The sequence below is a fragment of the Apis cerana genome, linkage group LG10 (assembly GCF_029169275.1).
Source record: "Apis cerana isolate GH-2021 linkage group LG10, AcerK_1.0, whole genome shotgun sequence".
Taxonomy (NCBI): domain Eukaryota; kingdom Metazoa; phylum Arthropoda; class Insecta; order Hymenoptera; family Apidae; genus Apis; species Apis cerana.
Genome location: NC_083861.1, coordinates 33,881 through 105,969, shown reverse-complemented (window position 1 = coordinate 105,969; position 72,089 = coordinate 33,881). Strand labels below are relative to the sequence as shown.

Here is a 72,089-nt window from a genome sequence, read left to right as displayed (position 1 = left end):
GTTACGAAAACGTCATAATTTTTTTCGATTCGTTTTCGATAAGTTTTTTTAACGGATTAGCCGGTTATTTCCCAAATACGTATAAATAAATGGAAAAATGAGAAAAAGAAATGAAACGAGAATAATGAATAGCGATTAAAAGAGATATAAATAAGTAAAATAAAATAAAGAGGAAGGAAGAAAAGAAAAATATTATTAATTAAAATGGTTAATGAAAAATGAGGAAAAATTGTCTGCAATTTATATTTCGAATTATTTGTTCTATATTTTACAAATAAGTAGTTCTGGACAATATTCTTATTCTTTTAAAAAGATAAAAAATTAATGTTTTCTATAAAAATATGAATATTTTTATAAAAAGTAAATATTAAAAATTAATAATAATACATATATACATATATTAAATGTTAAAAATTTAAATTTTTAAATTATTAAATATTTAAATTAATTTATGCAAATTAAAATTTATAAAAATAAAAATGTAAAATTTATTAAAAATATATATATTATATAAAAGACTATATTTATTATAATATAAAATAGTAAAACATTTCCCTACAAAATATATATACTATTATATTAAGAATTATTTTTACATTGTTCATTCCAATATTTAATGACTCTACTTTACTTATGATATCATTCTGTATCATGATCGTTTAAATAAAATATTTAATAATTTGACTAATTTAACAAGTAATAATTATCTAAAATCTTAATTATTTTTTTAAATAGAAACAAACTTTTCATTTAAATAATTCCAATTCTATTTTCTCTATTTTTTATTTTACTTTAATCTGTATCGTTATAGAATTTTCTTCATTAAATCGTAAGTAAATCATAAAATATTAAAAAAAGGAAATTTTTTTATATATCCTATTTCCCAATATATATATATAATGTACTTTATTATATTTAATTTTCAAATTTAAAGAAATAAATCTTTTTTAAACAAAATAATTTTAAAGTCGATTAAGATAATAATATTTTTAATATAAATAATCATTTCTCTGATAAAGAACCATATTGCGACAAACAAATCGTTCGCTTGACAACGGATAATAAAATGATAAACGAAGACTTACATTGGTGCTTTTGTTGCGACCATCACATATTTTTTGTCCTTTTCTCTTTCTCTCTCTCTTTCAGCTTCATTACTTCTGTCCATCCATTTCTCCTCCTCTATTCTTATTTCTTCTCTCTCCATCGACTTTCTAGCTCTCTAACTTTATGCCTGTTTTTTCCGTCCCCTTACTTCCATCCTTAATTCAACTTTCCTTCTCCGTTTTTTTCCGATTTCTACTTGGCTTTCCTCCGTGCATCCATCTCAGTACCACTGCCTCATAATATCCCTTTGAAATATGTTCCTTGGCTACTTTCGGAACTTATCATTCATCAACGACCACTATCATATATAAGAATATAAATCTATCTGTATCTTTGAAAAACAAGATCGATATATTACATACACTTTTTTCCAACTTACTTTAATTTTAATAAATTAAATAAAAGCAAAAGACATCGCTTGATAAATTAATAATCCAATAATAATATTACGTTATAAAGATAAAATAAAACAGTAGAATAAAATATCACATTTAATAAAAATATTAATTATATGGATTATAATTTTAGCGTAAATGAAATGAAACGAAAAATCTTTGCTTTTATGATTCGTTCTCAATTTGAAAATTATTCGATTTCACGAATGAGACTAATCATTTCGATCGAACGATTCTTCGCGTTGAATTAATCATAAAATGGAACACACGAATGAAAAAACATCAATTAAACATCAATTAAAATTGTATTTTGTGTTTGATCAAAATCAACGTTCCAAATCTATAATTATACTATTTCGATACCACGATTGATCGTTTGTTTTCCTATATTTGAACCATGAGTTATCACGCGAGAAAAGAAATATTCCACTAGTCGGAAGAAATTGCGGATCAAGTAATAGGATCGAAAGAAGTATGTGACAATATTATGCCATGCAACTCTTTTTTTTTCAACATTTCCGAACAAATTGCATGTTGCCGTGACACCGATTATATCTTCATTTCCATGTTGTTTCCGATTTACATCGCCTTTGTGAAACACAGTCTCGCAAAGAAGATGGAGATAGAAAAGAAAGATGAGAATGATAGTGGGAAAGTGAAAAAAACTTTTCTCGAAGGAAATTCATAATTTCGTTCTTACCAGGCATATCACAAGTTTCGATTCGGAGAACAAACTAAAATCTTTTGAATGGTTTTGCCAATGTTTAATATTAATCTTCGATTCGTACAAGAAGCCTTTTAAGTTATACTGTAAAGAATATTATTATATATATTATGTAATATTTTTATTTTTTACTTTTTACTTTTTAATTTATTTTACTTTTTAAAGGTAAAATAAAAACTAATTTTTGTATTATATCATAATTTTGTATATATCATATTGTATCGATGTTATATAAAAAATTATATCAATTTTTGTATTATATTGTGAGCAAAAATGTTATTGTAACAACATATTGTTTTATGCCTTATTCACAACTTTAAAATTCCAAGTTTATATCTCCTATATAGCTATATAAAAAAAGATATAAAATTTGCTCCTTTACGCAATATGACGTCGTAAAAACGGCCTATCCCGATATCGATATCGTTAGAGCATCGTAATAAACAACATTACATAACGATATTAACGGTATAATACGAGTGCATCGATATGTGAATTTTTATAATTTCAATGCGATCGATATACGATATGCATTATTTCGTACTTGCTCAGTTTTCATCAAATAAAAATGTAATTGATATGTAATTTTGCATCGGTGTTTCTCTGGCAGTATAAAATAAAATATTCACGATTCGATACGTCGAAACATTTTTACATTTTTCAACAATATTCGCGTTACTTACTTTATAAAATTTCTCGTTTTTGTTATTCGCAATCAAATTATCCAGATTCAATTTCTGATGAAAAAAAATATTTCATTGGAAATATTTTTCCATGTTAAATTATTTTTTCTTTTTCTCTTTCATATTAAACTGCTAAGTTTTTGTGTTCTTTTAACTCGTCTTTTTATGGCAAATTTTATGGCAAAATTTATTAAATTTTTGTTTCATAATACAAAAGCGTTCACTGTATGATATATAATTTTTTTATACTTATAACCAGTGATTTCAGAAATATAGTGTGATAACAAAATTGCAAATTAATTTGTAAAAAATAAAGCATTTTCGAGATAATCGCATATGGCGTTAATTTGTTAATTTCGATCTTCTTAACCAAAAATAATTTGCGCTATTATTTATTAAAAACGACTAAAAACAGAAATACATATAATTTTATTTGTTAATTATAAATTCTAATGATATTTTTTACTTCATATAATTAATTTCATAATGAATTATTCATTACAGATATCTACTTGAGAAGTTTAGAAATTTGATAAGATCAATTATTTAGTTAAATGTAAACTTAATAATTAAAAGTTATGATTAAATTGTGTTGTTTTGCTATGTTATGTGCTATATACGGAGTATTAATATATTTGTAGGAAGAACTTTCATAGTATCAATTCTAAGGATAATTCTAAAGGATAAAACAAATACAAAGATATATAAAAAATATTGATTGATATATTGATAAAATATTGATTGATATATATTAACTTATAATCAATTTTATTTATACTTAACTTATAAGCAATTGATATTAACTTATAAGTAATTTAATAAGCGAACAGCAAAAGTATCACACAGAAATATGACAAATAATAAAATGGTTTCATTCTGTTTCCGTCTTATTTAAGATGAAATTAAATAAAGTTTATAATTTAATAATAGTAAAAAAATTTTGTATTCGTTTTGATTTCTAGATTCTCTCAATGATATTTCACTTTTAATTTGAATTAAAAGTACTAAATCAATTTTTACTAAAATTAATGTATTCCATGACTTAAAATAGCTTCATATCACATCTCATATTAAAAGAAAATATCGATTTTATTAAGAAAGCTGTTAATTTTTATGGAGTATCGAAAAATTCAATCAAAAAGAGAAAACGTAATTGAAAGTTTCGACATAGTTATAGATCTCGATTATAGAACGTAATTATGAAAGAGAAAAAAGGAAAAAAGATTACAAAAATAAATGCAATATAATAGACTTTCAACTTCTGATTCTTTCTATCTCATTAAAAAACATTGAAGTCGAGATGTTTGTAATAGATTTTTTTACATACTTTCCTCAATTGGGCTGAAACTTTTTCAATTCAGATATTCCAGTTAGAATTTTAATAATACTATATTTTTTCTTATAACGACTTACTTAAGCGCTTCTCCAAGCATTTAAAATAAGATAAATTTATTCCTCTTTTCGATTTATCATTCTACAACTTTAAAATTTATAGAACTCATAGAACTTTGAAAAAATTCAAATCATGTTTTAATTCTTTTTAGAACGAAGAAATTTCAATAAATTAGCGATTATGATCTAAAATATTTATAGTTATCTAATTCATTTTTTTAATAATAAATTAACTCATTTATTTATAATTAAAATTTTTCATAGGCGTTAAATAAAGTAATTAAAAAAAAGAGCATAGCGCATTTTCGATTGTCCTATAAATCTTAAAAAATAAAAAAATTTCAAAAAAATTATTTTCTGCGCTATAAATTACGTTATATGATCATTATTTCATTATTATTTCGTCTATTAAATATAATTTTATCCTTATTTAAAATCTTAAAGATAAAATCCTCTCCATGAAAGAGGATTTATTAACATTTTTATCCTTTTTATTTTCGTTCTGTTTCTTATTATATTTTTATTTAGAATCAATTATATTTGTTTACTCCGTCGCTTTTCTACACTTTCTTGCTCTCTTTGATATTCTTGTTTTGTGTAAAGCATAAAACTTCATTCAACTCTTTCCAAAGATATATACGTACTTTCATCATGGAACGGAAAGTGATATACGATCGAAGTTTTATGAAACAGTAGGAAACACTAGTTTTGATACACAATCTCGTATCAAAGCTCATAACATGAGTCGAGAGAAAAAGAAAAAAATAATAATATAAAAGTCACAAACATGTAACTTTTAAGAATAATCGAAGATTTCTTTGAAAAAAAAATATTTTTTAAAATTGAATTTAAATTATTGAAATAATTGATATTCCTTTTAATCTTTTAATCTAAAATATATCTTCGTGAAAGAAGATAAAAAAAAAAAGAATCAAGCGCGTATAATGATATTTTACCACAAAATTAACAAATGAAAGGAACAAATTAGAAACAGCCAAAGTAATCCGGCAAACGTATTTCCATGTTGTGTTAGCCGGGGAGAATGTTTTGCAAAAGTTTCCTGACGTTTTTACTCCTGGTGAAAACATGAACGTCGATGCGAGGAAAAACTGTAGAAACATAGTATCGCATTGCTGTTGCAACATGTACCGATAAATACTTTGTTTTACAACTCAAACTACACACGTTCGTTTTAAAAGTTTGCATACATGTAGAAATGAACAAAGGAAAGATGTTTTAAAACATCTTAAACAACTTACACAATATTTCGTATTATTAATTATATTATTATTAATTATATTATATCGAATCAATTAATTCATTTATTGAGGGAAACATTATAAATTTAATCGATATTTAAGTTGAATTTAAACAATATAATACAAATACTTGAAAATTGCTAATTTTTATTCGTCATATTATTATGTAAATTTAAAATAAAATCAATAACAAAGATTTATCTAAAATGAGCGAGCAATAAAATCTCGTGGCTAGTGAACATTTTTTTCTTAGAATAATGTTCATTTATATTTTTTCCGAGTGAAGAAATCCTTTGAATTTTCAATCTTTGTATCATAAATTTAACGGAAAATGACATTTTCATTATAAATTTTAACTTTGTTCATTTCCTTCGAAAGAAATTATAGGTTTTCGAAATAAAATAAAGTTACTTTCTCCCGAAAAAAGGACTTGAATCGAAATTCTAGACGAAATTTAAAAATTTTTTTTCCTTTGCATAGGTACAAAAATATCGTATATACGTTTAAAATATTCAACTTAAAGTTCCTCAAAGCTTTATGTCGTTTCCATAGTTTCACAAAATTATCATGTACGCGATCTTCGCCAGAAAAAAAATGCAAAATAAATAATCTCCGTGGATAAAAGGTTTACTAGGAGGGAGCAGAATAGTAACGATATCCGCGAGCGAAAATCCCTTCAGAGATACACGTAAATTTTCATTTCACGGATCAGATTGCGCGTGAATGCAGTTTGTCCCTCCCATTATGTAATATTAGTTGAAACTCACCGCTCCGTGTAAACTAACTATTCATCATCGTAGTTGTATTTAACGCGGATGGACAGGAACTAATTTCGGGTGCAGATGCTAGACCGGCGAAGGGATTTGACAGAGTCCGGTGCAACAAAGTTCACCGTGGAAACATTGGATAAAAGTTTAACTCGTGAACAGACGTTGACGAAATTAAAACTACGTTACAACTATGCGAATTTTGTTGTACGAATTAAATAGATATTTATATTAACTACGATCAGTGTAGCGAACGAATTTCTACCGTGAAACGAAACAAACAGCTTCTTTTCTTTCTCGTCGAAATGCTATTACGAAATGTAGATTCACTGGAAGAAATTCTAGATTTTTGATATATAACATCACACTTTTATGTATATTCCATGATGCATTTCCCGTATCGAAATCACGTTTCACACAATTAACTTTCTCGAAGCGAAAAAGAAGGGAAAGAAACGAGATTAGACGGTATTCGCAACTTTTCCCCTAAATTAATGTTAATAATTAAATCGATTTAAACGTGCCGTCGTGTTTTCCTATACCTCGATCGCGCGGTAGCATAAACGAGGTAACGAAGAAGCAACGTAAAGAGACTTCCTCGTTGTAACTTCGTCGTCATTGCTCGACTCGTTTCGTGCGTTTCATTATAGACGACAGGTATATCCCGAAAACCCATTTGCTTCCGGACCACGTCCTTCGCATGGCTTATTTAAAGCCTTCGAAGATCGTATCGCGATCAAATCGGAGTTTCTGCCTCGATTTTGATGCGCGCAAAGTAAGAATGAATAATTGATGCCGCGCGATGCCTCGATGATAAACCGATTCGAAGACGAGGACGTCCTCCGCTTTTCACCGTTTCTCTTAGAGACGCTAACGTAACACATTGCCGCGTGCTTCCATTAATATAAATTAACACAGAAAGTTGAGGCGAACTTGCGCTCCTCGGTATCGCTATGCCACTTCCAAGATTCACGCACATCTCTATTTTCGTTCGGTATCGGTATAGCTGCTTTCGTGTCTCTTATACGTACGCTCTGTTTCGCTTATCGTTTTCCTTCGAGAGACGCGTTAGTTCCTGTTCACGACAGTGTAACTGTCGTTTCGATATTTCTCTTTTTTGTAGTAATCGACTTTTAGATTGGCGATTCTAAATATGTGTGATGTGTTTCTTATCCATCCGATAAGAAAATACTTAGCGATTATTATATTAACGATCGTTATTGTTAGAACGAGTTTATCGAGGAGATATATTTAAAATATGTTTTCAGAAAAAAACTTATTTTTTGTCCTTTTTGCAAAAAATATTTTAATCTTTTGCATTCCAGGACTTTTTCGGCCAACAACTCCAGACAATTTCCCGCACGATGAATTTCTTAGCTAACTTAAAATAATTTTACACACAAATTAAAATTTTTATATTCTAATATTTTATGTATATCTTTGTATATTCTATGTAAAGAAAGAAAATTTGTCGTTAAAAATATTATTGTTTTATGTGTATTTTAATAATAACGTAATTAGCAAAATGCATTCTCAGTTTGTCAGGATTTGTCAAGTATCACAATAAAATATCGTTTGATGTTTTTCATCTTTCTTGAGAGCAAATCATTCATTCTTCTTATATTACATTTCTATTTTCATTATTATTTTCCTTGTCACTATCATCAATTTCTTAATGAATAGAAATAATTTCATTATTTAATAACGAAAAATTAAATCATCTTCGTTCTAACTAATTTCATTACCGTATTTCATGCTTACAAAACTCAAAAACTTTGAAAATAATATTTCTATTACCACGACTGTCAAACTCGGAACGCCAAAAATATAGTTCGATCTGCGATCACGATCTAATTTTAGATAAAAAAATCTAACTATTTAATAATATATTATTTTATATTTTAAAAAGTTATACGTAAAGAGCTTAAGAATATATTCATGAAGCGATATTTTAAAAAAATCAAACTGCATCGATTTAAGTGAGAGTCATCATTGGAGCGCAAAGGATTGATTATTTTCCATGAAAATATTATTGTGAATAATAACAATGCATCAATATATATATAGATATGATTCGAAGCGTGCATATCAAGCGCGTTACGAAATCTATAAGTTATATAGATATTTACAATTTTGATTGATTCGTTTTCGTGTTGTACCTGATTAACAGAAACTCGAACGAAAGTAGCTTATTCGCATTTATGATCGGAAAAATGCGAAATGTAACTGTGCGCTTCGATCTTTTATACTTTTATCACAAATTATAATTCGACGATCTTCGTTATAACGCGAGAGAAATTCCTACGAGATTTTCCTTGAATAAAGCTCATAAAGGAACGGAGCCCTACGGTTATCGATATCGCTCGAAGCTACGTAACCTGGTTAAAATTCTATTATAAATAGAGTTCATTTCCCCGAGCGAAGGACGAATCCTGTCGGGGATTCATCGTAGAAGCAAAGGAAACGCTCTACCAACACGATCAACGATCGAAAAATTTACTCGGTCTTTTCATTTCGCGGTAATAAAGGAGAGATGGACGATCTCTGAGGATCAATCCTAGTACTTCGTGATACTTAATAACCGTTAACCATGGTTAATTAAATTTCTCTTTAAAAATGTTGATCCTGCTTTTTTTCAAATTTAATTAGATAATTTAATTATTTAATTAATTTCACTTTAGACAAATTATATATCGTACATACGATTGATAGTTTAGCGACGAATTCAATTTTAATTTTATTTATATAGAATTTAAAAAGAATCGTATTATTCTTTAGCATTTTTAAACATTCGTGATAAAATGAATTCAAAATTCTATAAATTTTTAATTGTAATGCAAAATTTTTATAATAAATTTTTTACAAAAAATTGGATAAAACGAAAAAAAGTAAAAAAAAAAAAAGAAAATAAAACATTTTAGGTAAAACTAGAGATTGATTTTTTACTACGTTGCTCGAATATAGCATGTGGTGTCGAAAGTAATAACATACTAGTACAAATATATACGATCCGATACAAGAGAGTATATCTATAAAAAATGAGAATATTAATCATTGCTTTTATAATATTCATTTTATATCTTCTCTATATTCTTTTTTCACTCGGTTTAATTTCACTCATTTGATCGAATATAACCGTAAGCCGATAGCTTCTTTAAGGACAAAAGCAATCACTATCGTTGCGCTCTAATCTTTTTCTCGTTCTTTCGGCGAAACGCTGGTACCAGCTGAGCCCACTTATTCAAAAGTTAACTACACTTTCAATTAATCTTCCGTTTATTTTCTTCGCGCTCTTCTTATCCTTTTCTTCGTTCCACGTGTTGTTTTTTTTTTCCTTACACCCTCCTGTGCACGTCGGTTACAATCTATATAAATTGTTCAATTATTCTTGCGCTGTAGATTTCTCGGTATGCTTGCAAATGGTCCAATCTCCTTCGGATACAGACATTGAAATATATTGTACGCTTTCCAAGTATCGGAAATAACGTTTCCACTGAAATTATGAATATTGTAGAAAACAACGAGCGTTTAATAAACACAGAAAGAACTTGTGAAAATTAAACTTATGATGATTTTTAGAATCTGTTTTTCTACTTTTTTCCCTGGTATCGTTTCTCTTATTTAACATTATGGATTCTTCTTAGCCTCGAAAGTGATTATTTTTATAAAATTAGCAAAAAAAAAAATAAATAAATAAATATAACGATAATCTTGAATATACATACTATATTCACTATTATAAATATATAATATATAAATCAAAAATAGCATTTTTTATTCATCGAGAAACATCGCGTCAAGAGAATAATTGTAAGCTTTAATCGTATGTATCTTTCGTTTATCGTACAAAATTTTAATCATTTTAATATTAAATATAATAATAAGATTTATTATTCGATCGTAATAGAATATTTATTTCAATTTTTTATCAAATACAATTAATAATCTAAATTATACATTAGACTTCCAACTTTTTATCAGTAAAAAAAAAAAAAAGCTCTTCTTTTCTATAGCAACGATCGAGAGACAACGCATCAGATAAAAAATTAATCAGCTTGGCACGAGTTAGCTTTAGAATCACGAACTCTCGCCTCTCCGATCGAGAAATCAGGCGGCTTTGCACCTCTCACGAAAGCCACTTTCCTCGCACTTTGCCACAACATCGATAGCGCATCGAAGTGAACACAGGGTAATTGCGCTCGACGATTTATAACTTGTACGACGGTACACGCGGTTATAGCTCGTTATTTCTCCTCGCGCGGATATTTCTACCCCCTCGTTCCGTATCGATCAAAGCGCGCCTTTTTAACGTTATTTTCGTGCTCTTTAAACAGGGAGTGCAAAGAAAAAGTTTCCGATTTTATCCTTTACGAAAGAATTGTATGAATGTTTGAACGCGCGAAGTAAAGTTATTTATTTCAAAGACATTTCGGAAGCGCGAAAAAATTATTTGGTTTTATGATCAATAGTTATCTTTTCTGAGGGGTCAATTTGAAGCTTGCTGGAAATTAGAATATTCTGTATATGAGATAGGGACAGTATCGTTGGTCAAAATTAGTTCATTTAGGAGATGGAAAAGTATTTGAAAGTATTTCTCGTCGAAAATAAGAAATCGAAAGATAGAGATCGGAAGATGGAAATTCGTTTTATTTAAATTAGAATAAAGCGGAAAAAAGTATTAAACTTTTTAATTCTAGTCGATTTCTAATCGATTTCAATAATTGTTTCTATTTTCAATAATTGTTCACGCTTCGGCTATATTTTAAAAATATTCGTATTTCTGTTCGATCAAACTATAATTATAAAATATTACAATTATAAAACGCGAATAAAATTTTAAAAACTAAAACTGAATATTTCATAATTATGAAATGATTATTGATAATTATGAATTATGTGAAATATAGAAACCCATTTATTTGATTCGATATATTTCAATTACCGCTACGATCAATATATATATATATATACACGATCAATCAATATATTTATTGTTCTTGTTCTCTTTTCACGATTTAAACGTTGTATTTTTATTATTATCATGATATATTAATTCTAAGGAAAGAATGTAATCAACAAAGAGATTACCATGATCGTTCGAATAATTAATATTTACATATAATAACAATTTAGGCCAATATAATTTAAAACTTGCCAATTTTAAATATAATTCGAGAAATTAGAATAATATCGCGGATATCATAGAAGTAGAAAACGATCGATCATCCTGAGACCATGAAATCTCGAGAGATATACGCGTGTCTGCATGCAAGATGACGCGAATACCATGTTTACGGTAAAATAGTAAACGTAATAATTTAGTTTCAAAAGCTGTGAGAATCCTGCGAGTTTCGAGCGATGAATTTAGCATTTCTGAGCAAGGTAAAAAGCGTTTCGGTTCGCGGTACATTAAGCCCTCGTGAAATTAAGCACTCCCGAGTGCTTGATTTATCACGAGACAAATTTCCGCTAAGTCTTCTCTTCGTTGTACTAAACAGTCGTCAGTCATCAAAGGATAAAATTTCTTTTATACAACATAAATAGGAGAAATGGAAAAAGTTGTAGAGCTCGTGTAACACGCGCCAAGTTGTTTCTACGAAATAACTCTAATTATTCGCCTGGCAAAATTATCGCGTGAAGTGTGAAAATCTGATTTTTAAGCGTTGACAAACTTTTGCAATGCTTGCAATTCCATTTCTCAGGATTTACATTTTCTCAGAATTTTTTATTTCGTTATAACGCGCGAAATACGATTTTTCAACTATTTCTCAATCGCTTATGCAAAATTTATATGCATTATCAATTTTCCATGATGTAATAAATTTTAATATCAACACATATCGAAATATATTTCTATCGATGAATGACAAATTCCATCGGATAATTAAAAATTTATAAACAAATATGCTTTGAAAAGCTCGCGGTATCTAATTAATCTATTTCTTTCTTTTTTTTATTTTCGATTTTTATTCGGATTTCGCTTTTAATTATCCATTATCTTCTTTCAAAACGAATATATTACATTTGATAGATGATTTTTTCGTTTTCGATATCCCGTCGACTGAACAGGACAAAATATTTCAATATCCGATGGATATCCATATTTATCCTTTTCTCATTTTATAGCGAGACAAGCTACTTACATAGGTACATATATGAATATTTTTTTTCAATTTTTGCTCATTGAAAATTTCTGTTAAGCTTCATTTTTGTAAAAATAATTTATCTTAATTGTATATTCATTTTGAATCCATCATAATTTAAGAAATTTTCATTAATTCAAAGTATACTTGAAAACAAAATTACAACGTGATAAAGTTTAAGTGTGTCTTATTGATCAAAAGTTAGGAAACTTTCATGAATGCTCGTTAGTTTTCATTTGAAAATGAGAAACATCCCAAACAACGAACAATACGTATATATTATAAAAGTCATTTTATCCGAATTATTTAATGCTAATATATTAAAACTTTTAATACGACGTTGATCTAGTCATAATTAGGATACGTATAAAAGTTTTGCCGATTACAATAAATTTAAACAATTAGGTAGTTATTCATTTTCACACTGTGCTATTCTATTAAGAAATTTCCATACCAAAGTTATCATCATTAAAATACTATCTGCGATATGATGCTAAAACGAAATTTTATCTTCTTATTGTATAACGAGAAAGTCTCCATTGTTTTATAAAGCTATAGTCATTAAAATTTAAAATTAAACATATGCTAGATCAAATTTAAAATTATATATATATATGAAATTTTAAGAAATATTATACATATATAATATGAAAAATTATAATTTTTAATTTTAAGGAATAAACTTATTTTTTCACATTTTTCATTTGAAAAGAAAGCAAAACTTTCTCGATTATTTTGATATTTCTTTTTTTCTTCCCTATTCTGCCATAAAACAATGAAATAATAATAATAAATGTAATCGTATTCTGAAAATTCTCGAAAAAATGACGTTATTATGTTTCACAAGAATTTACTAAAAACTTAAGTTTTTCCAAAGTGTAAAAAAAAAAAAAAAAAAAATAAGAAAAAGAAGATGAAATCTGGTTCGAAGAAAAGACCGAGTCGAGGAAGATCTTCTGAAAAGTTCTCTGGAAACTTTTTAGAGGAATGTTGATACAAAGTTAAACGAATCCGCGTCGAGCAAACAAATCGGTACCGCGTCTGTTTTCTCTCCCAGCTACGACCCTAAAATCCGAAATTTTTTTCACGCTTCTCATCCTCTTGCTTCTACACTATCTCGTATCGCAGCTGGCTTTGCGCACTTTCTTCCATGCCGTAACTACGTTTCACGCACTCATTTGTTCCTTCGACTAAGTTTCCGGTTTGCTGAATCTTCCAACCTCTTTCCGGATAAAAGGAAACTACGCCAACTGTCTATTGTCGATACGTGTCAACGGTAATTGACCACTTTTTCATCTTTTTTTTCCTTTTCTCCATTTCTCAAATCGGTTGAACTTGCGAAAAACTTTAACAAGTTTTTGAGTATATATATTTCGTGTTTTGATGCTCGACATGTTTTAAGGTGCAATCGTCTAAGATTCATTTAATCACGATTCTTCTCTATTAAGAAATGAAATTTTTTTGGAAACAGATTTGAAGTGATCGTTTTATAATATTTATAAAATTTTTTTAATGATCGAGAAATGGATCAATTGATAAAATTAAAAAGTAATATCAACGAAGTGAAATTGAAGTATTACTGAATAACTCATAAAATAATTAATGATAATTTTCTTTTAACGATAGATTAGAAATTGTAGTAACGATTAATTTTAGAAATAAACTATTCTTTTAACATCGGAGAAATGCGAAATTAGTTTGTGAATTTATTTTATATAAATATTTTTAGTATCAACTATCGATACTATGAATTGATAATTTTTAATAAACATTGAAAATTTATATTCTATCAATTCGTATAAAAAATCGATACATATATTTCTTAAATTAATTTCATAAATGTAAAAAAAATAAAATCAAAACTAGAAATAAAAAAAATAAGATTGTTATTTTATAACTGAAATTTTTAAGTTTATTAAAGTTCAAAAAATGAGATATACGAGATTTTGAACAAAAGAATCTCAAAGAGAAACGAGAAATGTTTCTATGTAAGTATTACAAAACAAAGTAAAAAGAGACTTCAAAAAGAATGATAAAATATTTACGAAAAAAAATAAGAGATCGAAATCTTGAGAGATCTCAAAAATCTAGCAAAAGAATGAAGAAAAGAAAAGAAAGAAAACAAAGCGAAAAGCAGAAGAAAAAGTAGAAAAGTAAAACGAAATTAGGAGGATAGAATCAAAGAAACAAGTGTAAAAGGAAATGTAAAGTTTTAAAATATAAAAAGAATAATAAAATACCGGCAAGAATGCTTACAAATAAAGATAAGACACATCCTTTACATTGTATTTTAGACAAAAAAAAAAAAAAAAGAAAAAAAATAGTAAAGTAATGTAAAATAAAATAAATTTATCCTCAAAGATTTTTAAAAATAATACACGTGCAAATCTTATAAACTTCATATAAAAATATTAATTTTTAGATAAATGAATTATTTAGCGGGAAAGAAAATATATTTTTCTATAATTTTCAAATATCGAAATTAATAGTATAATTCAATACATTATATTACACTAACAAATTCGCGTATTCAAATCAAGCTTAATTAAATGCCACTCTTTGCAATCAAATTAATAACTATCGATCAAGTCTTCAAATTATCCGTATAGGTATTCTATAGTTATAATTTTATCGAATATTTTAATTTAATATCATTTACCTTTCGATTTTTATTATTTTCTGATAATAAAAATTTATAAATATTTAAAATATAATTCGATGAAAAATATTTCAAATAATAGTCATACAACTGAATTCAAATATCTTTTAATTAAAAAGGATAAAATAGAATAAAATTCAAAATTTCATAAATTTTAGTATTTAAAAAAAAATGATACGAAGATATTGAAAAATAAAACGAAGATTTAAAAATACCCATCCATCCATCGATATATATCGATGGATACCATATCAATATATAAATAAAAGACACTAAATCTAATTCTATTTATCTTACAAAAAACAATGATATGCTAAATTTTTATCAAAAATAGAAAATATTTTGAAAATGAATCGGTGTAATAACAAATGATTACGTTTTGAAACAATGAAATACCATTTTATCTAAAATCCTTATTATCGATTTGGAATGACCATCGAATTCGAAGAAAGAAAAATTCGATGATTCGATGATTGAAATTTTTCCAACTAATTTAATAGATTTCGCGAATCCGAGATGAAAGCAAAACGGACTGTAGAAAATTTGATCTACGGTTGAGCGGTGAGAGGAAGGGACGCTCGCAATCTGGAGGACAGCGGTCATCATCGTGCGGTGTCATTTGCACTGACCGGATCGCTTCCTTTTCGTTTACTCTGCCGCAAGTACATAGAGGAAAAGATCCAGACGTAATCTGGATCCAAGGGAATTGCGTCCTTAGGAAAGCCGAGGAATCGAGGCACTTTAAGCCTGACTCGAAACAGGGACTCCTTCCCGTTCCATGAGATAAGGTGGCTGGCTCAGGTGAAAGCGTTTATTGTTCTTCCTCTTGACAAGATCGAAAGAGGGAAAAGCGATTCTCCCTCGAATGGAAGAAGAAAGGGAAATAGGGGTGGGCAAATCAATAAGCACGATCTTCGTTCGCGTTTCGTTTCGCTCTTCCACCTTCCGCTTATCGGCCATTTCAATTCTTCGTCTCACAATTTCCGGGATCCGTATTACTGCCACCGAATCGATTTTGCCAAATTTCATTCCAACATGTAATAGAACGTTGAGCATTTTTAATTATACAGATGATTTTGTTGAAAACTTATTTCGCCTTTGTTCGAGTTAATTTTTTATTAAAATAATTAAAATGATTAAAATAATTTGACTAGTCTTGTTTCGTTGATCCGATCATCCATGTATTTTATTATGTTAAGAACGATGCCGTTAATAGATCGATACTTTATCGAGAATTTTGATTATGATTTTTGATTTGAATTCATTTCGCTGAGTTTTATTGATTTTGTAAATTTCACAATAAGAAAGATATTTCAATAAGCGCAGTTATAAAACTGGCGTAATACTATAAAAATTAGAAAAATGATTGGTTTATGATTTGAGATTGAAAAAAGAGAAATTTGATATCTTTATCTTTAATAGGAAAATAATAGTATCTGATAAAAAATGATTTTCTAACAAATTAGAGATTAGAGATTAAAACTACAAATAATATTTTACAAAAATAAAGAAAGTTCGGAAACACTTATTTTATGTCGAGATAGATTTCAATCGTTACTTCTTACGCTTCTCTATTCTATTTAAGTATTTTTTTTGTTTCTGAGAAATAAAATAAATTGACTTAAAAGTAGCATTAATTCAGTTTTTATTTCTGATAAAAATTATATGCGTTCGAAAAATTTGACAATTGATATTTGATATTCGATAACTAGATAAATTTAAGTTTAAATTTACATTATATCTATATATATATATAAATTAGAAAACATAACCTTATCAAGTACTTGTAAATTTTTTAACATATCCATTTATTTTTTAATCATATTAAAATTATTACAGCGTATCAATTATAAAAATGAAATTAAAAGGGAAAAATCTTAAATAACATATCAAAAATTTCGAGTAGAAATACATAAAAAAGAAAGTCCCGCAGAAAGGAATCTGCAAAGACGCGAAGAATTCAACGGAAGAAACCATATGGAGGCACATGAAATTACGAAACGAAGAAGAAAAAGTACGAGGGACAGAAGTTGAAAGCAAAAGCGGTATCGGGGAGTGCATGAAAAGATAAAAGCTAGGTGGATATAACGTTAAGGGAGTAAACTCGGAAACACGAAAGAAATGTCGTGCCGTGCATTTTACCGAGAATGGAAAGTAAAATAGCGAGTTCGGGAGATGAGGGAGGGAAGAGGATTAATATAAGGGGAGAATAGTCGAGGAAATGGAAGAAACTAACGGATGAGGAAATGGAAAGTCGAAGGAAAGGGCGGAACGAAGAGAGAACGAAGGGAAGAAAATAGGATCGCGAAGAAAACGCAATGCAACGACGTAGAAAAGATTGTACGAAAAGCTACGTGATATCGGTCACATCTTTTTAAGAGAGAATCCTCCTGCAAAATGGAGAAAGGAAAATAATTATACCGGAATTATTCAGGATGTAATACGGTATTTTTCTTTCTTTCTTTCTTTCTTTTTTTTTTTTTTTTAGCATTTTATAATAATTTTTTTTCTGAAGCTTTTGTATTTATGTAGTAAATGTAGTTATGTTGCATAAAGAGATACCGAATTTTTGAAACAATTATATGTTGATTTGATATTTTTTACATGATACAGTTTAGAAAAAGAAAGATTTACTAATAATTTAACGCGATTGCAATAACGTGATAAAAATAGCAAATAACATTGTTTTATTTATCGCGTTTGTTAATTAAAGAAAAATTGCTAAATTGAGTTGATATTCGTACTACTTTTGAAGAAAAAAAAATATATTAAATAAAAATCACAGAAAAGGGATGCAAGATAAATCAAATAAATCTTTTATAATTTTTCAGATTTAAAAATAACTTTTTTTTACCGTAAACTGTATTTTTCATTCTTTTTAATATTACATATTGAATATATAATTTATATAATTTATTCGTCTTATCTTTTTTTCTGCTTTTGGTTTAAAAATTAAACTAATATTAAATTGTAAAAATTTAACGATATAAAATCAATATAAAAAAATAAACAAAAAAAAATAAACATAATGTGCTAATTTGCGTAATAAGCAATATTAATAAATATAGCCTATTAGAAAATAATTCTATTACGATATTTATATGAAATTTTAAAAAATAATACACGGAATAATAAAAGTATAGTTCATGAAGAAAAATATAAAAAAAAGAAAAAACTGATATTGAGATGTTAAATGTTTCATGATTTGCTGTCTGTTTCGAAATTCACTTTCGCGATAACGGAAATATTATGTTTACATATCGTTTTAATCGTATCCACGGACGAATCGTCGAGCGAAGGACATGATTTTATTTCGATATTTATTCTTTCTTCTTTTTTCATTTATTGTACAAAAATTGAATTAGTATATAAATTGTACTAAACCTATAAAATCAATTTATTTATGTATTTATTTAAGTTAATCTGATTTGTCAATAATAAATTAATTTATATAAATAGGAAAGTATTTTATATTTTTATAGATTCATAGTTTTTTAATCAAGTTATAAAATAATCAAATTTTTAAATTGTAATTCAAATTGATCAAAATTTTTGAAAAAAAAATTTCGATCAGAACTGGAGGGAAATAATTTGCGAAGAGTTTATCGCGTTTGTGTCGGTTAGCGATCCTTTTAGAAAGTTTGTCATTCCCTGTTTCTTTTTCGAAATTTACTCTTTCCTTCCTTCGGCTCATCACTCTTAAAGTTATAGCGAATACCTCAACGATTCTTGACTTTACCTGCAAGTTCGTTGATGCGACGACATGGGCACCCGTAACTCGTATGCAATGCAAACCTTGTTGCGAAACTTTTGCAACTTGACATCATAGCTCGAGCATGCGTTGTCCCAAATCTCTTCAACTCTATTAACAACTGTGAGAATAACTTTGATTTTAATGTCATTTCTTAATTTCTCTGATCATCGCTGTGGGGATTTTTTTTTAATTGTGGGATCTCTTTTTCCTCTGAATATTATCACATTATACGCATCATACGTAAGTTATTTAAACAATTTTATTTCTTAGAAAGGAATAATCAATTTTGCGAAAATATTTTCTATAAAATTTATAATTACGAAGAATAATTCCAAAAGATCAAAGAATCGATAAACTTGAATAATTACAAAATAACTATCAAAATTCTTCTCTTTATTCACAATTTCGAAGAAATCTTTTTCAGAAATCTTTCCAAGAAAAGAGAAAAAAGAAAAATCTTTTTCGTTTGGCAATCTGTTATTTACACAGATTCGTAATGTCACGATGTTGATAATATAATGGAGGGAGGAGAAAGGAGGAATGGGCAAGCAATGCTCACAAACGAACCAATGAATGAACGTAGCACAGCAGAAAGTGGCGCAACTCTATTATACGCTATCAGAATGCATTATAGTACACATGGGTAGAGAACCTCTGCTAGATGAAGACGTAAGGGTTAGTAACCATATAATCACACTTCTAAGCACGGAACTCGTGCTTATCCCTCTCTTCCATTCCTCTTCCTACCTATGTACGTATATGGAGGAATGCGGAGCAATGGCGTGTCTGTAAAAGTAACACGATTTGTACATGCCGTGTAAATGCACTTACCCAGGCAAATCACTCTGATTCTTATCTTTTTTCTAATCTAGCCTTTGCTAACATTCTTCGAAACTGGATAGTTGAATTACACAAAAGTCATACATGGCTTTTCAAATGCGAAAAGATGATTATAAATAGTTATTATAAATAGATAGAGTTGTATTTATGTGAAAATGATTTTAATATTTTTAAGAACGATAGTGGATTAAACAAAAAGAAGAAAGCCAAAGAATCAGACGATTTTAATTTATTTTTGAAATCTTATTACTCTTGTATTTCTTGTAAGATGAGGTATTATATTAAGCTAAATGTTATGCGTGAGAAGTAGAAGAAAATTTGTTTGTATAGAATATTAATTTCATATGTTCATTATTATTATATTATAAAAACGTGGGTTATGGATTTGGAAATAGATAAGTTGAGCAATTTTTTAAGAACCGGATTAAATAGATTTGGCAAATACCAAAAAGAAAGGATAAACATAAAATAAGAAAATATTATGATCGATGAATAGTATAAACTCCCATATTTATAATTCTTGAATAAGAAGTATAAATGACGTTTGAATTAACGCTATGTTACAAACATTTCTGATTGATCGTAAACTTACGTAAAATTCAATGAAATTTATAATATAGTAGAATGTATACGAAATATAACTTAAGAAAATATAAAATTAAGAATATAAAAATGTGATCGCAAGTATATATTATATATCATCATTTTAATGTATGATAATAAAATATATATAATAAGTTATTATTAAGATATAATTTATTATATTTTATTTACTTATTATTAAGTATAATACAATAATATAATATAAAATTTATATTTATTCTGATAATATTAAAAATAAAAGTAAAAAGAATTTTGATAATATTATAATTAAAAATTATATTTCAATTATTTTAAGCGCGTAAAAATAATTCTGTATTCTTTTCATTTAAAATAATTACATTAATTTTAATCTTAATTTTAATCAAATACGAATTGGATTATTATGATTTTTACTATTAAAAATTATAATATGTATTATATTTTATATTTTTATCAAATCAATCATCTACAATCATTGATATAAATAATTTTCATTGTTCATTTTTCAAATCTTTTTGAAATTAAATTAATTATATTGATCGAAATTACTGCTATATGCTATAAAATATAAATCACAAAATTTTCTTTTATACAACAATTAATTTTTCTTTATCGACCACAAAAGATATAATTTTTATTTCATCGATATCCAAATAATCGTGTTGAAAATTTATTCGGTTAATTCTCAGCAAAAGAAACAGCTGCCGAATGTATTAAACTCGGAACGAGTTTCTGAGAATACTCGTTCGTTAGTCCAGGCGGTGGCCTTTACAGAAGAATTATTTAATTGAATGCGAAAAGAAATGAATGCGGAATGAAGTGACTTTAAAAACTAATTGCGAAATCTGTATGTGATCAGCGATTTTAATTAGTCGAGAATCAAGGTGTTATAATTCTATTGGAGATGTCACGAGAAAAGAGTGAAAATTATACTAACGAACTATTTTTTCCTTGCAATCGCGCAAACTTATTCGTGCTAGATTTGAAAATGTTGACCACAAATTTTCTTGTTTTAATATCGACCCTCGAAATTCTGAATTTTTTCTATTTAAACTTCTTCTTCTAAATAAAATTCTGATTAGATTGGATTTGATATCTAAAAAATTTACAAAAGAATGCCCTAAAATGATTTCTTATCCCTTGTACTCGTATATATACAGACATAATAAATATATCTGCCATTTAATTGTTTAGTTACTTGTTAAATTTATATGAGATTTCCTTTCATTAAAAAATATAGATAATAAAAAAGAACATAATATTTCAACAAAAATAAATTGATTCCACGCAAGAGATCCTTAATGCTAATCATTAAAAAAAACAAACCCATATATATTATTCGGTTCCGCCTCTCGATATTATATCCGTCAAGAAATATATTTCATTCGTTATTATTCCTATTTATTTTTGTAATTTTCCAACCAAAGAAGATCCAAGCAAAGATTTAACCTTTCGTCTTATTCCCTCACGCTCTGCCCAAGCGAATAGTCATAGTCGTTGCATTATTCAAATTCAACCCGATACTTGCAAAATAGAGAGGGAGAAATTCAATCAAGCAGATGTATATAGAGAGGAAGAAAACGTAAGTCGTATCACGTTACAGCATTGACGAGCATTTTCCTATTCGAACAATCCGAGAAGGGAGCAAAGGGAGATTAATTGTGGATGCATCGTAACCTATTTTCCTCCGGAATATTCCCTTCACGACCGCTAATTGCAGATCAACTATTCCCCGTTCGTTTCTTCGTCGCAACGTGGACACATCGAGATAAGTACACAAGCAAGGAACAAACATGAGAAATGAACACTGCGGCCAAGAGACTAGGCCGAGATGTTCCAATTTCACCGCGTAAAGTAATCGTGTTAATTATATCGTGTCTATGTGTTTGTACTATATTACCGCGAAGATGTACACGAAACGCGGCTCGATGGCCGATAAACGATACACCGGGGCTACTGCCACTTAACAAAATTACACGATCCTCCAAGGGCTAATAATTTGTGACACGGATGCATCGCTTCGAAGCAAAGATGCACGATAATTATTTTCTTCCGCTATATCGAGAATCTCGACTAATATTCCATAGTTACATCCGTTTCTCACTTATAAGTCCCCGGACGAAAAATAATTTTTAATCTTGTGCTAAAAAGTTAGATTTTTACGATATTATTCAATTTTTGTTTTAATTTTAACTTAATTTTTCAATAGTAAATTTTTCTATTTTCTAAATATAAATAAAGATAACGTACACGTCAATGATAAGGTCGATCCTGTTATATTGGAAAACCATTTATAGAGAGAATGCTAAATTTTAAATTTTACTCTAAGTAAAGATAAATAAGCGAGAAAGATGAATTAATTCATCATACGACGAATATATTCTCTTAATTTTCTGTTAAAGATTTCCATTTTTACAATCGAATGAATATTATTAACAATTTCACTTGAATTGATTTGCCTAAATTAATTTTTGAATTAATTTTTATTAAAGATTCCGATTAAAAAATAATAATTAAAAAAATTAAAAAATCGGATTTATTAAACTATTGAGAAATGTTACGATTCGTTTAAGAATTCGAAGAAAATGAATTCTTTGGGAACAAAAATAAAATAAATTTCAGACTATATAATACAACTACGATTAACTTATAATTTTTACGAGCGAAAAAACATCATTTTTAAATAGCTATTATCCAAATAAATGATTAATTAAATATGTATACAATCATACAAATTTGAACTTTTGATTTCTGTAAATCAGATCAGTATCGAAAACTGAATATTCGATCGAATTTTCTATATTATTTTTATCTTTATTTTTTTAATCGCCATTTTTTCATGCATGCAAGAATTGAAACTTTATTCGAAATTCCTGTTTATCCGTGGTATCTTAATTGACTTTATTCATCTCGAAATATATCATTAAACATGTAATTTTGAACAATTTTTCTCTATAATAAAATTTTGTATATTTTCTAAAATACAAAATGACACAAAAATATCGATCGAAATTTATTTAATGTCTACTAGTTATAATTATAATCTATTTGATTATTAGTCATGATTAATTAAAGTTTTCATTAAACAAAATGAAATGAAGAAAAGCGAAATAATTCTATTTCTGTGATATCGCTACTATCTCGTTTTATTATTATCTCGCTTCATCTAATGCAAATTTCAATTACTTACAATTTAATAAAGAAACATTATCAACATTATTTCAGTTTGTTTTGATCTCTAGAATCAATTATTCAAAGATATCTGAGGAGTATATTAATATTTTGTATCTGTATACCGAAAGAACAACTTTAATTGAAATTAAACTCAAAAATATTTGAAAAATCTGTATAATAGTCGTACATTTGTCAATATTGATGAGGCTTTTTTTGATCTTTTCATTTTAATCTATAAAAAAAAAGAAAAATAATAAAAACGAATCGAATAATTTTAATAAATTTCAAACATTAAAAGACATTATGTATTATCGATATTAATTTTATTAACCGATGTGTATTACGAAGAGAATATCATTTGAATTTTGTAAATCGCGTATATATGTGCACGAACCGTTATGATATTGATAGACTCGCCTCATCATCGCAATTGATTAGCAATTCATTAGCCATTGTATATCGCAAAAATATTATTGGATGAATATTGACTTTAGGAGAATTTATACTGTACTTTCATTTCTAAAGATTTAATCCAAAGAAACATAATTCTACTGTAATTCATGAAATAATATAATTCATATAATTCAATATAACAATATAATATAATTCATGAATAAATTAAATTGAATTAGATTTTTTTAAAATATATTTTTAAAATATGTTGTATATACATATACAGAAAAAAATTATTCAATTTTTTCAATCTTCAAAAATCAAAATCAAAAATGAAAATTTATTTTATATCATTGATAATGATATAGATATTTTTTTATCTAAAAATAATAGAATTTATTCTCGAAATACATCGTAAATCATGCTTTAATGCAAATTAATCGTTACATTAAAATTATTAAACAATATTTATTATCGAACAATATGAAATATTAATAAAAGATGAAAGAAAGAAACAAATGAAGAAAGAGGATAAAAAACAATGATAGGTGAAAAAAAACTAAACGCGAAAAAAAACTATACGTGTCAGATTAAGAGGAATCGCGAAACAATAAAAAAGCGCGCAATTGGAGGAAAAACAATACGTGATGGCAATTCAGTCCTAATTGTATGGTCAGCACATTGCGAATCATGCTGTATAATCCAACAAAGAAAATCCGTGTGACAAGAATTGCACATGCGTATGCCGTGAACCGACTCAATGTAATTTAAGCTACGCACGACTGCGCATATGAAAAAATAAAAAAAGAATAAGAGTAAGATCAAATGAAGAAAAACAAAGAGGGATTGGATTCACGAATGCTTCTTTCGTGTCTTGTCCATAGATAGGATTAAACGATCAAAATAGATTTATGAAATGGTTTCGATTTATTGACATCAATTATAATTTCGTAGGAATTTAAAGACACGATAGCAAAATCATAGAGACAAATGTATTTAGGAATTCGACTTTCTATTTTTTGCAGATTTTTCAAGAATCAATACATAAGAATGTATATGTATATGATATACGATATACGATTGATGCTTTGTAAGCGTTAAAATATTAAATAATTTGAAGTTTGAAGGGAATCAAAAAGTAAAGGTTAAAACTTTAATAAATTCTTATAAAAAATTTCTTATGATAAGTTATAATTGTTTAATGGCAGAATAATTTATAGATTCTAACAGATTAAATATTATAATAATTTAAATAAAGATAAATAATTTAAGAATAACGAAATAATTCAATTATTTAGAATAAAAATTTTTAATTTCTCTTTTTTTCTATTTCTTTCTATTTTTCCTCAACAAATCAATAGAAATCATAAATTACAATCGTTAAACGAAATATAAGGCACGAAATTATTCGATTGAAATAATTGTGAATATATTTTGGAATAAGAGAAAGATTTCTCAACATATCTACATAAATTACCTCTATTTGCATATTAATGCAAATTTTATATCTTCATAGAAAAGAATTGCGATCATTTTTGTAAATTTTTTGTAAAAATTCCCTTTAATTTATATTCAATTGTCTCACATGTCTATATGTACATTCTTTAACGTTAATTTGCAGATTATTGAATTACGTATATATTATGCGTCTTTTATTCAAATCGCTGTGAATCTTTCATAAATTGAATCATAAGAAATATCCAAGATCTTTCTTTATAAAAATAACTTGTTCTAAATGCGGATAAAGTAAAATAAAATAAACTCTTTTTTTTAATCATTTGTTTTTAATGCGGAAGATACGATAAAGTAAAATAAAATAAACTCCTTTTCTTAATCATTTCTCTAAATTAGCTATAGAAAGATTGAACTTATTCGGATTTTATTTTTCAGTTTTTTTACGAGAAATAAAAGTGTGTTTCAAAAATTACAAGACAGGGAAAAGAAGAGAAACGAAAAGAGCGAATACGATATAGTAGACAGGAAACGGATGAATCGAGACCAGGATATTAGAATATCGTTTCGCTGATTTATTGTTGCGGTTGGTAAAAAGAATTCATGCATATTCGGCTCGTTATTATCTTAAATTCAATCCCGTTTCCAGGAGGTTAAGCGTGAAAATTGTGTATGCAAATACGTTTATAAATTCTCCGCGTAGGAGGATAGAGGGGTAGGAATAGGGACAGGAGTGGGAAATGGAACAAGCTACCTAAAATCTTGTTTCTCGATATTCTGGAAAATTACATCGAGCCTGAGTATGTTTCAATCGCGAAGATGGAAATGCGAATCATATTGTTTTTATTATATAAATTTTGCGGATAATCGAGAAGGATTGATTTCAATATTATCTTATTCCAAGTGAAAATTATCGAAATTTGTCATGTTATTTTATAAACAAAAGAAAATAAAACAAACTTTAATCGAAGATTTTTTGAAACAATTAGGCCCAAAAATTTGAAATACGAATCGCAAACGTATTAAAACTTTTTTTCAATATTTCTTTTAATATATTTCTTTTAATAAAATAATAATATAAATATGGAACGATACTCTCATTTTTGTCGATTTTAAACTCTATTTTTCTTGATCCTCAATTATGTATATATCAAAAAATTGGTTCAGAAATTCTTCGCAAATTTTTATTTTACTCATTCACATGATAATTTCAAAATCCAATACGTTCTTATACCTCTAACCATTTAAACTTAATAATTATTTATGCGCAAATATTCATTCCATTATGAAAAATTATAATTTATTTCTACATGTCTATCGTTTACTACGATTAAATATTCCGATTAATTTTTATTTTATTAAATTTTCTTTTTATGTTAAAAGAAACTACTTGAATAAAACTATTTTAGTTTAGTTTTCAACATCTCGGTTTTAAATTTACTAGAATATTGAATATTAGAAGAATTCTAATGATTATTTTTAAATCTTTTAAACATTTCTAAAAAAAAACTTTGAATCCTAAGAGTGTTCCTAAAGTTTTATCTACTCTTTATACGATCTTGATCGTTTGTTTTATTTTATCCACTATAAAATTTCATTTATTGCCACATTTTTCCAATCGTTGAGAAAATTTCGGGCGTCAAATATCATGAAACGCAACGTAAAAAGATTCACTCGCAAGCAAGGGATGGTTTTTATACAAGGCATTCTTGAAAAATAACTCGGTTTCTACGCGAAGCAGGATTTTCTCGGCCAAGTACCTTGAATGCTTTGCATGAAAAATATCCTTCTTCTCGAAGTACATGTATAGATCCGGTCGTGCGATAGCTTTGAAGGGAAAGAAATAAAAGAAAAAGCCGCGCAAAGGAGGTGAGCTTTGCAGTTCGGGATACTTTGTTCGTGTGCATATTTTTGTCACGAAGAAATAAAGTTATCGTCACTTTTACGTGCATCGAATCACTTTGAAGCTTCGTTCTTAACATTTTTCATTATATACGAATGTACAAAATATCGTAAATATTTCTTATTGAGATCTGGAAATCTGAAAGAAGTTTTATATTTATTCGAACAGTTATAACGGATATGGCAAATTATAATCTGCGTATTTTTATTATAATTTAAGAGATTGAGAAAGTAACTAAAAAAGTAAGAAACTTTAGATAATTCAAATATCGAAGAGTTTTAATTTCAACAAAGTGGAAAATAAATTAAGTGATTAATTATACAGCTTAAGAAATAGTACAATAATAAGTTTAAGAAATAGTTATTATTTTAATTCTTATCCTTATCAAATTAATTTTTGAAAAATACTGGCATAGCGTTTTACGCTAATATTTTTTTTTATTTAAGCATGATTACAAGAAATATAAATACATATATATATCATTCTTCTTTCAATTAAACGTTGCAAAATATTTTCTAATATATTATTTATCTTTTTTAATATTTGTTAACATATCTTAAATAAATATCGATATTTTATCAATTAAATATTGCCAATAATGAATATTCCTTGTATTCGAGCAAGATATGGAGAATGAAAAGAAGCTTTAATAGAATTACGATCGATTCGTTCTTTAATGCATTCGTAAATTAAAATGCTAGGCATTTGTGTAAATTTACTAACAATTTGCAATTTGTATTATTTCTATTATTTTTCTTCCACTTACGTTAATACGTACACATAATTAATCAACTCTGCGTTCGCGAAATAATGATAGATTGAAATGATTTTTAATGATGCTAATTTGATTTCTCGCCATTTAAATTCGTTATTATAAATAAAACAAAAATATATTAAAAACTAAATATTTAATAAATACATTAAACACCGATTATATCTTTTATAAATCTTTTATTAAAAATTAACAAACTCGTTAACAAAACCATCATCCTAATGATAAATTGTAATGTAAGATTTCATAATAATACGTAATAAGTTCGGGAAGTAGTGAAACTTGAATAACTGCATAACGAGTAAGTGGAGTATACGCATCGTTAATTCTTTACAAAGAATTTATTTTAGAAACTTTCTTACATATACAATGAATAATCACAAAATATTAAAATTATATATTAATTATATAATTATATATTATATATTATATATATAATTATATATTATATAATATAATATTAATGAAATTCATATTTGTTATTGATTTATTATTATTTTCAAAATTTCCATTCCATAAAAAAATATAAATACGAGAAAAAAAAGTATTTCGATAATTATAAATTGATATAAAAATCAAAAGAAAACTAAAAAAAATAACAAACGATAAAATAAGAAACAAGAATTACAGTTAATCAACTGACTCTTCGTGCCGAAATTCATTGTCATAGTGCATTTAATTTTCTCTTTCTTTATTTCTTCCTCTCCTATATACTTTTAAACGAAGAACACATCTCTCAATCGTTATCGGTTACTAAATATCGAATATATCGAAAACGTGATGTAAGCTCGATTATTGCCTATATTGCCTACCTAACCGAGTAAAATATTAGCGAGCATGACGTTCAACCATTTTTCGTATCGTGATAAACCAGGTCGAAGAGACTTTGTCCAGTAGTTGGTGATAAAGGATCATTCATAAGGTGTGGGTGTTGATTAAGTCGCTAGCATGCAAATCATTCATTCTCGTGCCCACCTTCCTTCATCCACCCTTTTATCAGTTGAATAAACTGCCTCCAATTCCCCATTCTCCTCGTTTTATATGAAGCGTGCCAGACTCCGATATAATTATACGCAATTTATCATAATTGAGGACGCTATCGCGATCTCCATCTAACGAAAACTGTCTATGCAATTGAGAAACATACCGTTAGAAATATAGCAACAAGGTAAGAGTACTCTAGATGCTACGAGTTTTTATATAACACTTAATCGTAAACAATTTTGTAAAAAGAATTATAAAATTCAAACGAATTCATTTATGAATTTCATTGATTTTTGTATATGTATATTTTTTTTACTAGTAATGCATTTAATATATCTATAATATATTTGTAATAACGAAGAAATATAATTTTGTTCATTTTATTTGTTAATTTTTATTTATTAAAAATATAAAAAATTAAAAAAATTGAAGCGTGCCAGATTCTGATATAATTCATTTCGGATATTAGTCAGAGATGTATCAGTATACTGTGTGTTTAAACAACGATTTTTTATTACGTTCACGTGTCGATATATAATGTCATTGTGATATATGTAACGAAATATTACATGTAATTCAGAGTCGTTAACTCGACTTTCCCTTATTATTTGTACTCGTTACAAATAACGGTTGGGTTGTCAAGAAAATCGCTTATTCCTAGACTTAACGCCAAACAGATATTAGATATTAGTTACTGAGTCGAACAGTTTCGTTCATGAAACACGTTTGAGAATTTGAAAATATTACCAATGATGTTGAAAAAAAAAAATTTTAAATATTCGATGGAAATAAAAGATCGTAGATTAATTTTTTGAATGAATCGGATTTAACGAATCATAATTATATGGATATAACAAAATTCTTATAAATTTTTTTGAACAGTTATTAAATTTTATTTTTATAATTGATCGATTGTAATTGAATTGTTAATGCATATATTAGTTAACGCATGTTCGAAATTTCTCTTTTGAATAATATTTTTTATACTTCTATTCAATTTCTTTTCGATTTTCTTGATTGAAAAAATAAATCACGCCTCGTCAAGTCGAAGCTCGCATTGCATTTATAAAGAAAAAAGGATTTAAAAAAGACAAGAAAGGAGAAACTAAGTTGGACGGGAAAGAGCAACGTTAGTCAAACTGAACACAATGGAACGAGGCCATCAGGTCGGATTACGACACGACAAGATGCAAGCGAAGTTTTTCTCAGCTTTCCATTTAAGCAATTTAACAATTTATGAACCACGAACGCTTGAACATCGTGAAAACACAAGATTCACTCCTCTCTTCGCTTTATTCTCATCTCGGCTTTCATCAACCATCGAACGATGTAATTCCATCCCTTTGTTTCCTTGAAATTGTTTCACTATTATCGGCTGAACAAACAGCTGCTCTATTATCATTGCTATTACGATCGTGTTATAATATAACAACCGCGATTCTCTTGTGCGGTAAACGTACATAAATTGAATTCTTCTCGAACGAGAAACTCTCTACTTACGATCCCTCTTTATGCTTCATTTTCACGCTCGTTTGTCAATTCAAATCCATCTCGCTTCAGCTTTTATATTTTTTAACTAAAATCCTTTGTACTTTCTTCTTAAATATCTTCGAAATTTTTTGATTTTCTATCGTTCTCTCGTCATTAATATTAATTAATATTAATTTTTTTCTTTTTCTAATGAATACGACAAGTGATTTTCGGCAAGAGAATTTAGCGAACGATCTAATGCAGATGCATCTTTATTACTTTCAAACCAATATTCATCGAGAGACAATATTCCGATTAACTGAAAGGTAACATACGGAAACAGTATTACCTGAAAGCTATGAATGAAAATTGCTGAAATCTTGAGTTGAAGATAAACAGATTGAACGGATGAAATGGCATGAAATAGTGGGATGGTTTATAACAATATGTACGTATATTCAGAACTAGTTCAAAGACACTGATTCGCGATACACGTCGGAGAACATTCTTTGACTTCTGACGACCTTTCCGCCAAGTTATCGTGATGCATATCGTTGTAAACTCTCCAGTACGAATACGTAGATTTGGTCCGCGCCGTATTATTTGCAACTATCCGTTATATCTCTCCTTGGAAAATGTAGCTTCGGTCCTTTGAAACTGCGCGCTGGACCAGCCTCTTAATCAAAGTTGACAAAGTTATCGGTGTTCCTTCCGTGCTACTTTAGAATTTATTTGCAAACAGAAATTACAAACGGAAACGGTGGAAAACTTCTGGAGAGTTCCATGTCTTTGTAATACAAAAAACTGATTTCATTATGGGAACGATTAACAACGAGAAACAATTCGGTCGAGTTTTGATTAATTTATTCTATCACGAATGATAAAGGGATTTTTTCTTTATGCTTTGATCATCTTTCAAAATAAGATTTTCCGTTAGAAATAAGAAAAAAGTTCTTTATTATGCTTTTTCTTGTAAAAAAAGTACTAAAATTTGAGATCTATTGTATCATAAATTTATTTCTTATTTAATTATTTAATAATTATCCGAAATTGCGAATTAACAGCGAGTAATACCGTATAAAGCACCAATTAATAATTTTTTATTCTTGAGAATAAAAAGTTCTTTCGAATACAATTTTTATTAATTCTTTTTCAATATAATTTTTCATTAATTTAGAAATATTCACAAAAATTCTCTTTATAAGAGTATTATTATATATTTTTATTATCTTTAGAATTATTAGGCGTACAAATCTTTTTCTTTTCTTATTTCATTTAAAAATAAAAAAATTGGTTTTTTAATGAATTTTCTATTTTGATTCGTTTAATTATTTTTCTAATAAAATAAAAATATTAAAATTATAAAATTTGCAAGAACCAAAAAATTCAAAATATCTTCTTGATCAATAGTGTTCGTGAATTAGAGAAATGAAATTTGAAGAGAAACGAATGTATTTCTTTCAAATTATTTAAAATTCGAATCGGAGATATAATTTACAAAATTATAAAAATTGATAGAAATAAAGTAAAAAGTTATTAAAAAAGAATAATTTTTTATGAAAATCTAGTAATTTTAATAATAAAAATATTTTTTGCTTAACGTCAATTATTATAATCTGCATTATTGTATCTTGTCTTTTAAAAATTTCTTCTGTATCCAGCTTTAACGATATTTCATTATCCAATTACACGAAAGATCCAATATTCAATATAAAATAATATCTCTGAAATCGCTATTTTCCATTTCATCTTCTATTTCTTTCATTCTTCTATTCTTTCGATTCGTTTCTAATGCCTCTACAATAGCCCAAAAATCCTAGCTATCGATTACATTTCTCAACTATTGTGTTACACTGACAAGATTAGAATAGGAATGCGAGTCGGTGAATAGTGAAAACTGAAAGACACGATCACGCACAATTCCAACGATGGATGCTGAACGTTTTCCACGTAGATAGTTTCGCGGTCGGCTAACTTTTCTCAGATATCCGTAGGAACGTATAAGTTCACCGTGGCCCAACTAAAAGTGAAAATTTTCGCGCGACTGCCACCCATAAATTTCGAACTTTCGTCGTGGATAAAGCGACGTGTCTCTCCACTCCCGGAAACTTTCCAGCTGGCAAAAGAAGTGAGACACACAGGAACGTCCAGCGTTTACGCGTAACAAAAAAGATACTGGATGGAGAGGAAAAGAAAAACTGGCTGGATGAAAGAAGCTTTCTTTCTTATGAGGCAAACTATTTCTTCCGTAAGAACGATTTCATAATTATCACCCTCCATTTATCTTTTTTATTTTTCGCATAATTATTGTGATTGCACGAAGCCCTTTCTCGCGATAGCAGTAGCAATATTGGCGGTTCTTGAGAGAGATTTGCTTATATTTTTAATAAGATTGGAAAAGTAACTGAAATGTGCTTATAACATTTTGATTTTTCAAATATTTTAAATTTGATACAATTTTTTTTTGTATTATTTTCTATTTTTTCAATATAACATTATATTTTTTGTCGAAATACAATTTTAAAAATATTATTTTTTCGATTTTTTTTTTGCACAAATCAACTAGTATTATTTTTGGTTTATTTCCATTACATTATTTCATTTTTGTTCATTTACTTAAAACATATATTTTTTCTATAATATATAAAATATATATTAGAAATCAATATTTAATTCTAAATTAGTAAAAAAAAAAAAAAACAAAGATTAATTTATGGATTTTATAATGACATTTTATAACTACAATAAATACGTAAGAAGGTGTACGCATAATTACATTGTAAATGCTGCAGCGCTACAAACAAAATGATAAATACATCACTTCGGTAAATGGTGATAAATAAATAATATATTCTGAATTTGCCATCGTTGGAGAATCATTCTCAGCGAATATTCGCTTTTTGAACGTTATTGAGAGCAAAATTTTAAATAAATATATTATAAATTTTAAATAAATATGTAGAAAAAATAGAAGTGGTTGTCATCAAAATGAAAACCGCTTTCTCTTTGAGAAAATCTATATATTTAAATGTCGATATATTTTAGAAAATATTTTCTCATCATTATATTTTCATTGAAATACGTTATTTTTCTTGAAACACACTATTTTTTTTACAATTTTACAATTGCGTTACAATTTTTTTTCGACGAAACAATATTTATGTATTTATATATATTATTATATGAAATTCACTGTATCACTATATAAATATTATTTTACATTATTATTTTACATTATTATATATAAAGTGCTTAACGAACTTCCTTAACTCTGGTAACAATTTTTTCAAAACGAGCAAAACAATGAACGAATAAAATATGCATCAAAGCTGATATGATTTTCTACTATATCACTTATGAATGTCAAAATATTTTTAAACTTTGTTTGTACTCGCGTAAAAAGTGGTTTGCTCATAGAAAATTCGTCGCAACTCAAGGCAATGTTGGTCTACAATGAATAATTACGCGACCATCTTGTTGCTACAATAGTCGCAATAATTCTCAGTAACAATTAAACAATTAAATTTTCGTTTCACATCATTTATTATACAACGTATAAGTAAGCAACGCAACTTATGAATTCATTTATACAATAATTATTATAATATCAACGAAATAGAAAATATGACGAATTCTCGAAAATTCGGTGATTAATCATTATGATTTCTCATCATTCTTTCAATCTTTTATTAGTTTTCAATCTTCTAATTTTATGTTTGATTAAAAATTATTATTATTTTCTTTTTTTACGTAATTTTCATTTTATGAATTTATTAATGCGAAAATTAAGAGCAAGAGAAAAAAAATATTAGAAAAGAATTTAATCTTCATTCTATTTTCTTTTCTTTTTTTTCTCATCTTTGCTGTTTTTATTTTTTTTTCCAGAATGTTGGCAGCTGGTAATAAAAACCATGAACATACCATCAATGGTGAAAGCCAACGACACCGATTACGTGATCCTGGACTGCGACTACGATCTCGAGGACACGCCGAGCAAGGGATTAGTCGTAAAATGGTTCTTCAACGCCAACGAAGTGGCTTACCAATGGATATACGGTAGGGACCCTTTGGCCGGGGACATCACGCGGAAGTACGTCGACCTGAAGTACAAAGCCAGCGACGATCCGTACACCACGTATCGAGCCATGAAATTGAATAAGCCCGGTATCGATCTTACTGGCGAGTACAAGTGCGTCATATCCACTTACGCGGATGAGCAGTCCGCGAGTTCCTCCATGGTTGTGTATTGTAAGTATCCACTTATTAATGGCCAACCATTCATTACCGTCTTTTATGCCCATTTATTTCGATTTATGTCAGATCGATTATCTTTTTTATTATCGCAGTTACGCGATTTTCTTTTCTTTTAATTTTTTTCTTTCTTTCTATCTCTATTAATCGTAATTTTTTCGTTTCTCTATTAATTGAAATTCTCCAACGATTTAGGATTTTTTAATGAACTTTCTTTCATCATCATCTTATTTAGTTATAACAAATTTTGTGTTATATAATTTTGATATTGATTTCAAATTAAATTTTATTTAGTACTTATTATAAGAAAAAGCAATTATGATTAATGAAAAAACCGATATAAGTTTTAGTAACATTTCTAATATTTATCATATATTTTTTTACAATTACAATTAGATATGTTCAAATTCGGAAAAGTTTAATCTTTCAAAATTTAATTATCGCTATTTTTATTACAAGGATACTCGCTACATCTCATTATCAACAGTTTCTTTTTCTCTATTACAAACTTCTCAAATCAATAAATTGTTATTATATGTTTATTAATCAAATGATAGTCGATTAATTTATTATTGCTTTAATTGTTATTTTTGTAACTCTCATACTCGATAAATTTAATGAGACAAAATTCTCAAAATCTTATTTTTTTTCAATTCATACTTCTATCTATCTATTTAAAATAAAATACGCTATAATATTATTCCATAAATTCGTAATAATTAAATATTACAAAGATACAAATTTCTTTCTTCCCTTGTTTAACCATCTGACTGCATTGTTGCGTTAAATATTGAAATCTTAAATCGCAATATCGACGTGAACGATGGGCCGAAATGTTACGCTGGAACGTTTTATCTCAGATTATTAATATAATCCATAGATTATACTTTTCTTTTTACCTACAATATTAAAATTGAGATCTTGGATATCGTTGAGTCAGAAAGTAATTACGTTATCTCTTTCTCGATTTCTGCTCACTTTCTGTTGGCAAATCGATCGAAACCTTAAGGAATCATTTAAAATGTTTCGTAAAGGAATCGCGATGGTCGGTCACGTTCCTTCGACAAGAAGAATATTATCGGTAAAGTACGATATAATTTCTCTTTCGTCTATTGTCGTTCGAAAAGATAATTTTCGGAGTGATTTAGAGCAAAAATAATAGCTGAGAAATGGATAAAATCGAGAGCAAGAATTTCGATATCGTTTCATCGAAATGAACATATTGTGTTAATATCGGGTATTGAAGAATATCATTGAAAAAATATGATGTAAGACACGATAAATCGTAACAAAAAAATTTACAGAAACGAGAAAATTTCACGTGATTGTTTCATATCGATTATAAGATAATTCGAGTAAAAGAGCATTCCTTTTATAGTATAATCTTGCACAAAAAATCAAAAAGAATTAAACTTCGATCGATTTTTGTAATCGTAATAAAAAAATATTAATTTAATTGATTGAACTAATATAATAAATGTTGATTTTAATGAAATTTCGCTTATTATAATATATATATATATATAACGAAATTTTGTTTATTGAATCAATCTAAAAATTTTATTATATTTTTTCCAAAATTCTTAAATTAACACAAAGAACAATTGGATAAAGTTTCATTTAAAATTGTTTCATTTGAAATTCATTTAATATATCAATTATCGATGTTTCTTTGTAAATTTTAACTGTTTCATTTTTATCTTCTGATTTTTTTAAATATAAGATTTAATTAAAAAAAAAACTTAGAGAAAATTTAATTTTAAGACATGAAAATAGAGAGATTTCATCCTATAAAGTAAATTCGAGATGTATTTCTATAATAAGATTAATCGTTAATTATTATTCGTTATTGATTGTTTTGAAATTGTTCATTCTCAATATCTTGTATTGGTATCTTACAATTTCGTTTAGACAAATTTACGATTTAATTCAATGATGAAAAAATTATCCTATATAATTTTTCAATTTTAATCTATCTATCTCTATATTTCTGTCTCATCTATCTATCTATTTATCTATCTATTTTTTTTTTGTTTTCATAGGTAGAATAAATTCTTTTTACGGGTATTAAATACAAGAGGAATAAAGAGAACCAATAGAAAAAAGATTCGAAGAATAAACGGACAAACGCGACGTTGAACCATGATACAATTGTTATCGCGACATTGACTTTAACTTTTACTCTATTTTTATATTTACTCGTAAAAGGTATAAGCTAGTGTGTTGTATCGCGTGTATGCTTTGTGACGAACGATAAATATGCGATATTTGTCAAGTCATGTAACATTTTTACATGTCCCGCGTAGTTTGACACGACGTCTCACAACTAAGAATGATGTTGCGTGAAATAATTCTTGAAAAATAGCGATGCGATATAGAACAAAAGATATTGTCTACTCTGATCGAATTAAAAGCAACGATCATTCTTTATTTTTCGTCACTCGGATTTTAATTATTCTAACTGACAATTTGTTACACGTCTGATTGATTCCAATATAATAATAATAATTGAAAAATATGCGTGTGCTAAATATGCATATATTGTAGTATAATTAAGAAATAATAAGATTTTTTTCCTTCGAAGGAATAGTAAGAAAGATGATATTTGAAAATATATGATTAATAATATTAAATATACAGATTACTTGAAAAATAAATAATTATATTATTTTCTATTTTTTTTAAATGAAAAAAATTTATATAAAAATAAGTTTAAACAAATTATTCAAAAATAATATATTTCTTCTCAATTATCAATTGGATTAGAAAAATTAATCTATACACGAACAATGAAAATTAATTTCATTAAAAATATATTTTTCTATTTTTTTATCAATATTAATTAATTTCTACAAGAATATATAATTACATGATAATATATCGAAATTGATCCTACTTTTCGTCCTAATTATTTTAATTAATATTTGTTAATTTTTGTTAATATTTTTGAATATTATTGAGTATTTGAATATTTTGGAAATTAACGTTATTTTCAATATCTTATTTCGCGAGATATAATATTATCTATTCGACTACTACAAAATTTCATACTTGATCGATTTTATTCACGAAAGATATAATTAACTTATTCCTTTTACTTGTTCTTTAGTTTCACTTGTTTTCGATATAACTATCGATACTCGTCTTTAATTAAATTATTTCAACCATGAATCGCAATATTAAATTTACGAACAATATTATAAATAAATTTTATAATATTATATTTACAATATAAATCTTTACTTAATTTTTAAAACAAAATTTAATCTATCGTTTCTTTAGATTGGAAATTTATAATATTTTCTTTTTTTTTCAAATAAAAATTCTTAACTTATAACTTCATCTTTGATAAAATATCTATCAAATTTATAAAATATTTCTTTAATTTTAACTTTTTTCTTCAAAATCTCTTATTTTTTATAATTAAAATTTTCTTATATTTCTGCAATTAAAGTTTTCTTATCTCTTCATTCACAAAATTCACATTCAATCAATTCAATTTTTCCGATATCAAATAATTGCCACTTCTAATTTTGCTGGATTTCTCATACAAACGCACACAAAAGGTTTTTCGTAATTCAACACGCCACATATGCAAAGAAGGGAGAATATTTGCACCATGGTATCATATTCGACCATTCTTAGGCAATAGAGATAACGATTAATTATCGATCAATAAAAGAGGAATAGTAATATACGAGAGATCAAAACACCATCCACTAAAGTAACGGCAAATATTTGATCGAGTAAAATTATAATGGCATATCTTGAGCACAAATTATTTCAATTGATGGAAAAAATATCCGATCGATTCGTTCGATTATTTAAAACTCTCTCTTCGTTTGTCGAAATCATCATTTGATTTTTTACGTCTTTGATACTTTTCGAAATTATTATATTTCTTGGAAAATCTTTGCAAAAGTTTATATAAATTTTTTTACCATCATATTTTTTCTATTTTCAAAGTTGAGATTCATGCTCTTGATACTTAAGTATCTATTGAATAATGTTTTAAATTATTTTTTTATAATTCCGATATTGATTATTTTAATCTATATCTATAATCTATAATCTATAATCTTTAATAAATAAATCTCATATTACATTACTTTAAATTTAATTAAATGATATAAATTTAAAAATTATTATCAAGTTTTTTTAATAATATTCGATAAATTTACAAAACCGTAATTATTTTTCGAAGAAGAAGAAGTCGACTAAAACGATTAATAATTAATTCATTGAACCATCGTTATTACGAAATTAAAATAGTCAGGCAAATTTGACAAACTGCTCGAGACCGATCTCTTGTTTGCTTGCTTTTTTTTTCGCATTATGTACGAGAAGTAGAAAGCGTGCACTTAACTTTTGCGAGCATTTTAATGCTTTTTTCTCTTCTAACATACGTTTCCGGGGCGGAGGTTTGATTTAAAATGTTTCGAGTTGTTTCGTTACGATGTTACATATCATGCACAATTTTGTGTTTCTTTTCCTTTCTTCGAAACTCTTCTTTTAAACATGAAAGTTAAGTTACATGGAGACTTTTATCAGAGAAAAAACCACTCAACCTCATGAAAATTTCTCTTTAAGATGAATTTTAACCATCCGAGTTCTGCCAATTCAGATATCTGATTTCTAAAAATTAATATTTTTCATCTTTTGAAAAAGTATTTAAGAAAGAATAATTATAATTTCTTCTATTTTCACCATTTTTATTTTTACATTCTTGATCGTTATTAAGATAAATTTTAATCATCCGAATCTCGCCAATTCAAATATCTGATTTCTAAAAATTAATATCTTTCGTCTTGTGTCTTTTGAAAAAGAATAATTATAATTTCTTATTTTATTTATATTTTTAATCGTTATAGTTTGTTCTATCGAATACTTGGTATGTGCTATAAGGTTATCATTATGGAAAATATCATGATGGAAAAACAGTTGAATAATTTAATCAAATTGTATTAAACTTAAGCGAATTCGTTTATTATCCAACAATCAGCATAACATATCATTTTATATCATCTTTTCAAATTATAATATATCATTTATAATATTTATCTTTGAACAATTTAACGATTAATTTGATTTTTATTTTGATTGTTGTTCAAATAATCGATGATTAATTATTAATATTTAGATAAAAGTTTTCATTTGAAGAGAAAAATTACATCCCATTTTATTTCATTTAAAATTTTATCGTGCGAATACAAGAAAACATCAATGTGTAATTTCAATCGATATACTTTGTTACTCGTTACTATATTTGCAGAAAATCTTATTGCAAATGTTAACTATATTTGTACAAAATCATTAAAGATACATTTAGTGGTATGTTTCCAAGTAATAATTTTGCAAGTTTGCGTAGAAAATCTTGATTTAACGCAAAACTTCTATGTAAGCCATCTGGTTCGACTTATCGTAGATATATATGTAAATGTTGCGGTATTGTCTTTCATTAAAGACGAATATGAACTTTCAGTGATAATTAAGATATAATAACTTTAAAATATTAAATGACTAATTCTGTACATTATTTCTTTATAGAATATGATTTCTTCAAAGATATAGTTTCACGACGAATATCAACTTAAAGAAAGGAAAATGAAAAAATCACTTATTCACAATAAAAAAAAGCATTCAATTCTAATTTGTTTTTCAATTCTCAAACGAGAAAAAAAAAGGCAATTCGATTATGTTCTATATTCACAATAGAATCCAGCTTTCGAAACGGTATCTCGACATCTAGGTTTTCTTTTTCAATGGCATCGATATAATATCACCTAGGAAGGCTATATAATTTGAACTTTTCTATCATAGTGACACGTGTGCAATTTATTTTTCCCGACTCGCGTTTACTTTATCCCTTCGAAAAATAAAAATAACGACGAAATGAAAGTATAAGAGAGACGAAGCTGGAAAAAGAAAAAAAGTAAGAAAGAGAGAAGAAGCTCAAATGAGAGAAGTCTAAGGATTGAAAAACGTGCAACATTATCGTGATAATACAACGATGTCTTCAATGGACAGTGCGCGACTGTATCCATTACTATTACCTTTTTATTTTTATTGCCGTACGTGTGGCTACCACAGAATATCCACTTCCAGACTTGTGTACCATCTCCTTGTCTCGAATCGATGTACCATCATAAACTTGTTGTCTTATAGCCGCGCGTTAATAGTCCGCACCAAATTGAATGTTCAATTCAAACGACTGAAATCATTTTGCTATAATGTTTTCTAACGATGGAAAGAATTGATCGATTGACTCGATATTTCCAAAAACGTTTTCTATAAGTCCGGAATGAAATAGAATGTTATATAATTGGGTAAAGTTGATTTGTCTCTGATCTAAAAGATTACGTGAAAAAAACCTATTACATTTATTATTATAAACAATAATTTATTGTTAAATGACCAATATTTTCAAATGATAAATGATAAAATTTCATTTTAAAGATATTTCCATATTCATAACAATATTCATAAAGAAAATTTTATAACAATTTTATCAATTTGAGAATTTCTCGTGATCTCAAATATAAAAAATATCAACTAAACTTTCTTAGGAATTCTTCTTTTCTCAACTTTAACCAAAGTATAACGAAGATTAAAAACAAGATACTTTAATTGGACAATCAATTCCATAGTATGTTGAATTGAATTGAAATCACTTTGTAACGATATTTGATGAAACTGAAATTATTTGAGAGAATTATTTCAAATAATGCAGATTCGCAAAGGAAATTACCTAAAATGATTATTATCTTTATTCTCAAATATCTTTTTTCGAGGAAAAATTGTCAATCAAATTTTCTAAGTTTTAAATCTGGATGAAACAAAAAATAATTCATTCTATAAAAAAAATTGTTACCGAACTTATCAATTATCTTTTATCAATTATCTATTTTCTAAATTGTATTGATAATCCAATAAGAACAAAAGGAAATTTAACTTTTCTTCTTTATTTATTAGAAATTGTATTTCTATATTTAGAGTCGAAACGACTTGAGTTCTCGTTGTAGACACGTGAAATTCTTCAAAACAATGTCTGAGTTAAATTAGAATTGATTGCAAATACACAATATGGAAAAAATGAACAGGTGCGAACGAAAGATTCGATTTAGAGTTAAGGGATCGTACATGTCACTGAATTTCTTTCAAGAAATAGCGTAAAATTGTATTGGTATACATCTTCAGATCCAATATCCAAAAACTAAAAATAATAATTTCTTTTTTAAATATTCACAAAAAAACTTATACTTTTTTAAATAAAATAATAAATCCGAAAGAGATTTTTCAGAGAAAAGATTAAAAAATATAAATTTTTAAAATATTAATATAATTTTTTTATAAACGGATCATTGCTTATAAAAGAATTATTAATATTTATTCATTCTCTTAATAATTAAAATTATATCTAGATAATTATTTGCGATAAAAGAAATTATTTTTAATTGAAAATAAATATTATTACGAGGACTTCTTTCTAGTTTTATTATTACATCATGATTGAAAATTTAATAAAGATGATAAAGATTGAAATTTTAAAATTTAATAAAAAAATTCAGATATTAATTGATTTTTCGGAAAATCTTGTATATCTTGTAAATATATGTTTTATTTATAAAACATGCAATGATTAAAAGAAATTAAATTTTTTTTGTTATAGACTATTATATTGAGAAGATATTTATAGATATTATAGAAATTTATAGAAATTTATAGATATTGTAGATTTATATTGAGAATCATTTAAATCAAAATATTAATTGAAAATAATTTTTTCTTATTTTTATTTTATTTTATTTTATAGTATTTGAATATAATTAGAATAGAATAATGTTTTTATAGATAATAATATTAGTTTCGAAATTTTCTTTAATTGAATTAAAAAATATATTCGTTTCATGAAATTATAAAAATATATAACATATATTTATTTTAAATAAGTAATTTCAAATTTTATATAAAATAAATAAATAAATTATAATAATACTAATAAGGAAAAACATAAATGTGTTCTGTCAAGGAATTGCTATAATTCTTTTTCCAAGTTATAATAATTAAGTAAAAATTTATTTAATTGGAATATTATTATATATAACGGATCATTTTCTTAAATATATAATAATTCAAAGCAGCAATTTCTAAAAACAACTTTGAATATATTGAAAATTTATTGAAATGGAAGATGACATATACACAATATGTTTCATAAAAAACGTAATGATTAAAAAATAATAAAATAATTCCATGTCTACATGATTATACAGACTATATAGATTATATTTATTATTAAAAACGAATATATGAATATTTACAGTGATTTTAAACGGATAAAGACAATGAAATAAGTTTATGAACTAAAATATCTATTAAGAATTATTTTTTAAATCGTAAAGATTTAATTTCAAATTAGCAATCTTTGTAGACAACCAACCAATGACCAATATAATAGTTTAATATTTCACCAATTTTATCCATATATAAATATTTTTAATATATTTAAAAATTATTTGACAAATAATCTTAAATCAAAATTTTTAAATTATGATATTTAGAATTCTGTATATGCGAATAAAATTTTTTTAACAATTTGTTTACGTAAGATGTTCGAATGTGAATATAAAAATTGCTATGAAAAAAAAATTGCTATGTTGATCGAGATTTATTTATCAAACAATTTAGCTAGTTAACTAATAAAACAATTAACAGTTAGTTAAAGCGAGACCGAAATAATATAAACGATTAAAAATTAAATTGTTTTTACTTTTAAATTATATCAGATTTTTATTTCAAATATTTAAAAAAGATTAAAAATTTATAGCGTTACATAGTAACAATTAATAAGATAATTTTATATTTACTTTTTTAAAATAAAAAATCATAATTTAACATCAAAATATTAATATAAATATTAATATTTCTCATTCGTAGTTATGTTTTTAATATAATTATAAATTTTAAACAATATAAATTAATATCTCATTTAATAAATAAAATAATAATAAATAAAATTTGTTTATTCCAGCAACGGAGAACAAATTCGATCTTGTATATAGAAAAAAAACTATAGATGATAAAGATGGAGTGGAGATAACGTGCATGGCAGAAGGGTTATATCCAATACCCACTTTGGATATATCTATCGAGTAAGTATTTCATGCACTACGATTAACTATCCTATTTTCCGATTTCTTTTAGATCTTGATAAAAACGAACTTCTCCTTCGTTGTAACGAATTAAATATTTTATGTGTATAATATATACCATATGATACGTTATTATTTTAATTTAAAAAAATAAGATTCTAATAAATATTTTACTTATTTTTTAAAATTATTCATTGAAATATAAAGCAATATAAATTATTTATAATATTTTGTAAATTTATAAAATTTTATTTTCTTATTAAAAAAGATTAATAGATAAATTTTAATAAATTACAGAATAGTATAATTATTCAACTAAAAAGAACTTTCAATTAAAAAATATAAATCACAGTATACAGTATAGTAATTATGTGAAATTGCAAAAACTTCTTGTTAAATAATCGAAAAATAATATTTCCTTTAAACGATATAACAATTTAATAGAAATTCTTTTACAGGAATATCATAGAAAATATATAACAAAAATATAAATGATAGAAACATTTAAATGAAAACAAACGAAGGAATCGTTTTATTTTTAACGTTGAAAACCTCTTAACAATAACAGTGAAAATTGCCTCATAGCACTGCTATCTGTGATAATAAACCCATAGAAATAACACACAGATGAACCGTATAAAGGAACCGTATAAGTTAAATTGTATTAAATAAGCATCATTATTATTTTAAATATTCCTTACAATTTTCAAAGTTTAAGATATCATATCGATCGATTATTGGAATTATTTTATTTTTTGAAAAATGCCAGCGCATATATTTAATTTATGTATATGTATAGAATATTTTTTGTAATATATAATTTCAAAATATATATATAACAAATATTGATGCAAACAATTATTTTTAATTTATGAAATTATTTATGTATATATTATTTTTCATGAAAAAATAAAAATAATTATCTTTAAATGAATCAAAAAATACAAATCTTAAGTTCGTTTCTATAAGATTATTTTATATTTTAAAAGATAAACAATTGAAATGTTAATTGATTTTTTATGATTTTGAAATTTTGCAATATTGAAAATTTTTCGAATATTTAAATATTATAAGATATATTTAAAAACGATTAAAAATTGTTTAGATTATTTTAACCTTGATTGCTTTAAACTTTATTTTTTTCAAGTTTTAATTTAAATCTCAAGAAAAATATACATATAATTTAAAATTAAAGAAAGAATTTTGAATTTACAATTTATCAAATTTCAAATTATCTTCTATTTAAAATTTTCACAGCAACTCGAACTATAACCTCAACATTCTTCTTTATCCCGCAACACGTAAACGTTATTATAGATAATCTCAAATTCCTCGATCTAAAGTAAAATTACTATTATTAACCAAGTTTGAAAATTATATCGAGGTATCGAGGCGCTCAAAGTTTACAAGATCAACAATAACGATAACGAAAAGTAAGCAAAATAGAGTGTGCATCTTCGAAATAATATTAACATGCTAATGGTTTGTTTGTTTGGTCGACATATTGTATGATATTTCGAGTTGGAATGTAACAATGCTAATTTTACAAACGTTGTTTCTATTGTAGAGGTGTCCTGGAAAAACAAGCAGCAAAGCCCACCGTTACGCTGCGTGCCGATGGACTGTACGATATCTTATCACGGACGGCCTTACTGGACGAAGATTTACCAGAAACAGCGATTGTCAAATGCTTGCTCGGTATACCAAAGGTGAACTACAACGTTTCCCGCAAAACCGTCTACTATCCCGGTTAGTATACACGTAATTTAATCTCTTCCATCTATCTTTCTATTCTTTCCTGTATCTTTCTCTTCTCGCATCGAAAGCATTTTAATTAATTGGATCTCTTTGTATTCTAATTATGAGAAAGGAAAAAAAAAAGAGAAATGAATAAAAACAGAATAGATATTTCATTTTTTCCGAAATCTTGCTTGGAAATTCATTAATATTAATTATTTAACAAGAATGGGACTAGATTTGCTCGTATCCGATATATTTGCCCGATAAAGTTTGCTTGTATAACCTGAATAAGTTCGCTTAATTGTCTTAAATCATTTATTTTAATCTTGTTTTTAATTTTTTTTTGAAATTATCCTCTTATAATTTATAAGAAAAATATATAAGAAATATCTACGTCCTTATGAAGATATGTATGTCTTTTTATTTTTCAAGTAAAGTATATCGAAAAAATATAATAAATATGTATTAATTTAATTCAAATCATAATATACCAAATAAGAAAATAAATGTAGAAAATAAATTCGTTCACGTATATAAATATCATAAAATTTCTTTATATAATAAAAGTATTCGAAATAGTTAGATATATAAAAAATATATAAAATTAGGACTGAAATAATCAATTTTTTTTTTTTTGTAAAATTTTATTCTCATCATATTCAGATAGATATTGATATTATTATACATTTTCAAAAAAAGTTATTCTAAAAACAATTTCAATTTATTCTAAGAAAAATTTTAATCAGTGATAACTTTGAAACGAATTATAATATTCTACAATTTTCATTTTATCATGAATGATAATTACAAAATTATTTTTATTATTGTCAAATATTTCAAATATTTCGTAAATTCATTTGTTAAAGTGAGTACTTGCTAAAAGTAATTTCGCTAAAAATATAATATATAAATAATTCATACAAAAATATAATTCATAAATATGTTGAAAGTATAATGTATAATATCTCTTATCAATGTATATAACATCTATTCTGAATCTATATGTAATAAAAAGACTTTTTTGGTTCGCGTATAATTGTACTTCTTATGAATATATAATAAAAAATAAATTCTAACAATTTCATTGTTATTAATATTAAGAAAACAAAATATATCAATCATTTATATCTTTAATATCTGTTCTTTTTGATAAAATTAAAAATGATTCAAATAAAAATTAAATGAAGAAAGTGTACTTTATATTAATAATTTTTTTTTAAAATTAAAACATATATTCAATCAAAAAATCTCTTCTTCTTTAAGACTTAGATTCATCTAATTTTTATGCATTAATCAATCAATACAGCATGTTATTTTTTATAAAAAAAGTAATAACTTATTTTCAACATAAAAACTATTAGTTTAAGATATATTTGAATTAATGGAGTTATGAAAAACAAAAAAGATATAAAATAAATATTAAAAAATTTAAATTAAAATATTTTATGCAATATTTTTTTCATTAAAAATAAATTAATACTTTTCTATCATAGAGACAAATGACATCGATTAATAAATATATTAGAAAATATATGATTCTTTATAAAAATAAAAAATTGCAAAAAAGTTATTATCATCAAATTACATGATTTTTACTTCTTTTAATTTTTATTTAAAATATTTTCTCTCTCTTATTATCGAAACAAAGTGAAATATTAAATGATCAAACTATTTCGTTACTTATATATACGTATTTTGTGTATGTGTGTGTGTGTGTGTGTGTGTGTACTTGCTCAGTATACCGAGCAAGATGAGCTTAGAAGGTAAACTACAATGTTTCCATATAAATACACACATATACACACTTGCGTGATGTGTTTGTATATGTGTTCGTATATGTACGCATGTATATGTGTTCTATATGTTTATACATATAGAAACATTAACATAATACTTTATGTCAGCGTTAAATTTCGAAACAATATTTTTTCTTTGAATTGTTAATAAATTATTTCCTCTCAGTGAATCCAGCGATTTATATTTTTTTTTCATTTCTCTATCCTTTCGAAGACGTAAATGTTCGCATTCTCTTTTCATGAGGAAATATTGCAACACCATCGCACGGATATTCATTTCTGTTCGAATTAGCTTCTCGGTAATGAACATTAAAAATAATGAAAACTATAGGAGTGAATTATTCGGGAAATATTCATTTCGAGAAAAAAATTCGAGATTTCGAATAAATATTTTGCGATTCTTCAATCGAAAATAGAAAATAAATAGAAAATATAATAATAGAAAAAATAAAAGTATCAAAACATAATTTTATAAGAAAAAAATCTTTCTTAAAATCTATGTAAAACATAATATCTGATAGTTCTAATCACCATTATTCTGGATACAACTACGAATAACGCTGGCCTAAAATTATCTTAATCAAGCATGCAAGCGTTCCAGTTTATTATATGTATCCTTCCATTATCTCCGTAACGTCTGATCCCCAGTCCAAGATGACATTCCAGCGACGAGAGTCGGGTTCAAAGGGCAAAGTCCTAAGAGGATGGCTCGCGTCGATGGGTCAAGTAGTGGGCGTCAACGAGTGTTGGCGTGTGCATCACGTTTACTCACAGACGACCGGGTATTTGCGGTGAAACTTGTAACCCTCGTCCTTCCTCTTACCTCGTTATCATCTCGGTCGAAGAAGGGTTTTCAGTTCGTCCGATTGTAGTCGTGGCCGTCGCGGTATAGACTAAATTACACACAGGTTAAATTGCTTGTACTCCGCAAACCAGCACGCCCCGTCTATTATCGTCCAATTTTCTCCCGCTTTGTCAGACTAAATTCTTGTTCCACAACTGTCCCATTCAGGGAGTCCTCTTCTTCGAAAGATTCAAAGGAAAAACACGGAGGATGATCCTCCTTCGCGACACACGATTCCTCATCATAGAACTCGTTTTCACACAAGAGTAGATTCTTCGTTAGCCCTTCGTTCCTCCCATGTGTTTGCCAATTTGCGCCCGTCTATTCGAGTTGAGCGCGTGACCAGCATCGCTATTCGCTGCCAAGCTTCTCGTCGGCCGACTTGTTATCGATACCTACTACTGGCTACGATAGATAAGCAGAGCAGATTCATGAAAACTTCGATCGAATAATAATTCACCTTAGACGTTCAACGATTCTGGATAAATAAGAATTCATCAATTAACTGAAAAATTTTATCCGAATGAAAATTCCGATTTTTCCAAATTTTGTTTTGGATATTAAATTGCATGATTGATAATTGTCTCATTTTATAAATTTTCATTGAAATTTTAATTTAGATGAATTTATGATGTATGAAATATGATATGTAATATATGAATAACATATTCGAGTTTATATCATTTTGAATTTTTCTGAAAATTTTTATAGAAAATTTCTATAAAATAAATATTATAAAGCTTTTCTTTCAATAAAATTATTGAAAAAACTATTATAATTGTATAACAATTTTGTTTAATATTTTTATCATATAATACTTGTTCAAAATTAAAATAAATTGTAAAAAAAAGTTTTCGATTCTGAAAATAGTCGAAAAATTTGATTCTAAAAAAGAAATCCCTCGGCTCTAATTCATCGCTATTTATCACTATTTTCGAATAATTGCAAAAATATTTTATTACTTTATTTACTATTATGTAAAACAATCTATATACAAATAACAGGTTAATAAAATTCATCACATTTAAAATGTCGTATTTCCGATCTAACAATTCTTCAAAATCAGAAACTTTTTATATTCTTTTTTCTTTTAATTCGAAAAATAATTAATGTAAAAATATATATAATGCTTTGCAATCAAATTTAGAAAATTATGCATATATAATTTTTAAAAAATTATATATAACATGATCGAATATCGTATAATTTTTGTTAAAAAATTTAAGTAATCTTATTTAATTTGATATTAATATTTATTTTAATATTGTTTTTTAGTAAAAAATCTTTCCAATTATGGATTCGTATGGATCAAATAAAATAAAAAAATAAATATATTAATTTAATTTAATATATAGCTATTTAAATATATCTTCTTCAATAAATCTAATTTAATTTTGACATATTTTTAAATTTTAAATTTTTGGATTAACGTGTTTCAAAATATTATCAAGATTATTATTATTATTATATATTATTTTTTCTTTTATTAAAATAAGATAATTACGAAATTTATTTTTTTAGATGTAATTGTTTGTAACATTGACTTTTTTCATTTCTTATCGAATAACTCAGGCTGAAAACTTAGTTTCTTTACACGATTATCTCGTTTATTTGTTAAGAAATTAGCATTAAAAAAGATTCCTGAACTTTTTCAAACATTACAATAGAATAATGTAGTAGTCATTTAATATTCTCCCACGAAACATTAATTATTCAATCGAAAGAATTTCCATGAAAATATACTTATATGTATATTTCCATTTAATATCATGATATTCTTATATTTCTTAAACGATGAAACTAAAAGTCGAAAAAATTTTATAAATAAAAAATTATTTATAAACATAATATAAAAAAATTTTTTGCGGTAAATTCAAACTTGCGAATGATGTAATTTTTAATCATAACTTTGTTCATTTTTATATTGCCATATATGCACGTGATTTGAATATGTATGATTAAACGAACTTGAATGCATGCGCATATTTATAACGTGTTCTTAAGTTCTTCGTTTCTTCATTTATTTTTTTGATTAATCTTTTTTCTTCATTTATTATTAACAATTATTTTTTTAATATTTTATATTTTCACCATTAAATTATATAAATAATTATATAAATTATGTAATGCATAATCTATAATATAAAAATCCAATAATATCATAATTTATGTAGATTATACACCATTGGAAAAATATTTATAATCAATATAATTGTTTTGTGTTGTTTTCATAATTTTTATTTTTTATTCTTTCATTCTTCAATTATTCCTTTTTATAACAAATTTTCTTCTCAAATTTAAATTTCAAAATAAATTAAAATCAAATAGTAAAAAATTAAAAAATTTTATATTCGTTGCTTATCAATATATGTGTTTTTTTGTAAATTATAATAGTTAAAATTTTTACATCATCATCAGGGAAAACATTCCTATTACCAACTTAACTGTTATCAATTAGAATTAATTAAAATCATAATTGGCTGCCTTCGTTTCTAACATTCTGACTATCTCAGTTCGTAGAAATATATATGCTTACTATTTGATGGACGCGATATGTGGTGTTTATTGTGCAGGACCGCCTACTACTACTTCAACCGCTACAACGAAGCTGCTGCAAAAAATGGAGATCCAAGCGCTAGACAAGTCAGAGCCTGGCAATGGTGGTGGTAAGACTTGTAAATTTCTCCTCGTCTATTCACGACATCACCACCATAAGCCACTATCGTCCATGAGAATTGGAATTTGAACAAGATCGATAATCTTGTCTTTCTTGCACACGGGATTCCAATTCCCGGACATTCCATGCCCGAATTTGCTCGTAAACGTCCGAAAAGCTTAAATGCCCTAGGCTCTTGATTTTCCCAATTAAGATTTGAACACGTCACAAGAAATATATGATATTTTTTCGCTTGAATGCGGTTTGAGGCTAAACGATTCGGATTATTAAACAAAAGAGATTCACGTGTATTTATCGACTATAACAAATTGTTTTGATTATTTAGAATGTAAAAAAGTTGTAGAAATCAGAGAAGAATTTAAATATTTGCAAATAAGTGTAAATAAGATTCTCAATAATAAAATCAGTTCAAATTCAGCTATAATTCAAAGTAAAAGAAAATCAAGAATATCAAAATTCTAGTATGTGTTTATCTTATTTTCGAAAAAAATTCATTTAAAATTCTCGTGTATATGACAAATTTTTAATTAAAAGTATGACTGAATAACCAGTAAATTTTCTATAACTAAAAAAAGTAAAATAAAATAAAAATAAAATATATAGACAATTAAAATATTTATTTAAATAAATTATCTATCTATCTATATATATATATATCTTTATATCTATATATTTATAGATCGTGCTTTATGTATAAATATAAATGCGTGAAATAAATTTATTTTTACATCGCAATAGAAAATAATCTCAATCATGCAAAATTACAAATAAAATTTCGACTTTTTATGTAAAAAATATGTCAAAAAAAAATTAAAAATTTTGTCATCAAAATTTATTCAAGAAGTAAAGAAAATCATTAAAATTATTTTTTTCATCTCAATATTTCACTATCAATATATTCATGAGAATCGAAAGTATTGTCATGAACACTCGAAATAGTAAAAAAATTATGAATAAAACATTCAGGAATCGTATCTGTTATTTGTCCAAAGTTTTAAATTAATTATTAATAAAGTGTAAACGAGAAGTTAAAGCCATTACTGAAATAATGAAGAATTATTCTCTTTCTTATACGACGATATCTCGCGAATTAATTATCGAATTGAAATAAATTAAAAAAAATTTTAATAGAACAAAATTCCATGTTTTTAATGATTCATTGATTGTAAATCAATATACATATATTGGAATTATAAAAAATTTTTTCAATTTCAATAAAATTTAATTAAAAAAAAGTTTTAAATAAATTATAGATATGATATGATAGATATTATTAATTAATTATAGATATGATAGATTTGTATAGTTTATTTATGGAAAAATATTTACAATTTTATTAATAGGATGTTGAAAATTCATAATTAAATTAATTGAATCTTTTTTTTATTAATTTCGATTGATTCAATTTTAATTACGTTATATTTAAAATTGTTACATAAATTCTATAAAAAAAATTTTTTTATAAATTCAACCAGTGAAAAGATTCTTTATCATAAATATCATAAATATTTAATAATAATAATTGTTAATAACTAAAAAACAAAATCGAAAATATAATTTTCTTATTCTTGATTTTTAAAGACTACAGATTTTTTAATATTTATACAAAAAATTACAAAATATTTTATATACTTAGAAATTTTATTTAAATAAAAACGAAAAAAAATTTTGAAGAGTGAATTCATTTAATTTATTGTTCTTATTTTTTTTCAGTTCTTTGCTTTTTTATTTTACATTGTATACAATATATTCAATATTAATTTATTAAAAATTATTCATGAGTTACTTATTACTAGGATATAATAAATATATTTCTTTATAAAAAAAATGTTGACTTATTAGTTGAATTTAAGTCTTAGTTTATTATTATTTTTTAGAAAAAATATCATCTCTTTTTTAATGATAAAAAAAAATAATTTACAAATATTATAAATTGAATATATTATATATGAAAAATTTATAAGTTTTTGTTTCCATGATTTTATCAATATCAATTTTTAAATTTATTGAAAATATTCATTATTTATACAAATTATTTATACAAATAATGAATATTTATATAATATTACTACACGTGAATTTTTTTTCTGAAAAATTTCTTGAAAAAATCGTTCGCTTCGAACCAAATTTTAAATAATTTGTTTTTGGCATCATATTTTCCGCACTTTATTGCACTTTGTTTGGTCTGAGGCACTAATTCTATTCAATATTATATTATATTATATTAGAATATATTAGCTACATCGATATATTATTTTTTTAAAAACACTGCTTGCAAATCTTCAATTTTTATTTCTCTATTCCATATTTTCAATAAATATTACAATGTTAAAATGTAAATTTTAATTTTAATACAATAATGTAAAATAAATTAAAGATTAATTTTATCAACATCAAATAATAATAAACTATTATTTCATTTATATTATTTATTGTTATATATAATTCAATTATATAATTCATATATAATTATTTAATAATTGAAATATAAAATTCTCTTTTCATTTTTCATTTTCATTGAAAATGATGAATAATATACCATTCAATCTTTTTAAAATTTTTGAATGATATAAATTCAATTGTTTTGAAACTCAAGTATTTTAGCATGAATAACGATTAACAGCGTAACTCGTGTATTCTCTCACGGACAATTAAAATATTTATATGATAATTATAATTGAATATTTCTAGTAAAATAATCTAGTTAAAAACTAGCTCTAGTAAAATAATCAATATTTGTATGCGAAAGAAGAAACACGCATAATATCTAAAATAGCAAATAAATAAATATACGAAATATGTACAATATGTTTTATAATGAAACTATATGTTTCTTCATAAATATTTTATCACGATTAATATTTATATAAATTCAAAGATAAGATAAACCAAACTTGTGAATGTAATAATTTTCTTTCACGTAATAATTTTTTTCAAATGTTAGATCATTCTATTAAAGTTCAATTGTAATTAAAAAAATTATAAATTTAATTTAAATACAAAATATATATATATATAATCAAATTATTGCATTTATAATAAAAAGAAAAACGAATATATAATTTTGACACATAAAAAATTGCCATAAAAAAATTTTGTTTCACTATAACAATATTTAATAATAAATATAGAAAAAATAATAATTATAATTATTAATTAATTAAATTAAGGAAAAAATTTAATATATAAAATAATATTATGTAGAATAATTAATATATAAAAAATGTGAATAATATTAATATATATTTTATACATATTTAATTTATATATTTATATTATATATTTATTTATATAATATTTATATAATATATATATTTATATATATTTAATAAAGTAAGGAATTATATAACTTTTATATATATGTATATAAAATATACATATATATATATATAAAACCTTTATAATATTTATTATATATATATATATATATTACTATAAAATTGTTTAAATAACAAAATATAGATATAAAGGGACTACAAAGAAATTAAAAAATTTCTTTTTTAAGACTAAATTATTAAAACAACATTAGTTGTAAATTAATAACCTATAATAAAATATAAATATTCAGAAAGAATGAATATTTTTATGAAATAATAATTTTTAATGCAATTAACATTTCTTTTTGATTTATTATATCTTTTCTTTTTCTTCTTCTTTTTTTTTTATTTTTGTTTTGCACGTTATTTAAAAATATACGGCAAACGTTCGGAGTAATGAAAAAAGTTCGATGAAATTTTAAAGATAAATATTCTAATATATTCCTTATAGCTATTACAATAAACAACGAATCATATGAAATTTAGTTGGACTTTTCGATTTTCCACGATGCAATATCGCTTATATGGCGTTTCTTATTTCCTCTAAAGAAGTCTTATTTCCGTGGTAAAAAGAAGCTGACGAATTTTTTGAAAAATGAAGTTACTGTATGAAAAGAAATTTTAATATATTAGTTCGAAAACTAATCGATTAAAATTTAATTTAAATTTATACGATAAAGAATTTATATTATAAAGAAATAAAAAAATGACTAAAATTGATAAATCACATTTAAATCGATCAAAAGTTTTACAAAAAATATTTTATTTACAAAAAATATATAATATATATTTGTTATACATTTGTGCGCCAACGTGTATATTTTTAAGATAAAAGATAACTTGGATTGTTAAAGCTTAAGTACAAAATATATAGAAAATATTATTAATGATTCAATTTGATTAAAAATTTAAAAAATGTGAACAAATTCTCTATCATTGAAATTCAAAAAATTATGAAATACTTAAGATATATAAAATATATAAAAGATGAAAAACCATCGTTCTATATAAAAAAATAAATAGCTTTATTATTTGATATATTTTTAAATTAATTAAAATTAATAATTTTTATCTTAAAATATTTTTACTATCTTTTTACATGTGTTTTATGAATTACAAAATTGAAATATAACTAATTATAATAAAATATTTATAATAAAATATTTATATTTATAATAAAATAATATAATTAATTAACTTTAATTTTTAATTTTATCAATTAATTTGAATAGGAATAAATTAGTTATTATAAACTCATATATTTTATATATAATCTAAAATTTCATAATTTTTTTAATTTTTAGAATAGAATACTTTTCTTATAAATTCCAATATTTAATTGAAAAAATTTAATTGAAAATTCAATTGAAAGTAGGATTATTTTTTTAAAGAAAAGAGAATTTTGTGAAATTACAAAAAATAAATTAAATTTATTTTATCTGAAATATTAAAAATATATTGTAATAAAATATTCTAAATATTACATTATCTTTAAATTGCACAAAATTCTAAATTTCACAAAATAAACATAGATGAAACTCAAATTTCTTGTTAAAAATTTCAAGTTTCTCAATTATAAATTATTCTACTGCTTATATATTTTCTTATTTCTTAATATATTTTCAATTCATTATATTGTTTAAGTTTATCATCATTTAAAATAAATAAATTATATTACCTAAAAAGAAAATTTTAAAACCCTAAAAGTAAATGTTTTAGAGTTTTAACAAGTTTTAACAATATCGCATTTTAATATTTTCGTTCATGTACAAAAATCTAATTTTCTCTTCTAAATTGTTAAAAAAAGAAAAAAATAGAAAAGAATAAAAAAATTGTTGAAAATGAGATATATATATATATATATTGTATACATAGTAGATTAATCTTCCGAGTTGATAATCGAGCATCATTGAAAGATAAGATTAATAAACTAACGGTGGTGTAAGTTCTGCTCGAAAGGGATGAAGGAAAACGGGTATTTCCTCTTGAACCTCATCAGCTGGCATTACTACACCATGCTAATAAATAGCCGAAGTTGAGGTTGCATTAATACCTTCTCCTCTTACACATTGGCGCAGGAGTTTCCTCGGTGATATTATCAACCAGTTTGCGAATCCATATTGCGGGAATTTGTTAAAGTTTCCAGAAGAGATACGTAATTTTCTTTTCTTATGAAATTTGCAATATAATAGTGGTTCTAATAAAAAATTAAAATATACAGATCGAAAACATGTATATCTAATTCAATTCTATTTTATTTTCAAAAAATAATCAAATCATAATTTTTGTCTATACCGAAAATAATTTTCGATATAAATAAATTTTTAATATTTTAATAAAGGAAAAAAAGTAAAAATTTAATATTATTAGAAAATATTTTAACATGAAGATTCGTTTTAAATTTACGACAAATTTTTAATATTCAATAAATGAAAATATAAGACAAAAATAAACATTTGATATTCATTTTGGATAAAAATAGATTTATAATTTGATCTTATATAAAATATTTGATATTTTATACGATTATATATATCACAATTTCGACGAGATTGAAATATATTAATATTAATCGAATCTTATAGAAATTTCAATAAATCTATAAAAAAATTCTCTTCCTATTTCATTTATTTTTAAATGTGTAGTAAATAATAAAAAATCTTGAATATTAATTATTACGTATTATTAACTTAACACAATTGAATAATGATCTTAATAATCTACACTAATTAGTTATGGAAGTTAGATCTCGTTTGCATCAGATATCTCTTGAATCATTATCATATAGAATTGCACCAAATCAACAGCATTCAATTCCCTATTGTCTACATGATTATAACCGATAGAAAATTGAAGATTGTTAAGTAACATTATATTAAGTTGTTTATAATATTTTTGTATAAAATATCTATTTACATGTATTATTTTATCAATTTTATATATATATATATATATATAGAGAGAGAAAGAGAGAGAGAGTTGTTTATTATATTAGAAATTTTAATAAATATATTATTTAGAAATGTTTATCGCGAAATCTATATTTTTCGAAATCTTGATCATTTACGAAAAAAAAAAAGATTTTAAACGGTTCAGGGATAACAAAAATTGATATTAAAATGATTATAGTAGATAAGGTGATCGTCATTTTATATAAATAATCAATTTATATAAATAATATCATTTTATATATATAATATAAATAATTTTTTTATATTTAATTTTAAATAATTATTTTTTTTCTATATCTTTCTATATTTTCTTAAAAAATGAAAAATTCCCAAAATTATTTTTACTTCTTTGACTTGAAAGATTTCATTAAAGCTTTTATTTAAAAACACGACGATTAAAAATATATTTCAAATATTAATATAATAAATATAAATGTTTCACTATTTTTTTCCAGAATTATAAAGTGTATTTAGAATAAGAAAGAAAACATTTTTCATCGGAGATAATAATTTAATCGTTCGAGCCAATATATTTACGCGAAATATGATACACTTGTTTTATAATTACAATTTTTTCCATTGAGTTAATATTAATTTCTCAAGATATTCCTTTGTTGTAGAAGAGATTAATTGTTCCTTCGTGTTTCATTTGACAATTAATTCAATAGAACATATTTCTCATTTCTTTAACAACTTCTTTTATTAGGTATAAAAAAAAATCTTAAATGCAGACATTTTTTAAGCATTTTTTCTATTTCTTTATTTTTTGCGTCATTCTTCTCTCTCTCTCTCTTTCTCTCTCTCTCTCTTTCTCTATCTATCTATCTATCAATTTATCTATGTATCTATCTATTCTTAGCAAACAATTAAATCAATCAATAGAAAATCAATAGAAAAAAATTCTCTAAAGTAGCAATAAGAACATTTTCTATGGTAATGGATAGAAAATAAAGAAAAGCTTACAAATAAAAAAATAATTATCCGAGAAGAGGAATTGAAAAATTAATTTTTATTGTTAATAGAAATTTTCTCCTGACAAAGATAAGAATGAGAGAATAAGAATAAGATACAAAGAGGCCTAGTTCGTGGAATGCATTGCATTAATTTAAGGATATGCAATTTATATTAGCGGTCTATGATTTAGCATAACATCGATATTACGGATAAAATATAGTAGCTTCGTGTCGTATCATATCTCATAAATTTTTGGCGAGTTGTAATCAAAGCTTAACGCCAACTAAGAAAAAACTAAAATAAAATGATATGTATAACTTCTAGATTAAATAGTATTTCTCTATGATCGAATCATCGATATATTTATTAATTTTTGACGATTAACAACCGATTGATTAGTTGTTAAATTGAATTTGAAATAAATAATGCAAATTATGAGAATTATGCAAACTATTATACAATTATTCAAGGGCGAAAAAAGTTAAAAGATGCTCTTTACATTACAATTCAAAAATAATATAAAAATTATTTTATTCTCTCCTTTATGATATTTGATATTTGATATCCTATTAATTTATTTTTAATTCTATATCTTCTTACTCGATTGCACTTTCCTGTCAATCATTAAAAAATTCTTATATAATTAACATAATTTGTTTTGTCTTATTTAAAAAAAAGAAAAAAATAAAATAAAATAATTATAATTATACATGTATACTTAATAAAATAAAAAATTAATGTAGATTCAATTTTTTTTATAAAATTAATAAAATTTTATAAAATATAGAAATAAATTAAAAATATATAAATATATAATTTATATTCTTCATATATATAATTAAATTAATATTATTAATAAAATTTTGTAAAATATAGATACAATATACTAATATAGATATATATTTTTAAATAACTTGATAAATAAAAATATAAAAATTTTACAAGTAAATTTTACAGATTCTAAATTATCTAATTATCCTATTTAATATTATATTTCATAATTTCAAAAGAATCTGTAACGTAAAACTTGAAAATTATCAATTATCTTACAAAGCCACATTGTTATACATAATCGTTGAATATTTTTTATATTTATGTTTCAGTTGATTTTTTAAGCATTATACCAAATTGCACTTGATATGTATTAAGAATTATACACATAGTAATTAGAAAAATATATTGAAAATATGTTTCTAATAAACATTAACATTTATTAATGATTATAATAATATAATTTCTTTTAATACAAGTTATTAATTTAATTGCAGGAAATTTGGCTGGTCGATTGTCAATTAATGTTCTGCTAGTTATAATACATCTGACACTAATCAACATATTTAATTGATCGTTTAATTATTAGGTAAGTAAATGTGATATTTAAGTAAATGATGTGATATTTTTCGGAATAAATCATTTTAAAATCAATTTTATTTCATTCAATATTTAGCATTACAATTAAATTAAGTCTGTCTATTTAGCATCAATTTTATCTATCTCTGAAATTTTATATCAAGTTTTTTAAACAACTTTACATCTCTTGAATAAAACATTAAATAACTTTTTTTAAAAATTTAAAAATTAAAAATTAAAGATATACGATGCAAGTAGTTTCCATTTGATCTTTTATATTTTTCAACTAATGATCTATTTTCAATTTGACAAAGTTTAATTTAATTCTAAGTTTAAACTTTTTAATATTTTTTGAACCATATTTTCAAAAACTTCTTGCTTCGAAATAATTAATTAAAAAAATTAATTTACATGTTTATAACACAACAAATATTTTTATTTTTAGCTTATGCTTTGAAAATGTTTTAAGTATAAAAACTCTTTAATAAATTATCATTTAAATTATTTTTCTTTTTATATATATATTTTTATATATAAATTTATTATATATATATATTGTTATATATATTTTATATATATATTTATATATTTTCAATCTTCTTCAACTTTAAATTATGCTTAACCAAAAAATAAATTCGTGTAACATTACATACATTATTCATAAATGCAATATTGCATTTAATAATTAATAAAGTTAAATAATTAGATATTTAATATATACAAAAATATTTCATTATATAAAAATTGAATGAATATTCATTTAAAATTTAACTTATTACATCTTAATTTAATAATAAATCGTATCCTAAAATTATACGATGAATGATTATATTCTAAAAATATGATTTTATATTTTAAAATTTGAAAACAGAAATAATTAAGGACAAATTATCCACTATACTAATTCTTTATTGAATGATTGAATATATATATTAAAATATATAAAAATATATAGATTAAAATTATAAAAAAATAAGTACGGAATAGTTTAAATTAAAATATGAACAGAATTGATTATCCTAGAAGTATTTATGTATTTGTATAAAATTTAAAATCAATGAAAAAAAAAATATATATATATATATATTAAAAGAATAAAATATTATATATATTAGATAAAAGATAGTATAGTCTTAATTTAATTTTTAATATGAAAAAGAATTATTAACGTGTAATAAATCGAAGAATATTGTCATATAATTTTAAAGTTATCATCATATTTATTATTAAACTTGTTAGAGTTATTATCATATACATTTAAAAAAATTTTATTTCTTGCATTTAAAAATATAAATTCATTTTAATTCAATAATTCTAAATTCATTATTGAAATTATTATCTGATTTCAGGTCACCGCCTAAAATGGAATTTGAAATGATTTGCGAATATGTACGTGTGAAAATCCATCATTTCAATTTATCATCTACGCCTAAAATACTTATTGACAGACAGTGTGCCCATTTTTAATTTGTTTCACAAAATACAATAAAATCAGGTGTCGAACGTTGAGCATTGATCAATATTCACATTCATTGTTCACATTATGAAATTTTGTTTATAATATATACAAAGATACATCATAACGCGTTTATGGAATATTATTCACAATGAAATCCTAATTTATCATAACGTTTAGCATGGATATAACTTAAGAAAAAAAACCAAAGATACAGAGATCGAAAATCAGAAAGAATAAGAAAAGGAAAAATTTTTGCATGGTGTTTTTGTAAATAACGTTCGAGATTTAATCATATGATACTTCGAATTATATTGTAGATTGTATTTGTTACTCTTCGTGTTACATCAGATTCATAATATATTGAATAAAATGTATGGAACTTTAAATACGATATACAGCAGATAAGATATATATGAAAATGATATGATGAAATAAGACACAAAAAAAGAAAGAATAAGACCGAGATAAATATATATTGATTATACGTAATTTGAATGTGTAATTATTTTAATATGTGTAAATAGCTACGACAATATGCGGTATCGAAATGCGAACAAAAATTATAATGAATATTTAAGAAAAAAATAATATAAAGTGATAACATCCTTGCTCGAGAAAACGAATTGTACAGTTTCTGCGATATTACGAATAATTTATTATTGTACATGTTATTCCTAATTGCGAAACAATTATCTATAATTATAATAATGCAAGAGATATCTTAACAGAGAAAAAATAATTAAGATTATTTCGATATATCAGAACGACATTATGCTAGTAAAGTTGCACTAATATGGATCAGTTTAATTTTTCGATCAATTATAATAATATATTAAAAAAACTTGGAAAGTTCACTCAGATATTTTTATCTTTCTGATTTAGTCGATCCAATGAAAAGACCAAAAAATTAGCATTTAATCAATAAAATATTTAATTACTATTTTTATTGTTGAATACGAATTGTACCAAAGATAAAAATGTGAAAATATTGAATAAAAATTCAAGCTATGTGCACCAAAGTACGTGATTTATTAAATTAGGCCTAATTTGTAATATATATTTGCTTATATGCGAGAAATATCAACCAGCTTTTGAAAAAATTAACGTTAATGCTAGAACTATCCAATCAAGCAAATATTTTGTTTTTATTAATTTTATTTATTAAAAATATAAATATTTTTAAAAAAATTATATTATTGAAATTATTATTAATAATAATTAATAATTATTAAAAATTAACATATCTCATTAATAATAGACGCATCTTTATTATTCAATTAATTTTTATTTATATAATTTTATATATAATTATATACACGTAACGTAAAGTTATTTTCATAATATTATTTTATTCATTATTATATTATTTTATATAAATTATTTTAATTCTTATTTATTTTACATATATACGTAATTATAGATATATATAATTATAGATATATATTATGGACAAGTTCTAGCATTAATCCTTTAAAAGTTAAAATTACTTTTCGAATAAAGAAGAAATATATATTCTTTATATATATTTGAAATAAATAAAATGTATTAAAGCTGCGTTATGTAATTAATCGAGTCGTTAACCGAATTTAATCGTTTAAAAAGCTTATATTAATCGTTTAAAGCTAAATAATGATGCACATAATGAATAATATTATAACTAATAATACTAAATAAAAAAAAATAAAGAAGGAAAGAAGAAAAAGATTATAGTTGTTATAATTGTAAATAAATTCTCTATAGCACTTCTAGTCCTTCAAATATGAGAAGTCTGTCAAACAAAGAAAAAAAAAAGGAAAGGAAAAAAGAATTCTGTATTATAATTTCATGTACAATATTTCTATTTATACAAATATTTAAAAAAAAAAAAGAAAGAGAAAGAAATTTTCATATCTGAAAAGTGAAATACATTTCTGTATTTGTATGTATGTCATTGAGCAATGTACCTATGTCATTGATGAATATTTTAAAAAATATTCATATCTTTCAAAAAGATGTCTAATTTAAAATAATCAATAATTAATATCTTTTTTGACATGTTAAAAAAATGGAAAATAACGAGACAAAAAGCATTATGCAAGAACGAATAAACGAATTGAATTTAATTTCTGGAGGACAATATTGGAAATGTATATGTATATGTAACGCGTGCCTCAAATTAATATAGAATAGCTGATAATTTCTTTTTTGCAATTTTAATAATTTAATATTTATAATTTAATATTTGTTATCTCGTTAATATTTTTAATAACGACTTGATTATTCTTAATTATTATTCATTTTTCTATTTTAATTAATTCATATTTTTGTTTCAATGTCTTTTCTAACATTGAAATCATTCAATAATTCTTTCAATTATTAGGGAATAATTTTTTATCGAAGATCGAGCACGCGATTTCAATTAACAAATTTTAATCTTTAATTTAAGCGTCTCATTGTAAAAAAATTCTTTGTTTCTCGATGTTTTTTATATAATATTTTAAAGCAATGTTTTTCGTAATATTTAAAACTTTGAATGAAAATGATTTTAATAAATGAATTTTGTTCAATTTCAGCGATATTATTTCTTGTGTTTATTTTTTTTATTTTCGTTTTATTTCTATCACGTTCATTATAAAATATTTCATTTTTATTTAATCTATTTTTATTTAACCTATTAAAATTTTGATATATTTGATTAAAATTTTCTGTCTATTTTTCTATATCATAAAAGTTAACATACGAAAACTTATTGATTACCCTGATAATAATCCTTTGCAAATTACTCTAAAAAGATTAATTAGTTCAAGCAAAAGATTCGTAGTCAAAATGATTTTGTAAAACAAGAGTATACATGAACAATTTAACGATTCCGACAGTGTTCAATTGAACATATTAAAAAAAAAAAAAGTTCGCCATAGGCTATATACTCATACGTAAAGGGTTGAACTTTCTAATTCTTGTATAACAAAGATTAAAAGAGAATAACATACAATAATATTTATTTAATTATTCGCGGTAAATGTCAATAAAATAAATCGATAGAATCTAAAATAAAATCTAAAATAAAATACAATTATTTACATGAATTCTATTAACCTTTTGCGTCTGTGTACTTCGTATTATCGTGTAATTAATACCACGTAATTTTATACGAAGCCTTATGTCTTATAATTACTTCTGTAAATAATGCATGAATATATTAAAATTCACTTATACGTATAGGGATTGTAAAGAAATTTTCAATACAAATTTTATAGAATAATAGAACTTATTGAAGAGAAATGAAAAATATTTTAATAATGATAATAATTTTTATTTAAAATAATATTTTCCACTTAAAATACTTTTTAGCTATTTATATATTATTTAGAAATAGATAATGTACATAATTTTGTACATAATTAAAATAAAACGATTATCAAAGTTTAGAATTTAAAAATTTTGTCAAAATTGTATTTGTATGTTTTAACAAAAATTAATAACTTTCTTTAAAAAAATAACTCGTAGAAACACTTCTCTTTAATTTCAATATGTTCTATCGATATATACATATAAAACTTGTAATCATAATTTCTTTACTTCTTGTATACACATCGTAAAATATTTCAAAATTGAACAGAGCATTTCTAAAAAAAAATATATATCGTTCACAAAAAATAAAAAAAATTTTCATGAAAAATATATTTTATGATTTTTTGATTTATTAACGAATGATAAGAATTAAGATTTGAAATAATGAAAAAAATAGATTTTAAATATATCTTTTAAATATTTATCGAATTAATTATATAATTTTTATAATAAAAAAAATACGAATATATATTTGTTTACAATATTTCCTACAAAAATGAAAAGAATATATGATTTTTATGATTATCTCTCTTAATATTATCTCTGTGTAATTTTGAAAAATATTATTATATATACATTCATGTGTACGTACATCGAACTCGAACAATTCACGGATATATAAAAAAAAATTTATTATCTGAAATGATCAATGTAATAAAAAAACAAAAAATAAAAATATTTCGATAATGAGAGAGAGAGAGAGAAAGAGAGAGAGAGAGAGAGAGAGAGAGAGAGAGAGAGAGAGAGAGAGAGAGAGAGAGAGAGAAAGGGAGAGAAAAAACAATATTAAAATTATTTACCATATATTGTGATATCTAAAATAAAATCAGATAATAAAGTAATAAAATAAAATAATAGAAAATTATTAAATGATAATAATAATTTGAAATAAAATACTTAATATTGTCGAGATTGCAAAGAATTATAATTAGTTTCCACATTCTCAGAATTACATTAACCAAAAAAATGAAAAATTTATTCAACATAGAAATATTCAATTAATATAAATCGTGTATAGTTTGTGCCAGATGTACGTTTTTATGCTGAATCACAATTAGCAAACGCGCAATGAATTCGCGACCAATTGTATTAACGTCGTATATAATTGTAATTCATATATTGTATGTATATATCTGTGTATAAATGCGAATTAAAACAACTATAGAGATAGATTATTTCGTACTAAATACAGATGTAATCAATGTTTTACATAAGGAATTGCATTTACAAAGTGTACTCACTTAAGTCTATAGATTCGAACAATGGCAAAGGATTGTTTACCGATTTTGTTATTCCTGTTCGACACAACCCTTCGTTTCATTCCATTATCAATTTTCAATATACATATATTATACTATTTAATACGATTTTAATTGCATTTAATATCTAATCAGGATATAAAAAAAACAAAATCATTTCTTTTTTATTATTTAATTGAAAAATTTTATTATATAATTTTATCCTATAATTTATCTCATTTTTACAATTCAAAATATTATTTGTTTTTTTCATTTTAACAATAATATGAAACAAAAATCAAAATTTAAAAAATCAATGAGAATTATTATAAGAATGTATAAAAATAATAAATTGAAATATAAAAACTTTATTATTTTAAAAAATACGAATTAGTATATTTTTCTCTGTATCGATAGTCGATAATCTAGAAACTAGAATAAATTTTCAATTATACCATTACTATAATAAATATTTCTTTTTTTTTCATATTTTAATTTTTTTTATAATTGATTTATTTCGAACGAAGTTATTTGATATAATATTGGAAAGAAAATTGTACGAATTTTCATTAAGATTCATTATCGTTTTATCATTTACTATTTATTTATATAAATATAATATGTTCTTAGTAATATAAACCTTATTTAAATAGCTTTAATTTAAACAAATATTAGAATAATATTTGTAAATAAAGAATTATAAATCAAAATTTATTCGAAATAAGATAATAAATAATAGGATAATAAATTTGATAAGATTAATTAAAAAATTAAATATTTTTTTATTAAATATTCACATAATTTGTAATTTATTTCAATGAAATTAATGTGAAATATTAAATTCAAAATGAAAATGAATTTAACTATATTTTATTTTTTCTCGTTATGAAACGAAAGGTTTACGGAAGATATGATGAAATGTTATAAACAAATAAAATACGAATAGAATTTTTATCATGATTGTTGCATATTAAATATATGATTAACGAGTTGAAATAATTAATAAAGTAATTAAAAAAGAACTGACTGCTATATTAAGTTCTGATTAGCATTCAATTTAATCAAATTGAATCATGCAATATAATCGGCTATCTTTTTTTTTTAGGACAAAAAAAGAAAGACTTTATTTGAATTTTCTAATCATACATTAATTAATATTATTTAATCGAGATAATTCATGAAAATATCATAGAAATAAAAAGAAATGAGAAAAGTTATCATTGTATATTTTTATACTATATATATTTAATAATATTTTATTCACAACGATAAACTCGTTACTTGGAAAGCAGAGAAAAACACGTTTTTGAGTTATTTTCTGATTGTTTTTTAGTTGTTTTTGAATTTAAATTCATTTTATTATCAATTATTTTAATATTATTATTAATATTGATATTAATATTATTAATATTATATTATTAATAAAATTATCTAATAAATTTTTAATTAATAATTCATTTATAATAATATTATTTAAAAATATTAATTTAACTTCTGTATATTTAAATCGAAATATACTATTCTTACAAATAATTTTTATATTAATTTTTACTATTAATAACAAAAATATCTCTTTTTGGAAAAAAATTTATGATAAAAAAAATAAAGATAAATTATAAAAAATAATGAAAAAATATTTAAATTTCTTTAATTCAAATGAATTCTCAAAAATAATTATATCAACAATTTATTTATTAAAGATTCAGATTATTTCAAGATTTATTTTATCAATACATTGTCCAAATATTATTAATATTGCATTTTAATTTATTACTAATATTATAAAAGAATTTATATATATTAATTTATTATATTAATTTATATATATATATATATATATATATATATATATATATATAATTTATATATATATATATAATGGAGCTTCATTTTATTTGATAATAATGTGTATTCATATTATACGAAATATATTTTATTATTCATCTAAATTAAATAGAATTTGAGGAATTAGAATTCTAATTTTATTAATATCAATATTTTATTAATAGCAATAGCATAAAACATATAGATTATGTTTTACTTTGAAGTCAAATATCACATCCAAAAGCAAAATTAATTATTAAACTATTAGCAATTTTTTATATTGGAGTTATAATTATGTTATGAATTTAAGATGGATTTTCAATTAATAATGTAACATTAAATCGATCTTTCATTATATTTTGTTCTTCTATTAATGATTTTATTTATATTAATTTTACATTTATTTGCTTTAACAAATTTATCAAATCCAATTGGATCAAACTTTAATAATTATAAAATTTCATTTCATCAATATTTTCCAATTAAAGATTAGAATTTTATATTATTTTATTTATTTTGATATTTAATAATTTTCAATATTCATATTATTTAAATGATCCAGATAATTTTAAAATTACAAATTCAATAAATATTCCAACTCATATTAAATCTGAATGATATTTTTTATTTACATATTTAATTTTACATGCAATTCCAAATAAACTTGGTGATGTAATTGGATTAATTATATCAATTTTAATTTTTATATATTACTATTTTATATAACAATAAATTAATAAATAATAAATTCAATTTATTTAATAAGATATTACTAAATGTTTATCAATATCTTTATTTTACTAACATGATTAGGAAAATAATTAATTGAACCCATATACAAATATTAATATAATTTACTACATATTTCTTATATTTTTTTTTATTATTTTATGTAAGAAAAGTATGGGAAAATTTAATTTAAAAAACTAATTTTATTAATTAAATTCAATGTAAATATTTAATTTAAATCATAAGTTAATGAAGTAGAATAAATATATATTAAATATATATACTTTAAATATATATATTAAATAAGTGTATATTTTGAATGAATGACTGAAAATGTATTATAGAAATAAAATTTTTTATTACCTTTTAATTTTTAATTCTTATGTTATAATAATTTTTATACTAACATTAACCTCATTTTTATTTTATACTAATTATTTATTAATTATTTATATTTAAATTAATTATTCTATTTTATAATATTATTATTCTATATTTATTTTCTATATTAATAAAAATTAATAAAAATATTATTAATAAATATTATTATTATAATTATATTATAAATAAATATTAATAAAAATATTATTAAATTTATCATTAACTCTTTTCTAACGAAACAGGAAATTATCTTCTTATCACCACTTCAGAAAATCGTATGTACCTATCTTAGAAAAGATTTAAGAGAGTTTGTGCAATTATAAAAGTTGAAGTAATAGTCTTTTTTATACGATGATAGCGTTCAAATCCATTGATGTAGAATAAGGAGTAAAAATTGAATCGAAAGAGTAATGTTTCTCGTTTATACATAAATATTTGTAATCATTGTATTCACTATATAAAAATCTATGTATATATAAAACCAGTCACTTATATCGAATCAAATTTTTCATGACGGACTACGACCATGAGATGAATGACCAGAGGAACAAAAATGCACTTCGCCATTAAATAGAAAGAATCGTGCATTATCATCGATGCTGATGTAGAAGAAAATAGAAGGAAGTGGAATCTATATAAAAAAATAAAAAATCATAATTTAAATAAGATATATATATTTTGATATTAAATTTGATATTATATTAAATTAATATATATATATATATAATATATTATATTAATATAATAAATGATTATTTATTATATTAATATATAATATAAAATGATATAAAATGATTATTTTAAAAAAAATTGAAGTAAGAAAGATGGAACTTTAAATTGATGGAAAATATTTAATAAAAATAATTATCTCTTCGCGTAATCGATAATTGGACTAATTCTAACATATATCATATTCATATCATGAATATTATATATTCATATATTATCATATATTATATCATATATTTATATAAATGTATTTCAAAAAGGAAAATAAAATAAAAGATTAATAATACTTAATTACAATCAGTAAAGAAATACTGATTCTAATTTCGAGACTTTCTTTTATAATTAAATTAATCAGAACAAACGTGATCTAAAAAATATTTTCAGACACTGATTTTACCGATCGCACTGCAGGCGATTACAATTTTTGAAAAAATATTGTATTAACAACAAAATGAAAAAGAACAACAAAAAGAAAAAGAAAGAGTTAAAGAAAGAGTTAACGAAAAAGAAAGATGTAAAAACTTTTTTTTAGACATTTTACTTTTGCTTTTTTCTAACATCTTTTTTTCAAGCATCTGTTAAAGAAATTATTTTTATATTTCTAAAGCTATGAATTGAAAGTTCAATAAAAAAATATTAATAAAAAATTAATAACAATAACAATAACAATAATAAAATTAATGTAATAATGATTTATAATTATTTAAAGTTATTTATAACTTATAAAAATTCAATTTTACATTTTATTCTTCTTCACTAATCTTTTTCATTTTTAGAAATATTATTTATATAATAATTTAATAGTATAATAATTTATATTTATAAATAAATGCAATTCGTATTACAAAAATTGATAAATCTACATATGAAAAATTAAAAAAAATTTTCAGACATCCAATTTGATTTTTCTATCAATTACATTCTTTCGTTTATTTAGATTATAGTAACAATTATACGGAATATATTCAAGTTTCTGGTATGAATGTACTTATAAATACAGTTATAAATATAATTGTAAATTAATTTCAATTTTAAGAATGATTTCTTAGTTATATTAATTAATTGTTATTTAATATTATTTTATATTTTATCTTGACATTATAAAATCAAAAATTTACTTTTTTACTACTAATTTACTACTAATATTTTATAATATTCATAATATAGCAATATTTACAAAAACAATGTATTCAATTGTATTTTATTTCTGTCGCGTGCGCATGCGTGAATATATATGAATATGTATTGCTTTATATATATATATATATATATATATATATATATAGTTTATACATATATTTAAAATTTCGCATACAATTAAAGTATAATTTATTTAAATTATAGCTTTATTATTATTCATAGAAAATATTTCAAACAAAACTATTTTTTACTATTGAAAAGGATATTCTATTTGAAACAATATTATGATAGCACATCATTTCTCTGCTTCTAAATTTTCAAGATGATTCTTGTCTTTTTATATAAAAATATTATATAATATTTATTTATATTTATTTATATCTATAATCTAAAACAAATTCATTCATCTATAATATCTTAATCTTCCAGAATAATTTAAAGTCATTTAAAAATTATTTATTTTTTGTATTAGAAATCATGATTTCTGATATAATTAATTTATTCAGTCTTTAAGTGAAAGTTTCATGTTTTTAAATGTTACCTTAGACATCTCTAATCTTATCTTTCATTTTTTTTCACAAATATATTTTTCTCAAAAAAAAAGATATAATAAAATATAAGATGTATATATAAGATAAATTCAATGATCTTGACTCAGTCATCACTTAACTTAAAACTTATAAAAAATGGAGTAGATTTCAATCAAACGGTCAATCAAACAACGAATTAACATGAACTAAACTTGAGGAATTTCACATTCGATAAGCGAACCACAACTTCTGATTGGAAAATTTAATCGATATAAAATATTTTGGAGATACAATCAAATCGAATCATATTTTTAACATGCACGGAACAATTGTATTATTTACTTGCTAGACCTAATATCGAAACAAAAATCGCAAAATAAACAATATTATCTTATTGCCAAAATATCCGATCCATTAGGTTTGCTATCAATTATTTATACAATTGTTAGGATAAATTCTTATTTCCAATTCTTAAATCATTCATATATCAATTTTTTTATATTTTCAAGTTTATCAATATATTTATATTATAGTTTATCAATATATTTTCTATTTCTGCTATCTTTTCTGTAAGCAAATAAATTTAAGCAATGTGTGAAATATATCAATATAAATATATGAAATATATGTGCGAATATATCAAACGATTGAAAGATGATTACAAGAAAATAAGAAAAAAATATTGATAGAATTAAAATTTTGTCATTAATTATAATAGATTATATTTTTATAATCTAACATATTCTTAATAAATAAAACAAACAACGATAAATCAAAATAAAATAAACAAAACAAACTGATTACATTTTTTTTACATATCGCGAAACGTTACTAAACAATAACAATAACGATTAGTGGTTTAGAATATTTATAGTAATCTGTAATGAACTCTTAATAAAAAAAAAATCGAAATGAAAAATTCTGATTTTTACAATAATAATCTAAATTCTTTTTTAAAATGATAACAAAACAATTGTTTATTTTATTTCTAATAATTTTATTGTAATTTTTATTATATTTGTACATTGATGAATCACATAAATAAGAAGACAAAAATGTATAATTTTAATTTAGTAAAAAGAGAAAACTGATTATATTTATTTTAAGAGAAACTGTGTGTTTGTTGTGCAATGTAAAAAATTGCATTTTTTACAAAATGCATGTAAATAGACTTCAATATTGTTCATAAAAGTTTTAATACAAATTGTTGAATAAATTTTATAATTAGAAAGAAAAAGATTTGT

General features: G+C 24.0%; 1 protein-coding gene across 2 annotated transcripts; it reads left to right on the top strand.

Annotated features, from left to right (window-relative positions):
* Positions 1-34,337: 34,337 nt before the first annotated feature.
* LOC107996020 (uncharacterized) lies at positions 34,338-65,042 on the top strand. Of its 2 annotated transcripts, XM_017053869.2 has the most exons (6): positions 34,338-34,701; positions 43,736-43,856; positions 45,424-45,605; positions 50,810-50,902; positions 59,404-59,495; positions 60,835-65,042. In XM_017053869.2, the coding sequence occupies exons 1-5, from the start codon at positions 34,365-34,367 to the stop codon at positions 59,478-59,480; spliced, it is 810 nt and encodes a 269-aa protein (XP_016909358.1). In that variant the 5' UTR covers positions 34,338-34,364; the 3' UTR covers positions 59,481-59,495; positions 60,835-65,042. The 2 variants fall into 2 exon arrangements, with proteins under 2 accessions (XP_016909358.1, XP_016909360.1); XM_017053871.2 differs by lacking the exon at positions 50,810-50,902 and having other exon boundaries at positions 34,339-34,701.
* Positions 65,043-72,089: the final 7,047 nt, after the last annotated feature.

Excerpts from the sequence above, each read along its gene's own strand:
- LOC107996020 (XM_017053869.2), top strand. The coding sequence starts at position 34,365 with ATGAACATACCATCAATGGTGAAAGCCAACGACACCGATTACGTGATC. Across the intron at positions 34,702-43,735 it reads TTCCTCCATGGTTGTGTATT|CAACGGAGAACAAATTCGAT; the intron begins GTAAGTATCCAC and ends TGTTTATTCCAG. Across the intron at positions 50,903-59,403 it reads AGAGCCTGGCAATGGTGGTG|GAAATTTGGCTGGTCGATTG; the intron begins GTAAGACTTGTA and ends ATTTAATTGCAG.